This window comes from Malus sylvestris, chromosome 9 (genome assembly GCF_916048215.2).
Source record: "Malus sylvestris chromosome 9, drMalSylv7.2, whole genome shotgun sequence".
NCBI classification, from domain to species: Eukaryota; Viridiplantae; Streptophyta; class Magnoliopsida; order Rosales; family Rosaceae; genus Malus; species Malus sylvestris.
The window spans coordinates 25603068-25675156 of record NC_062268.1 but is presented as its reverse complement, the minus strand read 5'-3'; the positions used below and the strand labels follow the sequence as shown (position 1 = coordinate 25675156).

General features: G+C 38.1%; 2 protein-coding genes and 1 long non-coding RNA gene across 6 annotated transcripts; 2 read left to right on the top strand and 1 right to left on the bottom strand.

Moving 5' to 3' along the window:
• Positions 1-13988: 13988 nt before the first annotated feature.
• Positions 13989-18832, top strand: LOC126582840 (pectin acetylesterase 8-like). 2 transcript variants are annotated; one of them, XM_050247065.1, is made up of 13 exons: positions 13989-14184; positions 14942-15063; positions 15197-15279; positions 16188-16317; positions 16503-16582; positions 16723-16809; positions 16890-17014; positions 17117-17177; positions 17261-17314; positions 17394-17471; positions 18075-18180; positions 18369-18514; positions 18598-18832. In XM_050247065.1, the coding sequence occupies exons 2-13, from the start codon at positions 14943-14945 to the stop codon at positions 18721-18723; spliced, it is 1197 nt and encodes a 398-aa protein (XP_050103022.1). In that variant the 5' UTR covers positions 13989-14184; position 14942; the 3' UTR covers positions 18724-18832. The 2 variants fall into 2 exon arrangements, with proteins under 2 accessions (XP_050103022.1, XP_050103023.1); XM_050247066.1 differs by lacking the exon at positions 13989-14184 and having other exon boundaries at positions 14961-15109.
• Positions 18833-43234: 24402 nt separating this feature from the next.
• On the top strand, positions 43235-50116 carry LOC126634397 (protein ABCI7, chloroplastic). 3 transcript variants are annotated; one of them, XM_050304906.1, is made up of 5 exons: positions 43235-43378; positions 43947-43999; positions 44076-45102; positions 49134-49393; positions 49608-50116. In XM_050304906.1, exons 3-5 carry the CDS (start codon positions 44233-44235, stop codon positions 49927-49929), a joined length of 1452 nt encoding a protein of 483 aa, XP_050160863.1. In that variant the 5' UTR covers positions 43235-43378; positions 43947-43999; positions 44076-44232; the 3' UTR covers positions 49930-50116. The 3 variants fall into 3 exon arrangements, with proteins under 3 accessions (XP_050160863.1, XP_050160864.1, XP_050160865.1); XM_050304907.1 differs by having other exon boundaries at positions 43239-43374; XM_050304908.1 differs by having other exon boundaries at positions 43312-43422.
• Positions 50117-67721: 17605 nt separating this feature from the next.
• LOC126634404 (uncharacterized) lies at positions 67722-69626 on the bottom strand. The gene is made up of 4 exons (XR_007627332.1): positions 69369-69626; positions 69113-69233; positions 68623-68704; positions 67722-67817 (listed from the first exon to the last, which is right to left on the bottom strand). It is a non-coding gene; the product is annotated as an uncharacterized LOC126634404 (long non-coding RNA).
• Positions 69627-72089: the final 2463 nt, after the last annotated feature.

Here is a 72089-nt window from a genome sequence, read left to right as displayed (position 1 = left end):
ATCTTCGAGCTTATGTGGATGGGATTCTCTCGACGTTGCTTTAGGAAGTCTCGACAATCGCGATAGACAGCTTTTGATCCTTCCACATCCTCTGTGATGAGGTGTTTTCCTCTACTTCTCCTGCTTCGGGTTGAAGCAGCTGGGTTGAGAGAAGTCTCATGTTGATTATCACATTGATGTGTAGCTCGATCCCTATCAGGGATGTCCGTGTCGGATATCGGCGACCCTCCGTGTTGGGGGGCATTCAGTTGATTGTTGACCTCGACAGGGGCGACGAGCTTGTGTGTTTGAGCCTGCCTAGCCTCGTGAAGCATCTCGAAAAGTTTTTCATATTGTTCCTGGAGGACTTCATTCTTCATCGCTATCTTGTTGTTCTGAACCTCTAGCTCATCGACTTTAGCTTCAAGAGTAACTCTATTTCCTTCCTGCTTTCGTTGCTTCATACTAGGTCCAGCAGGGGTGTCATTCTGTGTGCTGTGGCTTCTTTCGCTCCCCATATCGGCGAGAGATGCTTGGCCAAAAGAGAGTGTACGAGCGGTGGAAACCAGCTTGACAAAGCTGAAGAGAGTGGGAATAAGTGTCGTTTCCCACAGACGGCGCCAAATGTTGATGCACAAAATCAGCGAAGACTTTGGTACAACAGAAAGTGTCAGGTTTTGTGACCTTCGTTTGGTTGCTTCGGTCACTAGTGAGGATAAGTACGTAAATGAATAGAGACAGAGAAGCAAACACAGGATGTACGTGGTTCACCCAGATTGGCTACGTCCACGGAGTAGAGGAGTTCTCATTAATTGTGAAGGGTTTACACAAATACATAGGTTCAAGCTCTGGTTTAGTGAGTTCTAGTGAATAGTTTAGTACAAAATGACATTAGAGATTATTGTGGGAGAATGATCTCTATTTATAGAAGAGAGTTTCTAGTTTTGTTCTAATATTGACACATGTCGTGTTGTGATTGGCTTCTGATGTTGACACGTGTCGTGCTGTGATTGGCTTCTAATGTCGACACGTGTCGCATTGTGATTGGCCTTCTGGTTGAAGGGAAACTCTTCTGGGTCCTTGACGGTATAACGTTGACCGGTGCTCAGTAGTTTCGGGATTAGTCAAGTATGGTACAAACAATGTATAATGGTGACGTCGTTATTCTCAAGGTTGCTTCTATGGATAACATATAGATATCCATTGTCTAGGCCTAATATTCAGCCATTTATGAAATGACTACAGAAGAGGTATCATCACTGATGACCAAGCTGATTGGCTCTAGTGCAAGTGGGAGATTGTTGAAAATGTGCCCTAAAACCAATCATATGATGATACTTTACGGACATTTCGCATGTTAAACTAATCTAGTTTAACTATAAAGGGCAAAGATTATTGTTTGAGCCGTCTCATTTAAATGTTATATGCTTAAACGAAAAAGTCCAAGGAATATGTGATTTGGAGAATGCGATCTAAAGAAGTTAGATTCATGAGACCATTCTTTCGTAGACACATCCTAAACGTCCCTGATCATAGGATTGCCAATTGGGCATTGACAGTCCGTTAAGATCAGTACGTGCTGTATCTTCTCTCAGGGAGAGTGACTAGTCTCGAGTCATTGGTGTGTGTGACATCAAGACAAGTACGTAGATGCTCAATAGAGAATGAGTTCACTGAACACGATCAACGAAGAGTTCTCATATTCATGTCACATGAGAACTCATGGTTGGGATAATGCAAAGTAGTCCTTTGACCTGAGGCATCGTCGTTGTCTTGTGGTTAAGTCCTTGATCTTTGATTATGTCAAACGTCATTCCATTGGAGTGTCCACGGCATCGTTGGGGTTAAGCCACTTAGCCATGGAGGCAAGTGAATGCGCAACAAGGGATCTCTAACCTTCAAACTGTTTGAGGGAGAATACTCTATGATATGATTTAGAATCTCTGGCCAGAGTATGAATGAGATTTAGGAATGCGTTCCAAATCACATTCAAGGTAATCATATAAGCACACGAATCACATTGGATAGTAGACATGAATAAATAAACTATCAAACCAAACAATGTGGTCAAGAGTATTGTATTAGAGAAAGACCGTATTGCATTTGTAATCCTAAACTGAATAGGTTCTCCACCTCTTCTGATTAGCTTGGGTAACCATGATATGCTGCTAGGTGTCACTCTTGGTTTGTGGAAGCCCTAAACGTGTATAATCACTAAAGGGAGAATTGAAAGTAAGTTTCAATTCACAATCGATTTGAAAGAGTTTGAATCGCCCACTGCCTCGCTAAAAGGAACCTAATGGATCGTACACCGTGTAAGGTGGAGATTGAAGAAACAATGGAGATGAGTAAGAATAATTAAATGGTTTAATTATTTATGGCAATGATTAATTAATATGTTAATTAATCAAACGAATAAGTTCGTTAAAGACCTCGGGATAGTTTTGGACGTTTAGGCCCAATGGGCTTCGAACGTCAAGCCCATTGACGTTTAGGCCCAATAAGTTCGTTAAAAATATGTGTAAACTGCAGCTTGCTTCTGTTTCTTCAATTTCATATGAAAACAGACTTTTTTGTTTTTTTTTCTTATGAATAGTTGTGGTTCTAAAATTAGCTACTTGAACAAGTCCTCAACACTTTATATTTTAAATTTGATGTTGAACTAGCTGCCTACACTGCAGGCCACATGTTATATGTGTGAACTAAATGTTTCTTCTGTTTTTTAAGCAAACAAATATTTTTTGGAAGCGATCTGTTTCTAATCAAAAAAGTGCAATTTCTTCCCATTCATTGTGTAATATGTTTATATACCAACTCACTTAAATGTGTATAAAAGCAAAACTGCTTATCTTACCGGCCTCATTCACTTATGTATTCCTCTGTTTGTTCATAATTGTCTTGAATTTCTTCAACTTAAATGTGTTTTATCTATCCGATTACGTCCAAAACAGTTGGTTCTCACAACATCGCGCGAGCCTAATTTCTAGTTTTGGTCTATAATTGGGTTTTGGGGCGGAGTTAAGTCGATCTATAATTGGGTTTGGGGAGGAGTCAAATCGGTTGTCTTCGAATCTTTAAGATCATGTCACTGGCGGGTCGTGCCCTCATTCTGGTAGGATCAAGGTTAATGTGGATGGGGCATGGGATAAAGAAAACAAGGTAGGTGGTGTAGCGGTGGTTTTTAGGGACTCGGAGGGGAAGTTTTTGGGTGTTGTCTCTAGAATTTTTGAAGATGTTTCTCTTTTATCCAAGCGGAGGTGCTGGCAATTAGAGTTGGGCTTGAGACTAGGGTTGAATGGGGCTTAAATATGATCGGCTTCGAGAGTGATTCGCTTCAAATCTTCTCGGTATTGCAGAACTCTTCTACTAATATGTCGCACATGGGACCATTATAGAAGATGTAAAGCACCTGTCTACGATCTCTGAAGCTTGTGTTGCCCACATCCGTCGCCAAGCTAACTCGGTTGCTCATCGATTAGCTTGTTTTGCTCCCCATTGTGGTAATGATTGTACTTGGTTAGATGTTCCTCCATCTATAATCTGTGACCTTCTTGAGGAGGATGTTCATGTACCTTGTACTAATTAGCCTTTTCATGGCTTCAATGAAATATATGTCCTCCTTTCTTCAAAAAAAAAGATCATGCCACTAGCAGCAATATAATAGCACGTGCCTTAGTATTTGGTACAATTTCCATTCATGCCAAAAAAAAAACAGTGTTTAGATCACAGTGCCAAATTTATGTCTAGTGGCTGACAGATATAAATAAGATTTAAAATAGATCAAAACGTGTCACTTAATCTACAGTCTAGTAATATTTCTCTTTATTTGTAAGTAAAAGGTCTTAGATTCAATTTTCATCAAAGACGAATTTGAACCACATTATTACTAATCTATTATGAGGCTAAGTCCTCCACCCCTTCTTAATATAGATAATATCGTTTGTTCAAAAATAAACCAAGGCTTAAACAAATGAAACATTTAAAAAAAATAAGATTAAATTAAATGAAACACTATATATTGGAGAGACCGGTTAATTAAGCCCTGTAATATATATGCTAATTTTTTTCCTCAAATTCGAATCTCGCTCCTATTAAACAAAATTGTTACTTACATAAAAAATCAGTGCCAGATTATTTATTTATTTATTTATTTAAAAAAAAAAGAAGAAGAAATTGTTATCATGGGTAGCACTAATGCGACATTATCTTGTACAAGAGGCAACCTGAATGTAGGCTGACTCTTGTTTTTGAAAACGGAGCGATCGAGATTTCTAAGGTGTGGATGGAGGTTTGCAAATGGTGCATGTGGACGGGATGTGAACCGTAAGATTAAATTTGAACGGCTGAAAACGAACGCATTAGAAATGGTTTAATGTGAAACCGGCTTAAAAAAGACCCATGAATTAATGAAAACGGTACCCACGAGAATTCAAAAAATAGGGATTTAAACTTTCCCCTTCCCTCCCTACAACAGCAATAGATGAAACAAGAAAAATTTCTTCTCTTCCCAAAAATTTCCTTCTCACTCTAACATCGTGCTCAGTCAAAACTTTGGTATCGTTTGAAAAGTTTGTTGCCATTTGAAACCCAGTCGGAGTCTTGTTGTGGTTGTTTTCTCCAACCTCACTGCACTTCGACATTTCGGCATCTTTGGTTTTGAGGATAAGCAGTTGCTTACATGGAAAAAATCTGGTGGTTCCTTGATTGGAGTGGGTTTAGAGTCGTTGCTTCAATGAAAGTTGACGTCAAACTTGATTTCGAAAACTTAATTTGAAATTTGGTGAGTTTGAAAATTTGGAACCCTAGAAAATAATTTTGTTATGTATGTAAAAGTGTGTACTTTTGTTAGTGTTTATGGTTAATTATGCAAGTGGGTTGATGAAATTAGTTGATGTGGAAGTATTTGGAAATTTTGGTGAGATGTAGGTTTATGAATTGTGGTTGACAGGTTGTGTACAAGATATACGTGCTTCAGTTTGTTTTGTTGAATTTAGATTGTTGAGTTGGGAATGATTTATGTTGATGAACCTTTGTTAATTTTATGAATTAATTTGGTATTTCTTAACTCATGAAATTATTTTCATAGTAGATGTACAGTTATGAGAACTTACTGAAAAGGTTGTGTCAATGATAAACATTGTTGTATTTGGCTGTTATCAGGGTATATGTTGTTCAATTTGGTTGTGATGAATGCATGTATAGTTATGTGTACATGAGATGGTAAATCAGGGGGTTGAACTCACAACAAAAGAGGAAGAATCTTATAGGGAAAGGGTTAACAACCTTTCTCAAACTAGTCATATCCTAGAAGTCATGCGTCACAAGTTTAATGATGCACATCTTGCTGATTTTAGGGTCTTATGCTTTGGACAATTAGAGAATGTCGATAAATTAGCCTTTAGCTGGCACATGAGTTATCGATCCATAGAGTGGTAAATCAAAGGGTGAAGGACCTAGAGGGACTTGCATATTTAATAGGTTGTGAGGTCAATCGGTTCACGAAGAAGGACTTTTGCCTCATTACGGAGCTTCGTTGTGACGAACCCTATGATTTAGAGGTTGATCCTTCCAACATTAGGCTGTTGATTAAGTATTTTCCTCAGAAGTTTGGTTTTGTGGGAGACAGTTGCAAGGGTAAAGTTAAAGTCAAGACCGCCCCCAAGAAAGCTACCAATAAGGTTTCAATACCAATAAGGGTGTTTAAAGAATGCAAAGATAAGGATGATACGTTGAAGATGGGGCTGGTTTACTTTGCCGATGATGTGTTGATAGGGGCGAAGAGTAATATGGGTGTGAACCTAGAGTACTTGGACCTCGTAGAGGACATGGATAGGCTCAACACTTATTCATGGTGTGCGATATCGTTTAAACAACTACAAGACAACCTCTTTTTGCTGTTGCTAGGAAAAGGAGAGGAATAGGGGATGGTGATGTGAAAGGAGATGAGGAGGATGAAGAGAAACAATCGAGGGGAAGTAAAATGAGGCCGAGATCTGGATAGGTCTGTAAAAGGTTTAGTTATGCCTTTAAGGTACAATTTGTTGGTTTGATTAAGTGCTCATAAGGGTCAAATTGTTGTGGTTGTGATGAGTACTAATTTAGCATATGTGTAGGTATAGGCATACATATGAAAAAATTGCCCAATTGGAGAAACCACTACGGTAATGCAAGATGATTGATACGGCATCCATCCCAAGAATTCTTCGGTCGTCAACAACAAATAAGCAGCTGATCCATGAACAAGTCCAAATGCACATAACTAAGAGCCAAGAGGTATGATCTTATTTCAAAAGTCATGAAACTTATGAAAGATTGTGAAAATATTTGAATATCTGTGTGAATTTTTGTGAATATCTATGAATGTTTATGAATGCTTGTTTTAAGAAATGTAATTGTGATGACTGGCAATAAATGGCAGGCGGTGGAGATTCGAGAGATAATGCCCACTGAAGCAGAGAGGAACTCGGGCTACTGGACATAAGGTGATGTTGTTGATATTGTGATGCCGAAAACCCTGACTCCAGATATAAATGATGTTAGAGAAAAAGTTACGGCAATGTATGAAATGGTGTCTTGGAAACCAAAGATGAATCAAAGGGTGGTCAAAATGGGGTGAAGAAGGCAAAAAGGGGAAGCCAAGGGATTAATAGCAAAGGAGATTATGGGGGGTGTGGAAGAAGTGGGTTTCCAAGAACTTGTAAGGACTATTGATTTGGAGAATCCCGCATATGTGTGCAATAAGGTGCTTGCACTGGTCGGAGAAAGGATAACGCATGAGCACCTGCATCATTTTAGGTGGCAAATCCGAGCAACAAATCAAAACTGAGGGAACCCTTTCCCTTTCAATCCCTCGGTATTTGTACACTCCTGCAAAAAGGGATTTTAATCATATCTTTATTGCCTATACCCCCTAATTGCATTCCACTTATTTCAACCAACCACAAGCCTCTCTCTTAAATCCTCATAGTTTTGCAGTTTCATTAACTGCACTAAATTATGACAACACCAACCAATTCGCCTCCATTTAAAATCAATACACTAACAGCACCCAAAACTTCATCCCAAATCCTCTTAAATACACAAACATCCATAACTCTTCCTCCAATTAATACCCCACCTCCCAAAAGAAAATCCCATCATCTTTAATAATTCCAATAGCAATTGTGTTCGACCTACACCAAACTCCAAATCTCAGCATCCAATCACCGTGAATACATCACTACCAAAGAATCAAATTGTGGCAAGAAGCAGGCATCCGCAGCCAAGTGCTGCTATGCATCTTTACAAGCATGTGTTTTCAACAATGTTCTAAAAATCGGCCTAGGCAACCACCTAGGCACTAATCGAGAGGGAAAGATAGAACAATTTGATGCATAGGGATAGAGGGGGAGGGATGGGGAGGGAGAGTGAGAGGAAAGTCGCTGGTCTGTGCAGAGAATGAGACAAAAGAAAGAAATAGCATATGAGATTAAACTTGAAAAGAAAATTAGGTGGGTGCGGCTAACTTTACTAGGGTTAGTAAAATGTTTTTAATTAAAAGTTTGTGATAATTTTTTGAAGATTTTTAGCAGGCCCATCTTCAATTTTTTTAAAGAAAATATGGCTCAATAATAATTTGAAAGTTATGATCTTGAAAAAAAAAACCTTTTAAGGTTTATACAGTACTTATATAGTAAAATAAATATTTATTGTTGTATGTTTTGTATTTTATTTTTATCAACATGTATGATTTTTTTTGTGTAAACATGCACTTATTTATATGTTATTCAAAAAATATAAATCTGCCTAGTCCGCCTCGGCGTCCACCTAGGCCCCAACTCACCGCTCGAATAACGCTTAACGTTTTTCAAAACCATGGTTTTCAAGTAGACATATCTCAACACATTGTATTTTTCTTTGGAATAGTATACACCTTGAGTAGGAAGGGGAAATCGAACGTATTCGTGGGGAGGTGAGTACTATTGAAAAACAAAATTGAGACATAAAGATTAAGACAACGTGGTTGTTATTTGGCATCCACCATATGAAACACTTGAATGAAAATTATCAAATGGACAATTCGAAGGGGTGCACCTACACTAAGGAGGAATTTGAAATGAGGAAGAAACATGTTGCGCACGAATGGGTTAATTTTATGAAGTTTTATGCCCAACTTGTGATGCTCAATGATCAAGAAATTCTTCAAGTAATCGTACACAAGGTCCTTGGTTATGGTAATGCTTCACCTATTTAAGTTTGTGGGGCTAGGATGAGTATATGTTTTTTGGAACAAAAATGCTTGTACAATGTCTTCATATTTAGATGTGGGAGTGGGATGAGTACATGTTTCTTGGAACACAAATGTTTGTAGAATATCTTCAAAATTGGATGTGGGAGTGGGATGACTAAATGTTTTTTGGAACACAAATGTTTGTACACTTTCTTCAACATTGGATATGGGAGTAGTCACATGTTTATGTGTAATACTGAGTTTTTTTTCTCAGTTCTGTTTTTGTCTCACTTCAGTGTCTAAGGGCCGACATTGGTCTTCATATGTGCTCCAAAACACACATACACAAAACTGTCAATTTTTTTTGGCCTATTAAATGTGACAGTATATGAACTCAACATTTTGTTGCCACCACAGCACATTCTTAATGTTATTACAGTAAAAGGTTTAGGATTTGGAACGATTTTTTATGAACAAGAAGTTGTAAACTCAATTCCTGACAGCCTAAACACCACTGTTCACAAGCCATCATATACCTACAATAGACAGTCATGAATAAGTCAATTACATCTAGCTTTTGTTGGTCACATATTTAATGACATCTAAATTGATCATCTACAAATGGAAACCAAATATAAGTCATTGGACAACATTTGGTTTGTCCACAATACATTCCTAATGTAGTTACACAAAAAAGGGTAAAGAATTGGATAGATTATTGCTAACAATCTAGTTGTAAATAGACAATCCATTTCCATTCATTTATGGCTTGTTGTGCCATTAAATGATATCTAAATTGACCATCTATGATATGCATGCAAGAACAATTTAGTAGCCATGGTTTAGGCACACATGTCATGGCTCTCTCGGGGAGTGACGATGATTCCGATCATCTAACTGATCAAATTGCAGAATCAAAGGGCAAATTTTCTGCCAACTCATGCTCAATTAATGAGTGGCATAGAAGGAGCCTTGAAAAGGAGTCCACATTGGTTACATTACAACAACAGCTAAACGAGGTGTGGTGCAAATCAGCAAAGTAAAACACCTAATACTTAGCTGAAAGCATAAGTATGAAGAACTAGTTGAAAAAGCTAAGGAAGATGTATGTCATAGGTCAATGTATTCATGGCAAACAAAGCAGTTCCAAGAAGAGTGTGACTCCACTTTTTATGATGGGTTTGAGAAATTTCATTCCTATCTTCATTAGCTTCGGTCTGGATATGATTGAGACTGCATTATGTCTTCCCAAGTGGAAGACATCGTCAGAGATGGTGGTGAGTACACCAAACATAAGTACGTGAAGGCGACTCACAACACATACACAAATGCTTAGCCTCATATCTCCCTTCCTATATATTTGCTCCCATCCTAATTATGTACACGTTCTAGGGACTTTTGTAACTATATTGTAATTTCAAGCTTAAGTAAGTCTTGCAAGTATAAGTTTCACAGACGTTCCTATGTATTAACAAATATTCATAGGATCTAATAACATATCACCTGCAGTTAATCACACATTCCATTGCTGATTTGACCCACACAAACTTTGAAAAACCAAATGTGGCCAAGGTAAATAATAGTGCATCCCCTACCAAGTTAACACATCTTGCATACAAAATGAATAGCCACAATTTAATTTTCACACCCTCTTTAATGGTCATTCATTATATATTCGTAAAAATCATCTAGCACTCTTAAATTACCGCTCGTAAGTTCAATGTTACTGCTTTGGTTGGCATTGAATTAGGCTTAGGGTTAGCAGCTTCATTTTGCCTGGTAACATCACCATGAATGAGGGCTCAGTGTAGCCTGTGTGCATTCTTTGGGCTCACTTTGGCAGGAACTGGACAATTACAAAACGATCCAAGGTTGTTTCAAATATTACAACTATAAATATATTGTCAACCAAACCATAAGCGATATTTCATTTCATTACATTTCGTACCTTGTGTCTGGCCGTGGACAATTCTTCTTTCCACCCATGCGTCTCCATTTTTTACTTCACTTCTCTTTTGTACTTGTCTTCAACGCCTATTTTCTTTTAACTTGAATGAGATCTTTAAGCACCTAGGTTTGGGAACTCTTGCCTCCATGTCCAATCTGTTTTATTTTCCGATCACAGTTACCACCACCTAAACAGTTCATCTTCATATTCAACGCTTTTAAAGTTCGAGACAGAAGTGCGGCACCTTCCTCCAACATCACCTCCTTGTCAATTAAGTCTGAAGCTTGTTTTGAAAGCTGAGCCCTTTTGGACATGATAGAATTGTCGGTGTCTTAACCCACTTCTTTCCCTTCTGTGTCCAAAGCAATGCTGCATTTGGCTATTTGAAACCACCTTTTCAACAAGTAACGTTCCGATAACAACTTTATATATTTCATTCTCAAATACGCCAATATGTGTTGACAAAAAGGTCCCCGAAACTCCGTCTCTTTGCAACTTCATTTACAGGTCATATCAAACACCAACCTCTTCATCTTTGCCACCCCCGTATCCCTTTCAAGTACGTCGTACGCTGCCTCATTCCCTTCCCCAAACTACTCTCTCAAAAAACAAGTCAAAATATTCAATTCCTCCACTTGAAACTTTTCAAACATAAACCGTGTGAAGTTGGAATGAATGGGCACAATTTTCATCATTATAGTACCAACCACCTTTTTCTGATGTTGTCGTCCAAGGGCTTGATTGAACTAGATGATGAAATCAATCAAAGAGTGCTTCATGTGCACATATGGCTTTAAAAAAAAAAGGAATGACAACACTTGGCACGCTGACTGCTCGATAATCTAGCGGAAAAATCGTGCTTACAAAATGCCAGAACTTATTGTGCACAAAAGTCATAAATGTCCTAAAGCCACGTTTTATCAACCAACTTATGTTCCTCTACCAACATCTTCCACCTTGCCTCAAAGTCTTCTTTGCTTTTAATAGCCCATATGCAACCATGCAAATCCTTGAAAACGCCCTCAACCCAACCCTTGTTAATGAAATTGTTACTAATATGCCATATGCAGTATCAGTGAAACGTGGTTGGTAGTTTTCTGCCAATAGCCTTTGCTAGGTCTCCATCTTGATCCGTAATTATGACTTTTGACGACTCACCCGACATAGCCTTAAGCATTTCTTCAAACAACCACTTAAAGCTCTCAGTTTTTTCATTTTTCAAGAGTGCACAACCGAATACCGTGGTATGACCTAGTTGTTAACTCCTAACAAATGAGCAAACATCATCACATGGACATTGGTGTTGAAAATGGTGTCAAACACAATCACATCACCAAAAAGGTCATAAACACGTCGTGACTTAGCATCTGCCCAAAAGAAATTCCCAAGTATTTCGCCTTCGTCAATCTCCATCTTGAAATAGAATGAATTGTCTTTTTCTTTCTCATCCTGAAATGCTCTTTCAACATTTTGGCATCATGCCCGATAAGAGGAGCTCGCAACTGTTGTTCTGCATTATACATATCCTTAGGGGTGCAACCAATAATTCCAATTCCTCCACTTTGCACCTCTAATAAAGCCACTTGTTTACTTAGGGAAATCCTAGCCTCTGCGCATTGTCCAATCATTGCTTTCTATGCCTCCAAAACTTAACGATGTGATCACTTGACATAGGGTGGTCGTGTCCTTCATTGAAAGTCATTACAACAAACTTTTCACAACCACTGCCCCTATTCAGTGCAAGTTTCGTCTTGCACTGAGTTCTAGCATCTCTCCTTTTTCTTTTCTTATTGTGTTTGGGTTACCATCCTCCCTCTTTTTCCCTTGTTTGCAACAAACAAATTCTTTCTTTAACTAACATCACCATGAATGGACCTTATACTACTATGCTCCCAAATCCTAAACCCCGCTACAAGTGCATAATTGTTGTAAAAACTATACCCTTCATCTAACGAATCAAACTCCATTCTCAATTTTGGTTCCAACTTTTCGTCTATTGTTGGTACCATAAATTCAACCCTCCCTGCATCTACATCATGTCTTTTGACAACAATTTCTTCTACGTGTACCTCACCCCATCGAATTATACTTCAATGTCGTCCTACAACAAAGTTACACAAGTACAACACAACTTATCACAAGCCAGCATAACTTTTACACCTATATATCTAAAATCCACTTTCACAATTACAACTAAATCCACTGATAACCACCCACCATTATGGTTTCAAATCCCTGATTAAAAAAAAAAAAAAAAAAAAAAACACACCACACTAGAATGGAAATGCATTATAACATAGATTCTGCAATTATTCAAACACTCACCTTCACAATCTGGGTTTCTTCTGAGGTTGTGGATGAACTAACCGTGTCAGCTCCAATCCAAGCACAACTTCAGTCCACTATAAATCGAGCGCATACACACACCCTTCAACACTTCCTTTTCTCTGCCCCTCTACCCCTCTTTCCCAGCAAAGACAACCCTAGTCTACCCTTCCTTCCCCGTCAAAAACACATCAACTGAAAAATAAATAAATAAATAAAGCTATGGGATTACTGGGTCATAGCCGCAACTCAACTTCAATCCACCTCAAATCTTTTCCAAACTCCAGCTCCCTCTCTATGCCTCTCTTCCCCTCCCTTTCCCTCTTCAACGCACGCAACAACCAACCCTTTTTTCTGCTTGTTCCCTGTTTCCCTCCCTCATACAAAAACATGCCAGCTAAATAAAAAAATTTATAATTTTCTAAATGCACTGGGTAACAACAACCCAATTCTACTCGTTAGCTCGTCCATTTTTAACCATTAGATCCTTGTCTGCATGCTTTGTCCGCACCTTAGAAACGCCCATTGACCGATAATCTGGATTACACGATTTAGATTGAATGGTCTAAATTCCTAAATCCATATGAAGTGGGCCAAAATGGGAATTGCAAAATTTAAATTGGACTGTCCAAATTTTTCGATTCGTGGGCTCCTGAGTGTAAAGTTCAAAGAGGATCTTAGTCCTTTGGAAGCAACTTATATATAACTTATTCATTGTCTTAGAGTAAAAGTGTGGCAAGCACATGCCTACAACGCTCCTTGAAGTGGGAGCATTTGTAGACATGTAAATTTCGTTGCATACAAATGATGCATCACAAAGCTTCACGTGGCATACGACTCATCACAAATGAACAAGTTATCAAAGACATGTGGCACAAATCAAGCAAAGGAAAGTATAAAACCTTCCCAAAAGTCGGCAAAAGGGAGAAAATCCCCGCGCGCAACAGCCAACCCTTTTTCCTGCTTGCTCCCTGTTTCCCTCCCTCATACAAAAACATGCCAGTTGAATAAAAAAAATTTAAAATTTTCTAAATGCACTGGGTAACAACGACCCGGTTCTACTCGTGAGCTCGTCCATTTTTAACCATTAAATCCTTGTCTACACCTTAGAAACGCCCTTTGACTGATAATCTGGATTGCACAATTTAGATTGAATGGTCTAAATTCCTAAATCCATATGAAGTGGGCCGAAATGGGAATTGCAAAATTTAAATTGGACCGTCCAAATTTTCCAATCTGTGGGCTCCTGAGTGTAAAGTTCAAAGAGGATCTTAGTCCTTTGGAAGCAACTTATATATAACTTATTCATTGTCTCACAACTAGTAAAAGTGTGATATGCTTAGAAACTTGTACGTATAATTGTTTTATTAAAACTGGATGCCACAATAAGGACGACGAAGAACCTGTTTCATGTAGGTGGTTTCACAATAAATGAATCACGCGTACACCGACAAGATTTGTCCTAGTCATTAGCTGTTTCTTTCCTCTCTCTCCTCTCTGCTTTGCAGCTCAGCAGACCAATAATGTAGCTTTTATCTTCTTCACCAGAATTGCTACAAATACTCTCAAAATCTCTCTTCACATCTCACTTAACTGTGACACAAGATATACATACACACACATTATATATTTATATATATAATTGGAAGAATAAGCTCAAGCATTCAACTGGATTTCTCTCACATACTTTCTTCCACCATCTCATTCAGATTATTCTTACCAGGTACAGACTAGGGAGAAATGCTATTGTTTTGTATTTATTATTTTGTAAGCAGATAAATCTGTTCTGTTTTAGTTTCCTCTTATCACTTGGTTTTCTTAAGAAATCAAAACTTTGATTCAGTTTGTGTTCATTTGTATTATGCAATGGTTCTGACTGGATTACAATAAGACATGTATTTATATGAGCTTAATCAAAGTTTGAAATTTGGGTTCTCTATTTTCATAAAACCCCATCAAGCTGATTAAACTTAATGGCTTAAAGTTATACAGTTTCATATATTTTGTTAGTAATATTATGTAATATATTATTTGGAATTGATGATTAAGTAATGTGTAAATTTTTGCTTTCTTTCTATATTTTGGATTTGTACTTTTTTTCTCTTTCTATATATTTGTTCAAATTTGATTTCTATGCATTGAATGGATAAAGAGTCATGGTCTTGGTTCAGATGGAACTGGATCCTTTGACAGTACAAAGATCAAGGGTAAGATTTTGTTGGCCCAAACCGGTTTGGAGGATTCGTTTTCAACTAAATGTATTCGGGACCGTCCCTGATGGGGGATACCTTTGATAAATATATAACAAATATACAGACTGTATAGACACATATTCTTTACTAGATTTAGACAGAGATTTTTCAGTAAAGAATAAATTCGTAGGATCTTGACAACATATGGTACTGTGTTTGTGTAGTGGAGTCTACAACTAAAGTTGGCAAATGCTCTGGATATTAATTGCTGAAAATTTGTATGTGCAGAATGGCCCGTAAAAGATTAGGCCAATGGTTAACTCTTCTAGTATGTTTACTGATATTGCTGAAAGCAGAAAGCCACCCTGTGGGAATCACTCTCGTCGAAAATGCAGTTGCTAAAGGAGCTGGTGAGAAATAGGGTTGCACACCGCACAGCCAACTGATTAGAATTGAGTCTGTTACCTAAAGTTTCATTGTTCCAATGTCTGTTTCTTTTGAGTTTTATCTTAGTGGTGTTTCTAAATTTGGCACTCTATGCAGTGTGTTTGGATGGGAGCGCACCCGCTTACCACTTTGACAAGGGATTTGGTGCCGGAATCAACAATTGGTTGGTTCACGTGGAGGTTTGTGTTTTTCCGATCATGCTAAAATGGATTTTAAAGATGAATGATAAGGGTGGGAATGTTAAATGTTGAATATTTCAAGAATATATATATATATATATATATATATATATATATATATGTATATGATTTGGTGCTGCATTGTGCAGCATGTGTACAGTCGGCACAAAAGGTTGGGTTTCATTCAACCCTTGTATATTTTGTTGAATGGTTGCAACTTTTGGTTAAAAGACATGGTGCTTACTCAAATTATATGAATAGAATTAAAAGATATAATTAATCAATATTTATTTTCTGAAAATTCTAAATAAAAGATATGTTTTTTGGATCAACACTTTTAAGAAGAGTTGTATATCTTCAACTAAATTGAAAGGACTCAATGAACGGGTGCATTAATGCCTATAAATACCTATTATGGCATGGTGTTTCATACACAATTTCAGAAATTTATGTCTACATTCCTTACTCTTTATTTTCTCCATCACATTCATACAATTTCTTTCTAGTTATTTTTAAGGGCTCGGTTTTGCTAATTGAATATTCCATACTTTGTTGTATCCTGAAAGTGATTTGCCAAGAACCCTTTAGCAAACTCATTCGAGTGAGGGCAAATAACACTTTAAGGAAACGATTCAAGTCGTACCTCAAAGTCATTATTCAGATTATTCTCTAAATTTCTACATTTACTCAAACATTAAACTTAAAATCCATTTATCTCCAATTTTTCAATACGAAGTGAAAACTATTTATTGTATCTGAGCTCTGTTGTAACTTTAGTCAAATATAGATCCAGAATTCAGAGGTCTTGTACCTTAAACCTTTTTCTCTTGTCCATGCAACTAGGTGGACGATTCATTAGCTTAGTAAGCTTAGTTATTTTAAAATTTTGCATTGATATTCGTTCTTAGGGTGGAGGATGGTGTAACAGCGTTGCAACTTGCCTTGATCGCAAGAATAATTACCGCGGTTCATCAACCAAAATGGAAAAGACAATGTCTTTTTCTGGGGTTCTTGGTAACAAGCAACAGACTAATCCAGGTTCGGTTAGGTTTTGTACCTCATTAATAGTTTTTGTATCTCAATTAATGTTTTGCCTTGCTGTGAAACTCTGTCGAAACAATAATATATATCTTAAGAATAACTCAGTAGTTGAACACAGCTCTCATTTTTCTCTTTTATTTTTTTTGGCTAACACTAAAAATCAATTTTCTTTTCAATGCCAGACTTCTACAATTGGAATAGAATCAAAGTTAGGTACTGTGATGGCTCGTCATTCACTGGTGATGTTGAAGCAGTAGACCCAGTAAGTTTTTTAAGGTTCAATGAGCAACCCATGTTTTACATTAATTGATACAAAAGTCAAAACCTGGTGTCTATTGTACCTCCCCCACCCTCTGCTTTCCCATCACATGACATGTATCTAATCAAAACTAATTTGATCAGGCAACAAATCTTCACTTCAGAGGAGCAAGGGTTTTCCGTGCCATCATTGATGATTTATTGGCAAAAGGAATGAAAAACGCTCAAACTGTATGCACCATTCTACATATGTATTTTTTTTCATCCTTTCCTCACAGCCGATAACTCAACACTACCACTTGTGATGACAGGCTCTTCTATCTGGTTGTTCGGCTGGCGGATTGGCCTCGATTCTTAATTGTGATAACTTTCATTCTCTCCTACCTGTGGGTACTAAAGTAAAATGTCTAGCAGATGCTGGTTACTTCATTAATGCGTAAGGGCTAAGCACGCACTTTATATCTTTAGTCATGAAAGCTTGACCTAATATTATATTTATAAACTTTTCTAGTTTCTAAATCCCTACAATGACTAACAGGAAGACTGTGTCTGGATCACAATACATTCAAACCTTTTACAGTGAAGTGGTTGCGCTACATGTATTGCATCTCTCTCAGGCCTCCGTTCTGTGCATGTGATAAGCGTTAGCTTCTAATACTGATAATCTATATGTTTTGTGCAGGGTTCGGCGAAGAACCTACCTGCATCCTGCACTTCAAGAATGAGTCCAGGGCTGGTATGTGTTTATATTCTTGTATGATTTGCTATTCGCCCTATCCTTATTACTTCTGATATTTCGTTCTACAATATTGCAGTGCTTCTTCCCACAAAATGTGGTACCCCAAACCCGGACACCAATATTTTTTGTCAATGCAGCTTATGATTCCTGGCAGGTTAGCTGATTCTCTTAATTCTTGAATGCATCCTGCACTTTCGAGTTTAGTCTACTGTTCTGTGTTATTGAACATAGTTTTCCTAAAGTTCAATGACATATAATCCTGTATATGTGACCCCGAATATATAATCGAGTAACAGTTGGTTTGTAATTGTAATAACTTTGTTTTTTTTTTTTTTTTTTTTTTTTTTTTATGAATTGTATGCCTTCCTTATATACTTCGTTTTATCTAATTTCTTAGGAAAACCTTCTCCATAGCCTTATATTGAGTCTCTTGGTTCATTTTTTTATCCTTGACACTTACAATTTACAGTCACTTATGTTTCTGCTGTAACTTTGCAAGGATAGATTTTATAATGCTTTCTTTGTTGAACTTGACGAGAGGAGCAACGACATTATCTCTTTGTTTCAATTTGTGCGCATTTTATCCTATTATTCTACAATTTATGAATAGAATGATAATTAGAGGTCACCTGAAATATGCTAACAAGCAACAATTACTAGTTCTCGATCTTCAAATATATATAGTTGTTTACTCGTTTTTCCACATTCGGAGATGTTAGGGTGCATGTTTTTCTGATTCATTGGTGTATCCTCTCAGATAAAGAACATTTTGGCACCGGGTGTTGCTGATCCTAAAGGTGCCTGGAAAAATTGCAAGCTTAGTATAAAGAACTGCTCACCCAGTCAACTTCAAACCATGCAAGGTATTTCAAAACCCTCCTCCACTTCATGCCAGCAGCCTGTTCACTTCATACCACTGTCCACGAGTTCCAATATATAGAAGCTTTGTTGGATCTGACCAAGAAAAGGTTTTGGCATGTTGCAACATTGCTAAAACAAAACCGTGTGCTGGAACATTAACTTGTCTTTTCGTCTTGGAATATATTTTCAGAATATAGGTTACAGTTCTTAAACGCAGTTGCTGGTGCGAGCAGTTCTTCATCTAACGGACTGTTCATCGACTCCTGCTACGCTCATTGCCAAATCGGAACACAGGAGACATGGCTGGCAACTGATTCTCCCATGTTGAGTAAGACGGTAAGAGTACCGTGATCTTCGTTCAATCTTGGGTTCATTCGGTTTTAAAATGAAAAACTGAAACGTGTTATTGTGTTATGCAGACAATTGCAAAGGCAGTTGGAGACTGGTATTACGACCGCACTCCGTTTAAAAATATTGATTGCCCTTACCCTTGCAATCCCACTTGCAAAAACCGTGAATTTGATTCAAATGATCAGCAAGATTAATTTATTTTATGTTGAAAATATAGTTTTTATGAGCTACGAACATTCGTGTTCTATCTATGTACTTATGGTTCTCAGTAAAATTTAGAGTTTATTTGGAAGTGTTTTAAAATAGGTGAAAGCGTTTTTAGTGAAAATGTGTTTGAAACAAATTCTAAGTAAAAATGCTTAAATCTTAAAGAAGCATTTAAAATGCTTCCTAGAAGGCATATAACTGTTATTTGCAAAAAGCACTTCAAGTGCTTTGGAACTCAAAAACATTTTCTCTAAAAGTACTTTTAGTCATTTTAAATGTATTTCCAAATGAGCCCTTATTCATTTAAGCTTTTATTTGGAAGTGATAGTAAACATCTTGTTTATTGTTGCGAATAGAGTTATTTTAGGAATGTGATTGTAAACATATGTAGAATCCAAAACGATCTAGGACATCTGTCCTATTATTAAGGGTTAAAGAAAACCTAGCAATGATGAGTAGAAATAAAGACACAAGGCCAGAAAAAAAAAATACACATCTCACAAACAGTTAAACCCCTTCTCTATAGCCATCCCTCTCTTTCCACCACTTTCTAATTATTTTAGGGGCATTTAACCTAATGAGTCATCTGACTTAACCTAATAATCAAACAAATACTGGACTATACTTAATAATGGCTCACAAAATTGGATTCATATCAAACTTCCTCATTATTTCGGCATATTATTCCACAACACGTTATTAGCATGAACGTGATGTTCTAAACAATAATTATTGAAGAACATATCCTTCTCCTAATATGTCCGTGATTGGGCATATTATTGAAGACACGAAAGTTTTGATTGCATCAGTCATTGGAGTTTCTTCTACCCATATTCGTCGTCAAGCCAATGGCATTGCTCATCACGTAGCGCGCACTCTGCCCCTTGTTTTGGAATTAATTGGTACTTGGGTTGAGGCATAGTCTGAAATATCGATAATATCGATGAAATATCGAGGATATTTCGGTTTTTTCGAATCACGGATATTTTGGAACATATCCATGTACATATCGTACAAATATCGACGATAATATCGGAAAATATCGATGTCGATATCGAAAATATCGGTGTAATATCACTAAAATATCGAAAATATTGATGTAAAAGAGGGGAAAAAAAGAAAAAAAAAAGGCAAAAAAGGGAGGAAAAAAAAACACAAAGGGGATTGAACCCCACCCATTTTACTCCTCCAACACCGTAACCATCATATATCACTTATGTTTTAGTTATAATATGCCAAAATATTTATATTTATATGAGTGGCATGTTAACAATTACATGCAAAACTATTTTGGGGATTTATCATTTGATGAATATTCTTCACAATAAACTTACTCTACACATAGAGATGATGAAGATAGTGAAAATTTTAAACGTGGTACTAAATCACTCATATATCTTACCATGCAATGTATAAAGTGTAAAATATTGTAGTAAATCATTATATATAAATGATTATGGTGTGTTTAATCTTTTTTTCATTAATTATTACATATTTTCTACACTCGCAGTGTTTGCCAACTCGCTGTATAATCAACTTAAATCACTTAAATCCATCATGTAGCATTTCCTTCTAATTTTTTTTTATAAACTAATAGATAATTGACTAAATAAACATTCTCCAAAGTTTCAATAAAAATTTCCAAGTTTTTCTTACAATTTCCGTGGTTTTTATTCAATTTTTATCGATATCGATAATATCCTGATATTTCCATTGAAATTTCCATGTTTTTGGATTACCGATATTTTCGATATCATCGATATTTTATACCATGGGTTGAGGTTCCACCAGGCCTCATTTCAGACCTACTAATTGAGGAAGCTGATCTGTAACTGTTTTGTTGCTTTTCTTCTGGACTCCTTAAAGAAATCCATCGATCTCTTCTCCAAAAAAAAAAAAAAAAAAAAAAAACAGTCTAATTTACTTTTCAAATTATTTAGCCTACTGTGATTATTATGATTCCTCTTGGTGACACATCATTTAGCTTGCAAATTGGTTTAAAATTTAGATCTTCCTAGCATCATCCGTGTGGGAAATTTTTTTTTTTTTTTTTAAACCCCTAATCACACAGAAGACGTGGCTTTGGGCCGAGCCAAGCTGCGAGCCGTCCATGTCCAAACCCTAGGTCACTTCATTTTTTATGTCGTCTTCTTCCTTCAAACCAAGCTGTTGCTTCTTATGTTCTTGTTGACATCATAATTACACACTTATTATTCTTTTATTTCCTAAATTTTATGCTACCATTTTTTATTTAAATTGGTTGTTTGATGTGTCTATTAAGGAGTGTTTGTAATCGACCCTAGAGATGACTTTGGAGCTATTTCGTGATTTTCAGGCTAAAAGGATCAGAGCTAGGAAGAAATGAAGTCTATAAAAAGTATTCCAACAAATCATTGGTGTCTAATTGGATGTTCAATGTGCAACTGTGTAGAAAATCATGTGAAGAACGGCCTCACTCCAATGATTGTCAAAAATTCCTCAGGTTGCACTCGATTTAGTGCCACATGTGTGGAAACTGGATGTCTAGTTTCTGCAGAACTTTACCGATCATGATTCCAAGAGCATCTCCAACACCATCACTTTTGAGTACTCATTTAAGGACTTAAAAGAGAATCTTTATATCTCTAAGAGCAAGTTCGCCCCTAAAAACCCGTTGGGCAATAGTCAATCCAATCCGTCCAAATAAATAGTAATTGATTGCTATAAATAGTAATTGACTGCAATAAATAGTAATTACCCAAGGGCATCTCCACTTCTAAACTGAATAGTCTAGTCAATTCGTATTAAGATATTATTATTTTTTTTATAAAATAATGAAAAAATAAATATATTTTAATTTCGGATATGATTTTAAACCAATCTTGTCACGCCACGTGTCATTATTCGTAGATTGATTTTTAAGTAGAATTTTAACCAATTCCATAGCACCACATGTCATGATTCTGTAAGAATATGGATAAATTTCCAATAAGACTTAGAACTAATCCCATTGCGCAATGTAGACCTAGCATTTTAGACCCAACCCGTTAACCCGACTTGACCCGACCCGCTAAAACTAGTATTTGGGTGGGTGCTTAACGAGTCGGGTTGCTAACGGATGAACCCATTAATCACCCGTTAAACAACGAATCATTTTGGGTCAACACGTTAACACTAGTTATTGAGGGCTTTTGTGTAATTTCAATAGACATAACCAAAAAATCCCTCGCTAACTCTCTCCGTCTCGCACTCTCGCACGCTCTACGCCATTCTCTGGTTCTCCTTGCTTCTGTCTCCTCTCGTACTCTTGCTCTCTACTTTGTCTTCAATCTTTTATGATTCATGGCTTCTTCTGGTTTCTCCTATTTCTCTGCCATTCTAAGTTATGTCTTGACCTCTGCCTTTTTATTGTATTTTTTCTGCTCTTATTTCTTCATATTTTTTCTTACATAAAGTTGGTTTGATTAGTTTTTCAGGCATCAATAATTTTGATTTTTCCAATTAAATGTGTAATTTAAATATCTGGGTGCCTTTCAATTGTTCATGTGACCACTGTTTTGATGAAATTATGGGTTTTTATTAATCAATTTCTGGATTTTTGAAGTATGATGATTGATTTTTCCTTGCAAAATCATGGGTATTGATTAATATATTGATGCTTAGCTAATAGCTAATGAGGGTTTACCATGGCAGCCTCTTATTCTTTGAATGTCATGAGGTTTTGATCATATTTTGTGTTTTCATGAATTGGGTTTAATTCTGTATGTGAAATTTTAGTCTTGGTTAGTGGTTTTGGTTCTTAAAATTTGCTTCTTAGGATTGAAAGTCCTCTGTTTCAATTTGTTTTTTTTTTTTACTTGTATGTTAATCGATATTATCTGCATGTGAATTTGTGATATGGGTAGTTAGGTATTGAATCGTGAAGGGCACTAATCAGAACTAGAGTTGATCTCCAGAGTTGCTTCAAAGACACCAAAGTTGCAAAATCCAACCAAAATCCTACATTTACACCTATATAGTTGATCTCATGAGTTCCTTCTGTAAGGATTATAATATCTATATTGACTACTCTCTGTAAGATTTTATTATATTTATATGGGTACTTCTAAATGTGGTGGACCCTCATGCTTGTAATATTGATTAAAATATGTGTAATTTGTATTGGGATGCAAAAGTATTAAAAAAAAAATGTTACCGGTTTTAACGGGTTCGATTTGGGTGACCCGTTAGTTTAACGGGTTGGGTTAGGGTAACCCATTTTCTTAATGGGTTAGATGAAATCCGACCCAAACTCAATAAACCCAACCCGTTTACAAGTCTAGCGCCACATATCACTATCTGTTTAGAATCCTTTAGAATAGATTTTGATAAAAATTTTAACCGATCACGTTGTGCCATGTGGAATTATCTACAACCCCATCCTTCTTTTTTTGTCCATATAAACCCTACATCCATCCTAAGTCATGCACCAAACTCAAACTAGCTCATAATCCTTCTTCGTAGTTTATAAATCTTGAGTTTTTACAATGTCTTCTTCAAGGAAATTGTTAGAAATCGATGAGCAAGAGAAAAAAATCGAACGTGCTTCATTAGCCATTTTTTTGCAAACAAAAGTATATGAAAACTTTGGTTGAAAGTATTGAACAAATTGGAATGTGGTGTAAAGTGGAAGATGATGGTTACGTATTTACAAAATAATAATAATAACAATTTTTTGTTTTCTTTTTCCTGTATTATTAAACAATTTTTACAATTTTTTTATAAATTTTATTAAGTCAATTAATATTGACAAAATTGGACACATGGCCAACGGTAAGATTTCTAACATTTTCTTCTTTTTTTCTTTTTTTTAGGGCGAAAACCTGGATAGTTGATTCTGGAAATCGAATGGTCTAGATTTTGCCACGTCACTAGCCTTTGGATTTGAATTTCAACATTTTTTTACCGTTGGAAATCCAATGGTCTAGAAAACTAGCCGTTGGAAATTCAATAGCCATCGCCGTGCCACATAGCCCAAGTCTTGCATCCCCTTAGTGCGCTTGCAGCACAAACCCTCCCATCTGCGCTCTGGGGGGAACGTGCGCGTGTATCCCACGCACCTAGCCCAAAAAAAGGACTTCATGTGGCTAATAGGTCGGGTATTGGGTCAACCAATTTTCAGCTGGGTACCTTGCTAGCCTCCTTTGGAACCTAGCGAATATGGTGGGGTGGACTGGGTTTTTTTTCGGGGGGAAGGGGAAAAAATGGGATGTTGCCCAGCTAAGAAAGGGAGGGCTGTACTTGCTCTAAAGGAATATTGCCTCCAATGGTAGAGTTCTTATGTTAGAATCCCGAAAGTTGAAGTTTTATGATTTTATATGATAATTTGATTAAGTGCACATTTTTTGTTCATTTTAACCTTTTTTTAATTAATTAAAAGCATTAAAATTAAAAGTATTAAAATCTTCAATCAAGATTATGGGTGTCACATCCCGAGCTCGACTTCACCGTAGCACAATATTGTCCGCTTTGGGCCCCGACCATGCCCTCATGGTTTTTTTTTTTTGGAAACTCACATGAGATCTTCCCAGTGGGTCACCCATCTTAGGATTGCTCTTACGCGAACTCGCTTAACATCGGAGTTCCAATGGAACCCAAAGTCAATGAGCTCCCAAAAGGCATCGTGCTAGGTAGAGATAGGAATATACATATAAGGCTTATAGGATCCTCACCCCTGGGCGATATGGGATCTTACAATCCACCCTCCTTAGGGGCCTGACATCCTGGTCGGCACACTTCCGGATTGGCTCTGATACCAAATTGTCACATCCCGGCCCGGGCCCCCACCACATCCTGGGCTCGACTCCATCGTAGCACGATATTGTTCGCTTTGGGCCCTGACCACGCCCTCATGATTTTTTTTTCTGGGAACTCACACGAGAACTTCCTAGTGGGTCACCCATCTTAGGATTGTTGTCACGCGAACTCGCTTAACTTCGGAGTTCCGATGGAACCCGAAGCCAGTGAGCTCCCAAAAAACCTCGTGCTAGGTAGAGATGAGAATATACATATAAGGCTTACAGGATTCTCACCCCTAAGCGATGTGAGATCTTACAATGGGCCTCGTTTCTCACTCAAGGTGCACTTTTTTTCGTTTAAAGTAAAAAAAATTGAATTAATTAAAAGCATTATAATTAGAAGCATTAAAAACATTAAAAGCTTCAATCAAGATTGTGGGCCCCTTTTTCAACTCAAGGTTGTCCCTATACAATCCCTATATGTGAGGACATAAACTATGTATCCGGTTTGAGTCCCTATACTTTAAGGACTCACTTTCCGATCCATTGGAGATTCATGTTGTCCCTATATTTATTGTATACTCATTTTATACAGTGGTTGTCCCTATTTAGGGACTCCATTGGAGATGCCCTAATGCTTGTAGAAGAAATTAAACATGTTTTTGTGTTGGAGGGCCAGCTTATAGATTTGCACGATTGATGATTAGTGGCATACAAGTTACTGGTTTTGGTTAGCTAAGTTGAAACTGGTACTAGATGAAATCACCTGAAAATAATATATAGAAATTTTACAAGACCTACATCTAAGGGTAGTAAGAACCCTCGAGAACAATATAACAGGTGTTGCGACCATAATTTTTCACAATTGGAGTAAAACGAATCTGAATACGAATACCTTAGTAGTTCGGTCATAGACTCAACATCGTCCATTTTGGAGCTGTACAAACGCATCAAAGTTGTCACCATCATCCTGTTTTGGATCAGTGGGTGAAATCCGTCAACTTCACTGAGATAGTCCATGCTAGTTTTGCAAGGTACGGAAACATAATCCGGTTTGGAACTTAGTCAAGTTTCTATATTTTTGGAGATTTCTATAATCTAGGGATTTGCAGTGCGTCGCAAGTAATCACACTCTTCATGCTGCTAATTAGATAATTAATCGTTTGCCAACTCGTCTTTTACAACATAGTTCTCAGTATGAAAAATTATTTAATAAACCTCCTCAACATAGAAAACTCAACATTTTTGGTTGTGCATGTTATCCTTACTTGCGTTCATAAAATAATAATAAGTAGCAATTTCGTTCTAAACGGTGTGTTTTCTTGGGTATTCTTTAAATCACCATGGTTATAGAAGGGGAACATTTTTGCTCACCACCATAAATTATGGTGTATACTCACCATACACCTAATCAATTAATACATGTCCATTTACTTAATTCTAGTTAACTTTCACATTAAATGTTATTTTTTAAATTTCGAACAAAAATTAGCCAAGGTTAAATGAAAATATTCAATAAGTATGCATTTAAAATAATTTTTTTTCACTCATTTAATTATTCAATAAGTGTGCATTTCTCCTTTCTTTTTTATTTTTTATTTATTTTTTTATTTTTATTTTTTTTTAAATGATAGATGTTATTAGATTACATGATAGATTAGCCACTGATGGGATTTGAACTCACTTTGTCAAGCAAGGGCTTAATACCTTTCCACCACTATGGCAAATGGTCACTTGCTTTCAATTTCAGGTTTTGACACACCCCGATCCTAGAATCAAGGCGTGCTGGCCGTCACGCGAACGTGACGTAGCCAAAAGTGCGACACGGAAGCAAGAGATAATAGAAGTATGAAGGAATTTAAACCAACCATTAGCAGTAATAACCTACTAGCATAAAAGAGTGAGTTATAAAGTAAAACACACGAATTCAGAGCTAGGTACTAGGTGCAGTCAAGTAGGACCATAATTAAAAGTACAACACCCGCAGGTGAATCCTACATGCAGAACGTCTGTCAGAACGCCGAAAAAGACCTCGTGAGCCACCAACTGGTAACTAGAACCTGGAGGAGCGCAAAACAGAGTTGAGTGGGTCAGTAAAACCAAAGATTTTCCAAAAACATTTCATTTAAAACATTTCTAACCCCTCACCGTAAAATCTGTATACTTTCCCAGAAATTTATTATAAAAACATATATATATATATATATCATCATCAAAACTCAGCTTACAATCTTTCAACGCTTTTCAGAAAGAATATGCCATGCCATGCCAAAATATAATATGAATGCATCGATATAAATCAGGTGAAATAATATATCAACCGGAGACCCTACAGTGGTCCTGTACGGCTGATTCTATAGCTCAATATCCCACTCAGCCGGAGTCACCACAGTGACCTATACGACCCTACTCTGCACGTCACTCGGAACTACGTAAGGTAGTCTGTATGATGAAAGGTGTAAGAATACGCTCTAGTGCTTCTCTCAACAATCATCGGCGCACATAACTAAGGTCACCCACTAGTCGGAATCACATCTAGCGATCTATACGACTAGCATGTCGGAACCCTCACATGGTCTGTACAACATTCACCTACTTGGATCCAAGGCGAGCGTGCGGTGTGGTGAATAATATAAGTACTAACACCTAGGGTGCAGGTTATGAGCTTTCAATGCAATTCACATAAAATAAATCGTATGAATAATGTAAAACTCACATGTGCGTCCACAGCGTCAATTCATATATATATGCATCAATTATCAATTCAAATATCTCATCAATTGCATGCATGGCATTTTAAAACATATTTTCATATAAATGCATTTTCTGGGAAAAACAATAGTAAATAGGTAATACGAAAACAAAATTGCCCACTCACTGGTATGTCGATGGGTCGTAACCCCCGTGACGTCCCTGGATGCGCTCGTCCTCGGGATAGGTGTCACCTATATGCGAAACAACTATAAAAACGTTAATTAAAACACATAACCAATAATTTGAAATAACTTCTCATACGGTGCCCAATTTGGGTATGTGAATATACCACAGTGGCCTACTCGACGTCACGGACGTCGACAATTTTTTAGAAAAAATTTTGGGTCTGCCACGCACCCCCACACGCCGTCGGTGGCACGGGCCTACGCGGCCCCACGCGCCCTTCTTCTTCCCCACGTCGCCGGACTGAGTTTTCCGGTGACCGGAAAACTGGGAACTTTTTAAAACCCTTGTTCTCCTTCGTTTCTCAACCGTTTTCTTCGAATTTTATATCAATTTGAAGGCCTTAACATGTAGAATCACAATGGACTAGTTTCAAGGTCTAAAATCCACTAGATTTTACCTGAGGAAGCACGATAATCCGGCCAATTTTGAAAGACTCCTTTCTCAATCCTCCGACGTCCAAATGTTACTAACGAAGTACCCCGAAGCTCGTGAGGATGTCCTTAAGCTCACTGTGAGCTTGAAATTCCCTGAAATGTAAGATTTCACGTGTGCATGAACAATGCACATTTTTGGGGTTAAAGTTTCACGACGATTCCGAGGGTTTCACTTCCTAAAACTAGTACCATTCAACTCAGAACATCAAAAGGATGAAGAATCATACCTTATTTGCTTCGATCTGCGAAGTTTAAAGGGTTCTTGGGTGAGGCCGTACAGTTCGAGAGGGAGAGAGTGAGAGAGAGTCGTGAGGGAAGAGAGAGAGAGAAGGCACGGGGGAAGGGAGAGAGAGCAGGGAGTGTGTGTGTGTGTTGTGTGGTCCAACACAAATCCACACCATCCATTTCTTTCCTAACTCCCTAACCACACAAACAATCCCACATTTAATTAATAAAATTTCCCAAACTTAGGAAAATAAACATTATGAATATAGTATATCACACACCCACCTAAGTAACATCGAGGGCAGCATCGTCATTTCATGTCCTTGATATATATTTTTGGTATGGGCTGTGACAATCTCCCATCCTTATAGAATTTCGTCCCTGAAATTCCCACGACCAAATAATCCGTTTAATACCCATAGAATAACCTTGGGTACATCTCTCTCATTCGATCTTCTATCTCCCAGGTAGCTTCTTCTACCGAATGGTTCCTCCACAACACCTTCACCAAGCTTACTGTCTTATTCCTTAGAACCTTGTCTTTCCAATCCAAGATAGTCACTGGTTCTTCATCATACGTTAAATCCGGATTAATCTCTAGCGGTTGAGGAGGGATCACATGTTAAGGATCAGAAATATAATGTCGAAGCATAGAGACATGGAACACATTATGAACCTTAGATAACTCCGGAGGCAACTCCAACTTGTAGGCAACTTCACCAATCCTTTTAGTGATCTCATAGGGTCCTATGTACCTAGGACTTAACTTTCCTCTTTTTCCAAATTGTACCACACCTCTCCAAGGTGACAATTTCAAAAATACCCAATCACCCACATCATACACTCGATCAGTAGCATGTCGATCCGCTAAGCTCTTCTGTCGATCCTGGGCTGCTTTCAGGTTAGACTTAATCACCTGAATATTTTGAGTAGTCTCATCCACAATCTCTGGGCCTTCTAACACTCTTTCACCAACCTTAGACCAACACAATGGTGTACAACACGCCCTACCATAAAGTGCCTCAAATGGTGACATACGAATGCTCGAATGAAAACTATTATTGTAGGCAAATTCCATCAAGTCTAGGCGATCATGCCAGGAATCACCGAACTGTAACACTGAAGATCTCAACATATCCTCCAATGTCTGAATAGTCCTCTCTGATTGCCCATCAGTTTGAGGATGATAAGCAGTGCTGTAAAGCAATTTCGTACCAAGAGCTTCCTGAAAAGCTACCCAAAATTTAGAAGTAAATCTTGGGTCTGGATCAGAAATAATATTCACTGGAACTCCATGATACTTCACAATCTTCGTGATGAACAACTTAGCCAATTTATTCAGAGGATACTTTTCCCTCACTGGAATGAAGTGCGCTGACTTGGTAAGTCGATCTACAATCACCCAAACACCATCGAATCCATTTCGTGTACGAGGAAGCTTATACACAAAATCCATGGTTATATTTTCCCATTTCCACTGGGGAACGGGAAGTGGCTACATTCACCCAAAAGGCTTCTTTCTTTCTGCTTTGACTTACTGGCTAACAATACATCTACTTACATATTCTGCAATTTCCCTTTTCATACCCGGCCAATAATAAAATGGTCGAATGGTATGATACATCTTAGTTCCTCCTGAGTGCATCGCATAAGCTGAACAATGCGCTTCATCCAAAATTTCCTTCTTTAATTCCTCATTATTCGGTACATACATTCTGTTTTCCTGCATAAGCATGCCATCTGATTCTCGAATTCTGAGGTCTTTCTTTTTCCCTTCATTTCTTAATTGAACCATTTCTTGAATTTCTTCATCCACCATCTGAGCTTCGAGTATACAATCAACCAAAACTGGCCTGACTTGAAAACTAGCAAGAAAAGCTTCGCTTCGATCTTCCAACTTCAACTTTACTCCAGTTGCCCTCAGTTCTGCAAGAAGGGGAACACGGCAAGCATATAAAGCATTGAGTCGACCTTGAGGTTTCCTACTCAATGCATCAGCTACCATATTAGCACAACCAGGATGATACTCAATAGTGCAGTCATAATCACTTAGCAATTCCATCCACCTTCGCTGACGAAGATTAAGATCATGTTGAGTAAATAGATACTGGAGACTCTTGTGATCAGTGAAGATCTTACATTTTTCACCATATAGATAATGCCTCCAAATTTTCAAAGAAAAGACAATGGCTGCCAATTCAAGATCGTGAGTAGGATAATTTCTTTCATGATTCTTCAACTGTCAAGAAGCATAGGCGATCACCCTATTATGTTGCATCAAAACATCCCAAACCATTCAAAAAGGCATCACTGTAAATCTCGAAATTACCGCTATCATCAGGAAGTACCAATACTGGAGAATGAGTGAGGCAATATTTCAATTGCTGGAATTCTCATCCCACTCGAACTTAACATCCTTCCTGGTCAACTTCGTTAACGGCAAAGCAATCATAGAAAAATCCTGAACAAACCGTCGATAATAACCTGCTAAACCAAAATAACTTCGTACCTCAGTGACGGTTCGAGGTTGTTCCCAATTCTCCACTGCTGCTATCTTTTGAGGATCTACTTGAATTCCTTGTGCCGATACAACATGCCCCAAAAATGCCACTTCAGTCAACCAAAACTGACATTTACTGAACTTGGCATACAACTGATGTTCCCTCAATTTCCTTAATACCAAGTTAAGATGTTGAATATGATATGCTTTAGATTTAGAGTATACCAGAATATCATCAATAAAAACAATAACAAATTTATCAAGATATTGCTGGAATACCTCGTTCATTAGCCTCATGAAAGTTGCAGGCGCATTAGTCAACCCAAATGGCATCACCAGAAATTCATAATGTCCGTAACGGGTTCTGAAAGCCGTCTTAGGTACATCTTCATCTTTAATCTTCAACTGATAATAACCAGATCTCAAATCAATCTTAGAGAATACACACGCACCTTTCAACTGATCAAACAAATCATCGATGCGAGGCAATGGATAACGGTTTTTAATCGTTACCCGGTTCAATTGCCTATCATCAATGCATAATCTCAGAGTTCCATCTTTCTTTCTCACAAATAATACTGGAGCTCCCCAAGGTAACGAACTAGGTTGAATGAAACCTTTATCAAGTAATTCTTGTAACTGAATTTTCAATTCTCTCAACTCAGCTGGAGCCATTCTATATGGAGTTAAAGATATAGGGTCTGTACTTGGAAGCAAATCGATAAAGAATTCCACATCTCTGTCTGGAGGCAATCCTGGCAAATCATCAGGAAATACATCAGGATAATGCCTGACCACACCAACTTCTTCCACACTGCTAGGAACAACATCATTTAACACCACATGTGCTAAATATCCTTGGCAACCTTTCGATAATAACTTCCTTGCTCTTATGGCAGAAATAACGCCATGTCTCACCCCACTTCTTTCACCCACAAAAGTAACCTCGAGTAGTCCAGGGCGATAAAAAGTAACTGATTTCCAATAACAATCAATATGGGCACGATGATAATGCAACCAATTTGCTCCGAGAATCACATCAAAATCCACAATATCTAATGGAATAAGATTAGCTAGCATAACTACGCTCTCTACCATCATTAGACACCCAAGATACACACAATCAACGTAACACTTATCTCCTCTAGGCATGGCAAACTCTAAATCAAATCCTAGAGGTGAAGGGTGAGGTTGAGTCATTTGAGCAAACGTATGAGAAATCACAGAATGCGTAGCACCACAATCAATCAAAACTCTAGCAAAATGACCAAGAACATTTAACGTACCCATGATCAAATTTGGATGGTTCTAAGCATCTTGCAGTGAGATGTGATTAACACGTTCCTGAGCTTGCTGTCGTCCACCACGACCTCTGTTGCCTTGATTACCTCGCCCTTGAGGAGTACGTCCCTAGCCTGACTGATTAGACTGCCTAGATGATCCTACACCACTAGCAGCAACCTCTCCCTGACGGGGCTGACCTCCCTGATGCCACTGAGATCCACCAGCTGGCATGGAAGAATAAGAAGAATAACCCCCAAGGTCTTGGGAATACCCCGTCTAAGAATAAGGATCCTGGGGATACTAATACGGTCCGGAAGCATAAGGAGCAGCATCACCCTAGTAGTGGTAAGCACCACCACGACCCGACTGGCCATAATTGCCTGGTTCAAAGCTCTGCTGAATCGGCGCTGGAGGTGGCATAGTGGTCTGCTGAGGTCTCTGCTGACCCTGGGGACACTGAGAAGCCCGATGTCCCATTTGTCCACAAGTATCGCAAGAAACGGAGCACCAGAACCACCAGCACCACCGGAATCCCTCTGCCTCTGAAATCTGGGTCCACCAGAAAATCTTCCACCATCTTTCCTCGGGCCAGTAATACTATATCCTCCACTGGAAGAACTCGAACTTGCTCCATTTTTCTTAAAATTCTACGTCTTACGAGGTCCCGGAATGGAGATACCCTTACCTTTATCATCTTTCTTCCGACTATCATTCTTGTCCTCGTCATCCTCACTGTCACTAGGAAGATTGTCGGAGTCCTCCATCTTAACCAAAATCTCGAAAAACTCATGATAATCGGCGCAGGGAAGTGCACTGGCAAAAGTCTGCCATTTTCTCTTAGTTCCCAACTTGAAACGTCGAAGCATCTCTACCTGATTACCAGCTGTATCAGGGTCATAACGAGACAAATCAGTAAACTTCCTGTAGTATTCATGCGCTGACATATTCCTTTGCTTCAATCGAGTAAACTCCTGTTTCTTGCGATCAATGTACTCTGGAGGGACAAATCTTTTCTTGAAATTCTCTTTAAATACTTCCCAATCAGCTGCCATTTCTGGGGACATAAACTGAGTTTGATTCCTCCACCAACCTGCCGGCTTTCGTCCCAAAAACCAGGTAGTGGTCTCAACCTACCTATTAGCAGGAAAGTTCCCTTGACTTTGCATCACCTGAAACGCCTTCTCAATATGGTCTAGCCATTTCTCTGCCCCCTCGTGACCCTCATTACCCATAAAATGATCCAATTTCAAATTGTACATAGTCTCTAGGGGTGTCCTCTGAGGAGGGGGAGGACGACGAATTGCATTCTAAAAAGCCTGGGCCATTGCTTCCCCTAACTGAGTGATATCAGGGAAATTAGGTTCAGAAGTACGGCGGGATTCCCTACGAGGCGGCATAATTCTGACAGAAAACATCAAAAGATCATTAGAGCATTAAAATTATACAGGACTGCAACCTAGGCTCCGATACTAAACTGACACACCCCGATCCTAGAATCAAGGCGTGCTGGCCGTCACGCGATCGTGACGTAGCAAAAAGTGCGACACGGAAGCAAGAGATAATAGAAGTATGAAGGAATTTAAACCAACCACTAGCAGTAATAACCTACTAGCATAAAAGAGTGAGTTATAAAGTAAAACACACGAATTCAGAGCGTAGGTACTAGGTGCAGTCAAGTAGGACCATAATTAAAAGTACAACACCCGCAGGTGAGTCCTACATGCAGAACGTCTATCAGAACACCGAAAAAGACCTCGTGAGCCACCAACTGATAACTAGAACCAGGAGGGGCGCAAAACAAAGTTGAGTGGGTCAGTAAAACCAAAGATTTTCCAAAAACATTTCATTTAAAACATTTCTAACCCCTCACCGTAAAACCTGTATACTTTCCCAGAAATTTATTATAAAAACATATATATATATATATATATATATATATCATCAAAACTCAGCTCACAATCTTTCAACGCTTTTCAGAAAGAATATGCCATGCCATGCCAAAATATAATATGAATGCATCGATATAAATCAGGTGAAATAATAAATCAACCGGATACCCTACAGTGGTCCTGTACGGCTGATTCTATAGCTCAATATCCCACTCAGCCGAAGTCACCATAGTGACCTATACGGCCCTACTCTGCACGTCACTCGGAACTACGTAAGGTAGTCTGTACGATGAAAGGTGTAAGAATACGCTCTAGTGCTTCTCTCAACAATTATCGGCGCGCATAACTAAGATCACCCACTAGTCAGAATCACATCTAGCAATCTATACGACTAGCATGTCGGAACCCTCACATGTTCTGTACGACATTCACCTACTTGGATACAAGGCGAGCGTGCGATGTGGTGAATAATATAAGCACTAACACCTAGGGTGCAGGTTATGAGCTTTCAATGCAATTCACATAAAATAAATCGTATGAATAATGTAAAACTCACCTGTGCGTCCACAGTGTCAATTCATATATATATGCATCAATTATCAATTCAAATATCTCATCAATTGCATGCATGGCATTTTAAAACATATTTTCATATAAATGCATTTTCTGGGAAAAACAGTACTATATAGGTAATACAAAAACAAAACTGCCCACTCACTGGTAAGTCGATGGGTCGTAACCCCCGTGACATCCCTAGATGCGCTCGTCCTCGGGATAGGTGTCACCTATATGCGAAACAACTATAAAGACGTTAATTAAAACACATAACCAATAATTCGAAATAACTTCTCATATGGTGCCCAATTTAGGTATGTGAATATACCACAATGGCCTACTCGACGTCACGGACGTCGACAATTTTTTAGAAAAAATTTTGGGTCTGCCACGCGCCCCCACGCGCCGTGGGTGGCACGGGCCTACGCACCCCCACGCACCGTGGGTGGCACGAGCCTACGCGCCCCCCATGCGCCCTTTTTCTTCCCCGCGTTGCCAGACTGAGTTTTCCGGTGACCGGAAAACTGGGAACTTTTTAAAACCCTTGTTCTCCTTCATTTCTCAACCGTTTTCTTCGAATTTTATATCAATTTGAAGCCCTTAACATGTAGAATCACAATGGACTAGTTTCAAGGTCTAAAATCCACTAGATTTTACCTGAGGAAGCATGATAATCCGGCCAATTTTGAAAGACTCCGTTCTCAGTCCTCCGACGTCCAAATGTTACTAACGAAGTACCCCGAAGCTCGTGAGGATGTCCTTAAGCTCACTGTGAGCTTGAAATTCCCTGAAATGTAAGATTTCATGTGTGCATGAACAGTGCACATTTTGGGGGTTAAGGTTTCACGACGATTCCGAGGGTTTCACTTCCTAAAACTAGTACCATTCAACTCAGAACATCAAAAGGATGAAGAATCATACCTTATTTGCTTCGATCTGCGAAGTTTAGAGGGTTCTTGGGTGAGGCCGTACAGTTCGAGAGGGAGAGAGTGAGAGAGAGTCGTGAGGGAAGAGAGAGAGAGAAGGCACGGGGGAAGGGAGAGAGAGCAGGGAGTGTGTGTGTGTGTTGTGTGGTCCAACACAAATCCACACCATCCATTTCTTTCCTAACTCCCTAACCACACAAACAATCCCACATTTAATTAATAAAATTTCCCAAACTTAGGAAAATAAACATTTTGAATATAGTATATCACACACCCACCTAAGTAACATCGAGGGCAGCATCATCATTTCACGTCCTCAATATATATTTTCGGTACGGGCTGTGACAGGTTTTCACTGTGACTAAATGTTTCTAACCTCGGAAGTATCCGGAAACAAAAGGAAATTATGTAGCAAAAGGCAATCATGATGATTTCCTTAATGAGAAGAAAATTAGCCATTTATGTATGTAAGGATAATACGGGAAGCACATCTATGGCATAGTTGTAAAGTTGTGATTGCGTTCTACGCCCATGATATTGGCACTGTTTGGACCTGAAATAAGCATCGAGTGTGACTGTTTGGACTAGAAATAAGCATCGAGTGTGACTGTTTGGACTTGAAATAAGCATTGAGTCTGATCGAGGCCCATCTTGTTGTTTTCACTTAAAAATGCAGTTCAGTATTTAGTTTTATAGAAGTGAATACTATGCAAGTCCAAGAATTCAAAAATATTTTACCCGTGGCTTTGTGGGTGGTAGACACTCTTTCACACTGTGCGATTAGCCTAGTCGAATTTAATAGAAGAAAAATGTTTTCTGATGGCACTTTGGCACTTTGGTAGTTTTGAGAAGATGAAAGCTACAGAATGTAATTTCTTATCCTCTGACAGTAGTCAAATCAGCAACTGGGAACATAGAGGATTAATTTGAGAGGGAAATGCTTAAACTAGAATAAAGACATGTTCTATAAAAGGCAATAAAAAGGTGGAAGACAATGACACTCAACTCACAACAAAAAAATACTTTGAAGCTTTGCTACCTACATTTTCAAATTCCTTTTGTAATTCGACGCCTTTGCAATTGCATTTACAATACATTGCCTGTAGTATCGATTTCGTATTATAAACTTCACTTTAAAGCATTTTAGTTACTGGCAATAATTTGCCCGACTAGTAGTTGAACTTGTCCTAATAGGTTTAAACTTTGACCGGTTGCTTGTATTTCTCATTCCATGTCAAGTTATTACTAGAATATTTGATTATTGTTTAACTTCATTTCCTACTTGTCTTTTCAATTTCATATAGTTTACATACATTTCGTGATATTTATATGAGAATTGCAAACTGAGTTGAACGAAAACCCAATCAGTTTGTGGTTATCACTTGGCACACACAAATAAAAACATCTGAAGTCCTTTACATAACAAGGTATACGAACTCACTTAACATAGATTTTGCCATAGATTTTGCCCCCCTCTATGGCACAATCTCTTGATTAGAAGGTTAGTTTACTTGTGGTGCTTGTTTATAATTAACAATATCATTCAATCTTTCTATTGGTCTTAGCCAACAGTGAAATGCCTGATAGTAACAAATAAACTCATATAAAAAAGTCTAAAGCCTACTCAATGCTTTTAACAATAATTTTAAATTGACAAAGAGTACCAACACTTGCAGGGGAATTGTGATGCCAACAGGCACAAGATGCTACGATAACAGTGTATGAGCATCATGTAAGTTATTTTTCGGTATACGAGTCACGTGGTGTCCACTTTTAGATTATCTTACTAAAAACACATTCCTGTGTTATAGTTTGAATATAATAGTAACGTCTCGCACCTGTATTTAGACATATTGAATCGAAAACAAGGTTTTCTTTTATGAGTTAAACTAAACTGAACTGGGAAAAAAGTACTGAACTTGTTTGTACCATACTTGACCAATCTCAAAACTACAAAACATCGGTCAACTTCATACCTTTAAGGACCCACTGAAAGGTTCATACCAAGGCACCCTTGTTAAAGCATAAAAGTTTTCCTCAACCCAAGAGGTCAATTATAATTCAACACGTGTCAATGTCATAATAAAGCTCCTAGAGTCCCACATCGACTGTAGATGAAAGCTGTAGACTTTCCTCAACTATAAAAGAAAACCATTCTTCTACAATTAAGGGGAATATCATTATTGTACTTAAACTAGTCATTTAATGATGATTATGCTTAAACCTATGTATTTGTGTAAACCCTTCACTATTAATGAGAACTCCTCTACTCCGTGGACGTAGCCAAACTTAGGGTGAACCATGTACATATTGTGTTTGCTTCCCGATCTCTTTCTTTACATATTATCCTCACTAGGTGACCGGAGCAACCAAGTGAAGGTCACAAACTTGACACTTTATGTTGTTCCAAAGTCTTGTTGATTTTGTGCATCAACATTTGGCGGTGTCTATGGGAACGACATTTATTCCAACTCTCACCAGCTTCTTCAAGCTATTTTCCATTGTCTATCCCCTCTATTTTGGTCAGGCATCCCTCTCCCACACGAGGAGCGAAGGAAGCCACAGTACCCAGAACGACACCCCACTCGTGCCTAGTGTGAGGTAGGGAAGGAAGGAAAGAAAAAAGTTTACCCTTCAAGCTAAGGTCGAAGAGCTTAAAGCTGAAAACAACAAAATAACAATCAGGAACGAGATCCTTTAAGAACATTATAAGAAGCTCTTCAAGATACTCCATAAAGCTAGACAAACTCAGTTTTATGAGCCCTGCACCCCTGTGACTATAGATCACCATATGGCTACCCTCCAATGCAACATGTCTTCAACATGGGCTTTCTTAACGAGGAACAACCTTTTTACCAGGATATTGATCAACATGAGACTTCTCTCAACCCAGCTGTTTTAAATCAAAGTAATAGAAACAGAGGAAGACATCTCTTTGCATAAGGAATGGAAGGGTCAAAAGCTGTTTACCATGACTGTCGAGACTTCTTGAGGTAGTGTCGACAAAAACCTATCCACATAGGCTTAATGATAAATGACCCAAGGATCATTGAAGGACTTGTTCCCTTACCGCAACCCAAGCCAGCCCCCAATCTAAGAAATGAACGACAAGCCTTAGGGTAACAAAATGGTGTAAGAGACTCAGGGAACTTTCAAGAGGCACATTCTGACAACCAGTATGTTGAGTCCAAGGAAAGGCCACATGTCCTTAACCGATCTTCCCTACTTTTAAGAAATGATGGAAACTTACAAAAAAAAAAAAAAGCTTTAATGATGCCAGACTCTACTCAGGATCCCTTTATCCTTCAGCTCTTTGAGGAAGTGAACAAGTTGAAGGCCAAGAATAAAGCCAGGATACCTGACTGGAATTAGCCAAGGCCAGACCCTTTGACAAGGAGAATCTTCTACACCCATCTACAAAGAGAAACGAAACAGAAGCTTGGCTTGCAATCATATATTGGGAGGGAAGATCTAATTGAACATATCCATCTCTTTGAATCCACCATGGCATACCGGAGACACAATGATGAGGAACAATGTCTTATTTTTCCTTCATCTCTCTCTAGTGGAGCTCTTAATTGGTATGTCGTCTTTAACCTAATATGGTTGATTCCTTCACCGAGCTAAAGAGACTCTTTGTTGCTCAACACATCTTCCAAGCTAATCACTTACACTCTGTTGATGAGTTATACACCATTCGTTAGAAATTAAACGAGTCATTGCATGAATATGCTAGTCCATTCAACCACAAATACTCTCGTTGTGCCGAGGTAGATGACAAAACAACACTCAGGGCTTTCACGGTATTCATGCATTTATGCTTCTTCAAGTACATGATCAATGCTAACATTTGGAAGACTTATTATGAGGTAATGAGGCAAGCTTATAATCATGCCTCTGTCGAGGCAAGGACATACCAAAGAAATCCTTATATGGTAAACCCTTATCAACTAGTGGGGAGCGAATGTCAAGTTCTACCAAGTGAGAAGGTTTTGGCCATCCAAACATTCATTGCATCCCTTCCTGCCCCCACTTAGCAACCTGCCAGGTGACCAAGCTTATTCGCCTTTTGGCAAGAGGAAATTTTTTTACTCAGCAAGCTTATTACAACAAGAGGAATAAAAGTTCGTATCAATACAATTAGGGGTGAGCATACCTTCAACTGTTATGACCATGAGGTCAAGTATCGCTTTTTTAAAGTGGAGGACTGAGTACTGAAGAAAAAGGCTATCATAGAAAGGCATACGCATTACAAATGTTTTGACCTTAAATTGTTTGGCATCCTTTGTAACACATGCCATTCGGCAAATATTTCATGAAAAGGCAATTCAGACAACTTCGTTTAAGTCTTTTGTAGTCCTAATGCTAGAACACTTGGTCTACCTCTAACCTACCTATATACTCTAACTTAGAGCTTCAACATACATACTTCGACACCAAGTAAGTGAAACTAAGTGGTATAACCAACACGGTTCAAATATCCAAACAATGAATTCCTTCATGCATAACAAAACATTCATAAACAACATGCATGTGATGAACATCACGCATATCATAAACATCACTCATGTCAATCAACATAAAGTTCATACTCTTCAAAACATTCATACATAAGCCAACTGAGCTACGAAAGGGTGTCAACATACATTTTTTCCTTTCGGTATGTGCTACAATGTGCCTCGACAACTCATCGTTCTTTCCACCAACCGGTGATGAAGACACTTATCTTTGTATCACCAATCAGGTGATGAAGAGTACAACTAGTTCTAAGAAATAATTTTGAGTTTCTTGTCACTCTTCTTACCAATCAGGTGATGAAGAAACTCACCTTCATATCAGACTAGGTGATGAAGAGCACAACTAATACTCTAATAAACAATTTTGAGTTTTGGCAACTTGCTACTTTTCTTATCAACCAGGTTATGAAGGAACTCACCTTTGTATCACCAACTAGGTGATGAAGAGCACAACTAGTACATTAATAAACAATATTGATATTCAGCAACTTGCCACTCTTCTTACCAACTAGGTAACGAATGAACTCACCTTCGTACCACCAACTAAGTGGTAGAATATACAACTAGTACTTTAATAAACAATTTTTCCTCAGTAACTCATTACTCTTCTCACTAACTAGGTGATAAAAGAACTTACCTTTTTTTCATCAACTAGGGAAGAACAGTACAACCTACACCTGTGGATTCTTAGCATTCATAAGCAGTTGAAAATTTTCAAGTAAAAACTTTTCAAGCCTTACAACTCGAAGAAGGCACATACAAACTCAACAAAGCCTTCCACACTCTTGTTCAAGAGTGTGGAAGCAAAATCTATTTATATGGTTCCTCTGAACTTTCAACTACTACAACATATAGATTGCCTTCCACACTCTTACTCAAGAGTGTGGAAGCAAAATCGTATCATATGGTTCCTCCGAACTTTCAACTACTACAACATATAACTCAAGAGTGGAAGCAAGTGTAGATTGCAACTTCTACAACATGTAGATTGCAAGTGTGGAAGCAAAATTAATTTATGTGGTCTCTTTCACATTTTTAACTAGTTAAAAAAAATTCTGTAAAAAAAAAAAAACTACCAAAAAAAAATATAATCTGAAATTAATTAATTAATAATTATTTCGATAATTACTAAATATTTAATTAATTGTTAATTATTAATTATGACATGTGGAGAAGTTCAACAAAGCTTCAACACATAGGAGATAATTACAACATGTAGATTGTCTTCCACATTCTTGCTCAAGAATGTGGAAACAAAATCAATTTATGAAGTCCTATAAAATGATTTCCACACTTTGAAGGGTAGAGCTTTCCACACCCTTGAAGGGAGGGAGCTTCCCACAGTTTGAGAGAAGGAAGCTTCCCACAATTTGAGGGAAGGAAGCTTCCCACAAATTGAGGAGAGGAAGCATCCCACACTTAGAATGGTTGAGCTTCCCACACTTTTCCTTCCCACAATTTGAGGAGAGGAAGCTTCCCACACTTTGAAGGGAGGAAGCTTCCCACAATTTGCTTAACTACAAAAATAAAAATAAAATAAAATAAAATAAAGCCTTTCCACTCTCTTGCTCAAAAGTGTGGAAGCAATGTCTATTTATGTGGTTCAAAACAAACTGCAACTACAAGGCTTCAACCAAAAATCTTCATCTACAAAGTTTCAATTAAAAAGTTTCACTTACAAAGTTTCAACCACTCAAGATATGGGCCCAAAGGAAAAGCTTCAACCACATTTTCTTTTGTCACCAAAAAGAAAGAAGAAATTAGGCTTAAGAAAAAAATATATTTACTTGGGCTATATCAAAAAAAAAAAAAAAACAAAAGCAGGAGAGAATTCTTGAAGTTTTTTTTTTCTTCAATGACTCAAGAAAATTAGGGCACCTCCTTTGGCTATCTTCTTCGCTTGGAAACTTGGGGGACTCACACTAAATGCTATTAAATTTCGGTACTTAGTGACTTGGATTTTTCAAGTTCCCAACCTAAAAGCTTTTCTCACTCTGGAACTTAGGGGAGCACTGTTTGTACCATACTTGACCAATCTCGAAACTACCAAACACTAGTCAACTTCATACCTTTAAGGACTCATTGAAGGGTTCATGTTGAGGCATTCTTGCCGAAACACAAGAGTTTCCCTCCACCCAGGAGATCAATCACAATATGACACGTGTCAACGTCAGAATAAAACTCCTAGAATCCCACATCGACCACGGATGAAAGCCGAAGACTCTCCTCAATTATAAAGGAAGACCATTCTCCTACAATTAAGGGGAATGCCATTATTGTACGTAAATTAGTCATTAGAATCTACTAATGATGATTATGTTTGAACCTATGTATTTGTGTAAACCCTTCAATATTAATGAGAACTCCTCCACTCCGTGGATGTAGCCAAACTTAGGGTGAATCACGTACATCTTGTGTTTGCTTCACTATCTCTATCTATTTACATATTATCCTCACTAGGTGATCGGCAACCGAGCGAAAGTCATAAACTTGACACTTTACGTTGTTCCAAAGTCTCGCTAATTTTGTGCATCAACAAAACTCATGGTGACCCTGTTCTTTTTCATTTGGGGTCTAGGGGTGGATTTTATTACCAAATTATTGTACTAACCGAATTGACAACCGTACCATACCAATTTTGTGTCAATCGGTAATGCACGATACTGTATTGAACCAAAATCTTATGGTACAATTTTGGTATTCAATACCATTATCACAATATTTCCGTACTGTACCGAAAAATATAATAATATAGAATTTATAAATTATATAACATATAATTATATATATATTTTTTTTATAATATTATCGATAATATTTGTTTGGTTCGATTCCCCCCACTTGACCTAGCTAATGACAGAAAAAAAAAAGAACAAAAAGAAAGAAAAGAAACCCTTCAGTAACTCATGTTCTCTCTTTGAACACTTTCCCATTCCACCGTCGACAACACACCCATCCATCTCTGTTAATTGATTTTGTAATTGGTTTTGTTTTAAGGTTAATTGGGTTTATAAACCTTATTGTAATATGGAAGGAGTATGTGCTATGTGAATGTTGTAAGTAAAAAATAATTGGGTTCACCATTGCCAAGCCCCACAAACATGTCTTCAAACAAGATGATGTTGCCAGTTACCATGCCATAATTATGTCTAACCTGCTATAGATATATATATATGTTTAACAAGACAATTAACATTATCATATTATGTCAACCGAATTATTTGTCATACCGAATTTTGGTATATTGAATATTTGGTATGATAATAATAATAGATGTTGCTAAACTAAAAGTTTGATACAGCAATTGATACGGAAGTTTTGATTCGGTAACCATACTAAACCCACTCTTGTGTGGGTGTAGCACAGAGAAGACCACGTCGTTCCGACTTGGTTTGGAAAAATTAAAAAATAAAATAATTAAAAACAAAAAAATACAAATATTGGTGAACGGCCAGGATGGCATCGTAAGACCATAGGCGGCAGCAACTCCATACGCTGTCGTTTTACGTGATAACAAAAGCAGATTGAGAGAAGCTGCAGCAGTAACTGCAGCCTGGCATTCGAGGCTCGCGCCATTCCTCTTTCTGCTCGCTCCTCTGTAATTTGTAAGCCGTACGTACGTGCTTCTTCCTCTTCTTTCTAATCCAACAGTTGACCATAGTAGGCTCCTACTTCTTGTCGTTTAAATTCTTCATCTTCTTCCTCTTGTCATCCAATTTCTTTCTTTTTTTTTTTTGTTGCTAAATTGTGATATATGAATTTGGGAATTAGGGATTTAATTAATTTTCCTATACTGTAATATAGCTAACGTTTGGATGAGTAAAATTTAAGCTGAGATTTAAAGGGTTGTTTTAGCGAAATTTGGTGGAGCTGTTTATTGTTGCAATTCTCCAATTGCTGCCTACATAGGCGTTGTTTCCGATATTCTTACAAGGATTTGTGTGCCTCCATGGTGTTCGATAGAATGCCCGAAAGAAAATTGGCACGATTTCGTATTTGCTTAATTGCACATCTAAATTTCCTCTTCACTGCAATATTTGTCATCCAAACAGACACTAAAGGATTGAATTAATGTCTTTTGAGCCGTAGCTTTATCAATTATGAAGTATACTTTTTTTTTTATTGATCTTTGTATAATTTTGTAGATGTGGCTTGGCTTTTAGTTGACTTTTGTATGATTTCAGATTTCATCCTTGCAATTTCGTGGCTTGTTAGCTTTTCCGTTTTGGAAAGACAGGTTAGTAACTTCTTGCGTTTTGTAATTGAGAGTGTAGTTGAAGATGTAGAAATAAGTATTTCACCTGTTTTAACAGGATCCATACAATCTGGGAAGTGGCATGAAAACGAAGAAGATTCTACGCAAGCTTTGAGACATACTTTCGGCTTAGGAAAATTGGCTTTAAAGTTTGACCCACCCCTTGTTTAGTAACAACATTCAGCATTTTTCTTAGTATTCGTAGCCTACCGTCCATGGCGGCCATATCATTCACAACCCACATTCAAAGACCTCCGGTACCTTTATTTTCTACACCCAAAACCCCTAAAACAAAACTCAGAGTCTCAACCCAAGCTTCTCCAACTTCACAAGTCGCCTTATCAGACCCCTTTGTTCTACAACTAGCTGAAGCTCTTGAAGATTCACTACCTTCTTCTTATGCTTCATCTCCTTTACCTTTACAAAATCTCAGAGACTCTTCCTCTGAGGCCCTCCTCTCAACCCCATGGCCGTCTCGCAAAGATGAGCCCTTTCGCTTCACTGACACCTCCTTCATCAAGAACTCCCAAATCCAACCAATCTCTCACCCTCCGACCTTTTCAAGCATTTTGGAAAATACACAAATTCCAAATCTGGTTATAGTTGATGGGTTTGTCGTAAGTTTCTCAAATTTGAGCGAATTGCCGGATGGGGTTTATGTGGGTAGCTTTCAGCAGCTGTCAGAACAGACCGTTATGGAAAGGGTGTCTGAGTTTGTGTCTAGTAGTTGTCGGGGTGACTTATTTTGGTCTATTAATGGAATCGGGGCTCCAGATGTAACTGTGATTTATGTACCTTCTGGATGCCGTGTAGAGACTCCAGTTTATGTGCGGTACTTTGCAAACGAGGGCAGTGATGAGGGGTCAAATAAACTGCCGTTAGCGAATCCAAGGGTGCTTGTGTTGGTGGAGAAGGGAGGGGAGATTGGTATAATTGAGGAGTTCTTGGGTGGGGATGGCGACAAGTGTTATTGGACAAATTCTGTTTTTGAGGTAGTGGTTGGAGAAGGAGGAAAAGTTACGCATTCCTATGTTCAGAATCAATCTCTGAATGCTGCCCATATAAAGTGGACTTGGGTCCATCAGGTTAGTTGTTCTCCTTCTCTCTTTGCTTCTTTGTGATACATGTTTCATGGGTTGCTTACTTTTGTATCTGATGCTTGGATATCTATAAGGATATTTTACAAATGAGAGTTAAATACTTTTTTTGTTAGCTTTGCAAAGACAACAATGGGCAAAAAACTAATAAATTATAAATTTAGATGTGCATCTAATTTATCAGGGTTTATCTATTTAGCATGATCAACTTAACATTTGATAGCTTGCGGAGTGCATGAGAAACCTTTTTATAAGCTGATGTGTAAGGAGTTCACCAGTTCATTATATCAAAAGAAGTTTGTTACTAGTTATTTGAAAAAATACATTGCAGTCAGTTTCCTTTATGATTTGATTTTTATTTTGAGTTATAAAAAAGTTTCCTATCCTTAGCTCTCAATTTCCGAGTGACCTTAGGAAGAAGAAAGTCCTCGATAATAATGGAACAGGATCATAAGTGGAAATTTAAAGTTTCAATAGAAAAAAGCATTCCAAGATAGGAGACCCATAGTAAAAGTTGTATTTCTCAACAAAATAAGGGGTAAAAAAATAATTTGTAGCTTTCATCTTCAGGTAGATATAATTAAGCATGTTATAAAATGTGATTTGGCCCCGATCAGACTGAGAAATTCAGAGTACGGTAGATCAATATGTACCCTTAAACTTTAAAGAAGAGCAAGATTACAATCAAAGTTGTTGGTACCTGGCTTTCTCTGAAATTTTGTACATAATGAAGGTGAAATTGCTTTCTGTTAACTTAAAGTTGAGATAAATTTGTCTGCTAAGCTCTACATGATGTAATGCGCTTTATTCTCAGTAAGGTTTATGAATAACATTTAGAATCTTACTTTGTAAATGAACTTTCAACTTTGGTCTGTTAGGATGCCAAGTGGCATCACTTAGTTAGCCAGGTGTCAATTGTTGAGTTGGATTTCTTTAGCCTGCAACCAGCTATATAAGCTGAGATATGGCAGATGCAAATGGAGAATGAATATTTGATTGTATTAGTGTTTTGTTAGAATATCTTGCATTTGAGTAAAGGTTGAAGTGGGGTTCTATGATTTGGTATTGAGCCAGTCTTGATCTCTCAATCCCTTCTCTTTTGCCATTTGAATCGTGCGTCGATGAAGGAAGCCATGGAATCTCAGAACCATCTTGCTGCGATTAACAACACTCTCAATGTGCTAATCCAGCGATTTGACGCCATGGAAGCTCGTCAAGATTCTTCTGATGCTCGATTCGAGAAACTATACTGTGATTTTGTGGACAAATGCTATATCGGCTAGCATTTGCCGTTCACCAAAATGGCATCTTCTATCTCTGTTGTTAAATCGAATCAAGTCGTTCTCAAGCTTCAATCCTTCCATGAGGAAAAGATTCAGGCTCGAGAGAAAGCTGATGAGTTCTTCTCCCAGTTTTGTCAGAGATACAAGCCCAAGACTCGCCCTTGTCTGCGACCCATATTGAAGAAATTCAAGAAGGTTCGTGACTACGGCAAACACCACAACGATGATTCTGTGATGTGTCGTTCCAATCCCTAATTTCAAGAAAGTTTTAGGGTTTTTCAAAAAACTTTGGCTTGGGAGAATGAAAACGTTTTCGATTTAGCTAAATATTCGATGGAAATTCCTCCATTTCTTGATTCTGATTACAAGACAGGCACTGCAAAGGTTTTGGTTTCTGGGTTCCCTATTGCAGAAATTGTTGGAGAAGAAAGATGAATTACCTTCTTCTCGGCCTATTCTTGAAAATAAGGTTGGGTTCCAGTTGATTGTTTTTGTTGGGACGATCAGCAAGCTTCAATCTCTCAAGAATCTCAATCATGGTAACAAGTCTCATCCCTGTTCTGTTTCTGAAAAATTTGAAGCTCATGATATGATTCAAGGAATTTTAAAATATGAAACTTTGGAATTTGGGTGCAAGAAAATCTGGGTTACTGAAATTGGAGAAGAAATCTACCCATTCAGGTCGGAATCAGCGACTGTTCTTGAATTGGATTGTAAGAATGGCAAATCACAATTTTTTATTTTGAAAATTCATGTTTCTAATGTTGAGTTCAAGAAAGCTAAATTGCCTAGTTCGCGTGCACTCTACCTGTTTGACAAAATGTCGAACTCATGTTACATTCTTGATATTAAGCTTGGGTACCATATGAGCATTCGTGATAGAGGTGGTACCAATTTTCTCTCCAGTTTTGAGTCAATAGATTTACTGGCAAGCTGCAAGGACTCAGGTTTTTGTGTTGTTTTCAATTGTTCCATGGGCTACTACTGCAAGGGAATTCGTGACAAGAGAGGAACAACTATGCAAAGGCTCTTACATTTGAAATCTACTGGAAAATTTGAAACCATTTTGGTACAAGATGATGCTTCTCCTAGTGTTGTTCTTATTCTTCAACTCTGCTACCATAAAGGAATTTGTGACAAAGGTGGAAGCTTACCAAAAGACAAGATTTGGAAGGACCATTCAAGAATATTCGGGTAAAAGATTGGTACATTCTTTATTTCTTCTTGTACAAATGAATCCGAAAATGCTACTGCATATAACAAGGATGGAACTGGTGAATTCAACTCAATGGATTTTCTGGCAATCTGTGCGTTGGATTTTGTTCTTAATGCGAAAAAGAGGAATTTTTTGGAGGAAGCTGACCCCTTTATTGGACCTGCTGCGGAAACTTGTCTTGCGTTCAATGTGTTTGAGGAAATTCCAAACTCAAGATGTTGTGTTTTTGTTAATTGTGACATGTGCTATTGCAAGGGTATTCGGGATAAGGGTGGTGGCTCAAAATTCAGTTATATGGTTACTCTGAATATTCATTTTTCTTGTATGAATGCATCTGGAGATTCTATTGAATGCGCCAAATGGTTGGAAGAAAAGCCACCCAAATCGGTCGTGTATGTTTCCTTCGGAACCATGGTGTCTTTGAGCGCGAAACAGATGGAGGAGTTGGCACTGGGATTGAAAGAAAGTGGACTGCACTTCCTGTGGGCGATAAGAGAATCAGAACGCAGTAAGCTGAGCGATGGAATTGTCGACTCGGCAAAGCAACAGGGTTTGTTTGTGACTGATGGAAACCGAATCATCAGCAGAGCAAGTGGTGACCATTTCCGAGCTCTGATTGGGGTCAAGGAAAATAAGCTACATAAGGAAGCCTATTTGGAAACTAATGGAAATGCATGTGGGTTTCGTCCACCACCAAAACTTGGTTATTTGGATCTGCCCAAGAAGACGACAAGACAGGAAAGGGGAGGAATGGAAAATTGAGCATTGCCAGTAAAAATTACTCTAGAGGAATTCGAAATGAAAATTATTCTACAGAACTTGATTTGTGCAGCAATTCAACGATTACTCTTTGGTCATTACCATTGCTCAAATTTTTGGGAGGGTGTAATGTGGAGTTAATGTTTTGAGCAGTAAGCTCTTGGTGGAAGCACAGACTTACGGTTTCATTAGTTCAGTACATATGTTGTTGCTTGTTTACAAGGGAAGAACATATCAGTCTTCGTACTAGTGGAATCATATTGCTGCATCAAATTAATAGGAATGCTGCTGCTATATGCTATTGGCTTATGTCGCTCATTGTCTCTAGATCAACCTATAGTAGTTGGATCCATTGCCAAATCATAATCAACCTATAGTAGTTGGATCCATTGCCAAATCATAATCAAAAGAATGCTACTGGACTTTTCAAAGCTAAACCTTGAGGACAAGGTTGATTTCTAGGGGAGGGGTAATGTTAGGATGCCAAGTGGCATCACTTAGTTAGCCAGGTGTCAATTGTTGAGTTGGATTTCTTTAGCCTGCAACCATCTATATAAGCTGAGAAATGGCAGATGCAAATGGAGAATGAATATTTGATTGTATTAGTGTTCTTGTTAGTATATCTTGCATTTGAGTAAAGGTTGAAGTGGGGTTCTATCATGGTCACTGCCCATGGCCCCATACCTGATAAAAAACTTCTATCCCTCTATCTATCATGCAGTTCCTGTTGCATCAAATTTATAAAGTTGATTGCTTTTCAGGAATCAGCTAGTACATACGAGCTTGTGGAGGTTAGTACTGGTGGAAAATTGAGCAGGCATAATCTCCATGTTCAACAACTGGGACCGGACACAGTCACCGAGTTATCAACACTGCAATTGTCTGTCGGTGATCAAACACATGATCTGCATAGTAGTGTAGTCCTGGACCATCCACGGGGTTATTCCAGACAACTTCACAAATGCATCGTGTCTCATTCTCTAGGCCAAGCTGTTTTTGATGGGAACATAAGGGTTAACAGGTAAATATCTTTCATCTCTTTGCCCAGATTACCGGGAACTTGTTAACTTTGCCTCAAAAGCACTTTGTGCCCATTTTCTTGAAACCTAGACTTTATGTTTTAGTTCTTAACCAAGAAAATGAACTTTTGAGGCTTCTTACTTGTATCGTTGACTAGTTTCTTCATGTTAGCTGCTCACTCATAGTTTCACAAAATCCGTACTTCTAATTTGCAGATATGCTCAGCAAACAGACGGTGGGCAGCTGACAAGAAGTCTTCTTCTTGCACCTCGTGCAACTGTAAATGTCAAACCGAATCTTCAAATTATTGCTGACGATGTCAAGTGTTCCCATGGATGTGCAATCAGCGATCTAGAAGAAAGCCAGCTCTTCTATTTCCAGGCACGTGGCATTGATGTAGAGGCAGCGAGAAAGGCTCTCCTCTTTTCCTTTGGTGCAGAGGTGATTGAAAGATTACCTTATAATTGGATGAAAAAGAACGTGGAAAATCAAATTAGAGAATTGTTGGATCCTACTACTAATACAGGATCCGCATAATTGGATGATCTAGCACTGATTGTCGGTTACGGGCATTCTAATTCTCATCGAAAATCAAATAAATTTTGGTCTTGTTTGAAACTATCGAACGCTTGTGCTCCATTTGATTAATTTTGTCAATGTAAAATGGTTCCTGTTGTATCAGAGTTGTCTATTCATCAGCAATTGAAACCGATGCTTTACGTCATTTGAGATACCATGCTTTATTAGCACTTAGGCAAATAGATTTTTCTGCAACAATGCGAATTCAGCGTAAATTTGAATTATTTTCTGAGTTTTGCCTGTTTCAATTTGGTAACACTTCCCTGTACTAATTTTTCTTATCTGTACCGTAGTGAAATACACTCAGTTTCACAGAGACTGACTAGATCTCCAACTATTTTAAGAGCATCAAATCATTGACAGCAATACCTCACTGAAACAGTAGACCATCTCCGGCTACCTCTGAGGTACGAACATATTTTCCACCCGCAGCGACATGTGGAACAACCGATTGACTGACCAAAAACTGAAAGTATAAACCGTAAAAACACATGATTAGTTTGGAGATGATGAGCTAGAAGGTAGCTAAGTTGACATGGGCAGCTTTGGTGGTTTTTGGTGCGGCCTTGGACGATATAGAACATTGGCGCCGAAGATACGTCACCAATATTCCAGTGGTGTTAGAGAGGGGGATTTGGGGTAAACAGTTTATGATTTTGTTGATCTTTTACTGAGTCAATTTTTACGGAATTACCTAGAATCCAATGGTAAGGATTTAATCTCACATAAGTGAGATTAAATCATATGGCTATTGTTTAAGTTTTTTTAATTAATGTAAAAGTGTGAAAAAAACATATATATACATAAACGGTCGTAATGACAAGCTTTACAACTTTCGTGAAATGCTCAACTTCAAAGTTCTCCACTAGAATCTCATAAACAACAACAACAACAACAACAAAGCCTTTTCCCACTAAGTGGGGTCGGCTATGTGAATCCTAGAATGCCATTGCGCTCGGTTTTGTGTCAGGTCATCCGTTAGATCCAAGTACTCTAAGTCTTTTCTTAGGGTCTCTTCCAAAGTTTTCCTAGGTCTTTCTCTACCCCTTCGGCCCTGAACCTCTGTCCCGTAATCACATCTTCAAACTGGAGCGTCAGTAGGCCTTCTTTGCACATGTCCAACCCACTCATTCCTAATCTTATCCTTTCTCGTGAGCCCACACCTCCAACGAAGCATCATCATCTCCGCTACACCCATTTTGTGTACGTGTTGATGCTTCACCGCCCACCATTCTGTGCCATACAGCATCGCCGACCTTATTGCCGTCCTATAAAATTTTCCCTTGAGCTTCAGTGGCATACGACGGTCACACAACACGTCGGATGCACTCTTCCACTTCATCCATCCCGCTTGTATTCTATATATTCTGTCTTTGATCGGCTTAGACGAAGACCTTTAGATTTCAGCACTTCTCTCCAAAGGTTAAGCTTCGCATTTACCCCTTCTTGAGTTTCATTTATCAACCCTATATCATATGCGAAAAGCATACACCAAGGAATAACATCTTGAATATGTCCTGTTAACTCATCCATTACCAATGCAAAAAGGTAAGGACTTAAGGATGAGCCTTGATGTAATCTTACAGTTATGGGGAAGCTTTCGGTTTGTCCTTCATGAGTTCTTACAGTAGTTTTTGCTCCTTCATACGGTAGTTTCTACTTCACCAGAAATCTTCAATAGATTGCCCGTAATTTTCGCAAAGCTGAGTGTGCATGTGACAGGTGCTGATAAGGCTGAGAAAGCAGGTGCCTTTTCGATTTCTGAGATCGGCCCTCGTGGTATTTGAGCAGCCCAGCTTTTGAGAAAGTAAGCGCCTCTTTGATTTTTGAGATCGGCCCTCATGGTCTTTGAGCAGCCCAGCTTTTGAGAAAGCAAACGCCTTTTCAATTTCTGAGATCGGCCCTCGTGGTCTCTGAGCAGCCCAGCTTTCGAGAAAGCAAACGCCTCTTCGATTTTTGAGCAGGCGCCTCTTCGATTTCTGAAGCTCCGTCGAATGCAGATTTTTATAGAGGCTGGCATTAAGTTCCAAAGCACACTTGAATCTCCACCAGTAGAAGCTCTCTTCTTGCACTTCTAAGATCTTGATTTGTCCTACCTCTTCTCTCTTCAACACCTTTGAAAATGTCTGGCCCCTCCAACCGTCGTTTCGACTTGAACCTTCGTGAAGAGGCAGCCGCGCCTTCTCTAGACAACATGTGGCGCCCCTCTTTCTTATCCCCTACTAGTCCTCTTACCGTTGGGGATTCCGTGATGAAGAATGATATGACCGCTGTGGTGGTGGCCAGGAACCTTCTCACTCCCAAAGATAACAGACTTCTTTCCAAATGGTCTGATGAGTTGGATGTTAAGGATTCTCTAGCTCTCAGTGTTCAGTGTGCACGTTCTGTGTCTAATATGGCCCAACGCCTATTTGCTCGAACCCGCCAAGTTGAATCATTGGCGGTTGAAGTGATGAGTTTCAAGCAGGAGATTAGAGGGCTCAAGCATGAGAATAAACAGTTGCACAGGCTCGTACATGACTATGCTATAAACATGAAGAGGAAGCTTGACCAGATGAAGGAATCTGATAGTCAGATTTTACTTGATCATCAGAGGTTTGTGGGTATGTTCCAAAGGCATTTATTACCTTCGTCTTCTGGGGCTGTACCGCGTAATGAAGCTCCAAATGATCAGCCTCCGATGTCTCTTCCTTCTAGGGTTCTGTCCAGTACTGAGACTCCGAATGATCACCCTCCGGTGCCTTCTCTTTCTGGGGCTCTACCCACTGTTGAGACTTCTCCTAAGCAACCTTTGTGAAGGCTCCCTCTTGTTTGTTTATTTTGACTCATGTATATGTACATATTTGTAACTTATCGGAGATATCAATAAATAAACTTTGCTTTATTTCAATGTAATGTGTTAAATACACCAAAGCCTTCTTCACTAAGTTCTTTGAATTTTTCTTTTGTTGAAGCTTGTATGTTGAAGCTTTGTGAATGAAGCATGTAAGTTGAGGTAGTGTTCCCTTAATTTCTCGAGTGAGGAAAACTTCTCGGTTGTAGACTTGAAAAATCCAAGTCACTGAGTGGGGTCGGCTATATGAATCTTAGAACGCCATTGTGCTCGGTCCTGTGTCATGTCATCTGTTAGATCCAAGTACTCTAAGTCTTTTCTTAGAGTCTCTTCCAAAGTTTTCCTAGGTCTTCCTCTACCCCTTTGGCCCTGAACCTCTATCCTGTAGTCGCATCGTCTAACCAGAGCGTCAGTAGGCCTTCTTTGCACATGTCCAAACCACCGTAACCGATTTTCTCTCAGCTTTCCTACAATTTCGGCTACTCCTACTTTACCTCGGATATCCTCATTCCTAATCTTATCCTTTCTCGTGTGCCCACATATCCAACGAAGCATCCTCATCTCCGCTACACCCATTTTGTGTACGTGTTGATGCTTCACCGCCCAACATTCTGTGTCATACAGCATCGCCGACCTTATTTTCGTCCTATAAAATTTTCCCTTGAGCTTCAGTGGCATACGGCTGTCACACAACACGCCGGATGCACTCTTCCACTTCATCCATCCATCTTGCATTCTATGGTTGAGATCTCCTTCTAATTCTCCATTCTTTTGCAAGATAGATCATAGGTAGCGAAAGCAGTCGCTCTTTGGTATTTCCTGATCTCCGATCCTCACCCCTAACTCATTTTGGCCTCCATTTGCACTGAACTTGCACTCCATATATTCTGTCTTTGATCGGCTTAGGTGAAGACCTTTAGATTCGAACACTTTTCTCCAAAGGTTAAGCTTCACATTTACCCCTTCCTGAGTTTCATCTATCAACACTATATCGTCTGCAAAAAGCATACACCAAGTAATATCATCTTGAATATGTCCTGTTAACTCATCCATTACCAACGCAAAAAGGTAAGGACTTAAGGATGAGCCTTGATGTAATCCTACAGTTATGGGGAAGCTTTCGGTTTGTCCTTCATGAGTTCTTACGGTAGTTTTTGTTCCTTCATACATATCCTTTATAGCTTGGATATATGCTACTCGTAGTCCTTTCTTCTCTAAAATCCTCCAAAGAATGTCTCTTGGGACCCTATCATACGCTTTTTCCAAATCTATAAAGACCATGTGTAAATCCTTTTTCCCCTCTCTATATCTTTCCATTAATCTTCGTAAGAGATAGATTGCCTCCATGGTTGAACGCCCTGGCATGAACCCGAAGCTTCATTGTATGACTCATTAGCTTAATACCTCTATAGTTCATGGTTGAACCCGAGACATGGTTGAACGCCGTGTCTCTTGCCTCAATCTATGCTCAATGACTCTCTCTCAAAGCTTCATTGTATGACTTATTAGCTTAATACCCCTATAGTTCATGCAATTTTGTACGTCGCCCTTATTCTTGTAGATAGGCACCAAAGTGCTCTTTCGCCACTCATTTGGCATCTTCTTCATTTTCAAAATCCTATTGAAAAGGTCAGTGAGCCATGCTATACCTGTCTCTCCTAAGACTTTCCACACTTCGATCGGTATATCATCTGGGCCCACTACTTTTCTATGCTTCATCTTCTTCAAAGCTATAACCACTTCTTCCTTCCTGATTCGACGATAAAAGGAGTAGTTTCTACACTCTTCTGAGTTACTCAACTCCCCTAAAGAAGTACTCCTTTCATGTCTTTCATTGAAAAGATTATGAAAATAACCTCTTCATCTGTCTTTGACCGCGTTCTCTGTAGCAAGAACCTTTCCATCCTCATCCTTGATGCACCTCACTTGGTTTAGGTCCCTTGTCTTCTTTTCCCTTGCTCTAGCTAGTTTATAGATATCCAACTTGCCTTCTTTGGTATCTAGTCGCTTATACATATCGTTATAAGCCACTAACTTAGCTTCTTTCACAGCTTTCTTCGCCTCTTGCTTCGCTCTTCTATACCTTTCACCATTTTCATCGGTCCTATCCTTGTATAAGGCTTTACAACATTCCTTCTTAGCCGTCACCTTTGTTTGTACCTCCTCATTCCACCACCAAGATTCCTTTTGGTGTGGAGCAAAACCCTTGGACTCTCTTAATACCTCTTTTGCTACTTTTCGGATACAACTAGCCATGGAATCCCACCTTTGGCTAGCTTCCCCCTCTCTATCCCCCACACACTGGGTGATTACTTTCTCTTTGAAACTGGCTTGTTTTTCTCCTTTTAGATTCCACCATTTAGTCCTTGGGCATTTCCAAGTCTTGTTATTTTTTTCTCACTCTTTTGATATGTACATCCATCACCAACAAACGATGTTGATTAGCCAAGCTCTCTCCCGGTATAACTTTGCAATCCTTACAAGTTATACGATCCCCTTTCCTCATTAGAAGAAAATCTATTTGTGTTTTTGACGACCCACTCTTGTAGGTGATCACATGTTCTTCTCTCTTCTTAAAGAAGATTTTGGCGAAGAAGAGATCATATGCCATTGTAAAATCCAAGATAGCTTCCCCATCCTCGTTTCTCTCTGAACGGTTCAAATCGTTAATATTGTGCTCAGAGTTTTACCGTTAGTAGAAATATTGCTCGAAGTTTACAGTCTCTACAAACTATATAACATCGACTAGTATTTCAGTTAACCGTAAATATCATAACGTGATATCAACGATCCGAACCGTTCATTTTCCTACATCTGCTAGAAGATCATGTTTTCAAAAAACAAAATTTGAAAAACAAAATTTGATAAGAAGAATAAAGTGTAAACGACAAGCTACAGTTAAATATAAATATAAGGATTATGGATTATAGGGTCGGATTTTGGAGTTAAACCCGTCAAGAAAGTTGTAAAGCTTGTCATTACAAGCGCTTATATATTTATTTTTTTACACTTCTACAATAATTATTATGAATTTTCTTAATTTTGCACTCAGATAAAAAACACTATTCATGAGAGTTTGGAGGGTTTTAAAAATTTAAACAACGATGTAAGTGTAACTATTGTCTACTTATGGAGGAAGGATGCAAACACAAATGTTTATAAATTCTTTCACAATTTTCACACTTGTAGATTTGTCTTCTTGCCTATACTAATACTATACTAGTTGATTTTGATTTTGAACAACATGTCAAGTAAAATTTATCCTAGTAATGATAATAAGAAACTCTCATAATAAATATAAATAAATAAATAAAACTTAATTTTTTTAACTTATAGAAAAAATTATACGATAATACATATTTAATATACAATAAATACATTATGGCTACTGTGACACACCTTGATCCGGAATGTCCGCTAGGACTCTGAATCAAGCTGTGTTGGCATACATTTAGAAGGTGACGAAGCCATAAAGTATAATGATGTGGAAAATGTGAATAAATTTAAACCTAAAAGTACTTAAAGACAAGAGTACGTTGTGAATGAACCCATTTCACACGCGACGTCAGAGCATAAGTAGAGTACAGTAGTGTGGGTAAGGATCATACCCTCTGAGCTAGCCACCTATACTGAGATTCACCATAAATCCTCGCCAATACGAACTTTTAGCAGCTAAAACCTGGAGGGGCGCAAAAATAAGGGTGAGTGGGCCTGAAAAATAAAGTTTTTAAATAAAAACATTTTGAAAACGTTATAACCCCTCGCCGTAAAACCCATATAAATTCCCAGAAAATAATAATACATACGTATATAGAAATCATGCTCGAGAGTAGTGAAAACCAAGTATATGCCATGTCAAGTATCTTATCAATGAAATAAGTAAGCCAAGTGAAATAAATCAATGTAAAATGATATGCCAGCTGGAGTCACTTAACGTGACCTGTACAGCTGAACCTATAGCTCATTAACCAATTCCTGTACACGAGTCAGAACCACCTAATGTGGTCTGTACTGCAGATTGGGTGTAAATAAATACGCTCGAGTGCTACGATCAGGTGAAGGATGTGAGAAGTATCGCAAGTCACCTACGAGTCGGAACCACCTAATGTGGTTTGTACGACAGGCTGGCACCTACCTTGGATCCAAGGTAAGCTTACGGTGCAGAAGGTGAACGATCACGTGAAGGCTGGCCAAGGCCTCAGGCGAAGCACTAACACCGGGGTGTAGGATGATGAGCACTAAATGCATCTAAACATAACCATACACACTGCAATCACTATCATCAATATGTACTCACCTGAAGCTTACCTGGGCATCCGCAGCATCATGCAATAATATGCATATCTATGCTAATGCATATACTAAAATGCAATGCAATTGACATGACATTTAAAAACGTAAATCCATTTAAAACAATTTATGGGAAAATAAAAAACATATATACATATATATAGAAAACTAAAAGCCTACTCACCTGGAGTCAGTGCTACAACTCCCTAGCACAAACATCAAGGCGTCAGGAACGATCGGCGCCTAGAATTATCAAATCATGTCTTAGAATTCTTATCAATAGAACATATAACTTACATATCCTATTCGGGAAGATCCGTACGTCGGATTCCCGATCCGTAAGTTTCTAATATCCTCAAATATTACGTATTATAGTATATCAAAGTTTGGTGACGATCTAACGGTCGGATAGTCGATTGCTATAATAATCAAGCGGCGGACCTTAATGGAACTACGTTCAAATGATGGAAATTCGTCAATCAGAATTCATCAATGGAATTAGGGTATTGAAACTTAGCCTAGGAAGGTTAGGGGACGTCTTGGCCCACGCGCCGCCGCAGTTGGCGGTCGGCTATCCCGACTTGCCGAAAAATTCAACTATTTCTAACAATTATCAAATTTTACAGGAATGAAGATCTCAATGAGTGGAGCAACTTTCATACCTGTGACTAAGGCCAATTTGGCCCGAAAAAGCATAATTTCATGAAAACCCGCTAGAAACCTTTAAAATTAGGTAGTTATTGATTCACCACCAAAACGAACTCCGATGCCTCCATCAAAGCTGAGCCTTGCTCATGGGGTTGAGAGGAGTCTTTTGGTGGTGATCATCGATGGTGAAACTCGTCGGAGTCACCGAAAAAAGGTTAAAACCACCGGATGCCCCTCGTGAGTTTGTGGCTTCGATTTGTGAATTTGGGTAAGAAATTTGGAAATATAACACTACAGAGATGTAGGGCTCGTCAAGGGCTTTCTATGGACACCAAGATCACGCAAAACGGAGTTCGTATGAAGAAGATATGAGCGGGTCAAGTTGGCGGGTCGGGTGGAGAAACTGGGTTTGGCCGGTTCTCTCCTTCTCCCTTCCGTCCTTTCCCTCATTTCTTTCTTCTCTGATTGGTCACCCTCTCATCTCTTCTTTTCTGATTAGTCCGGTTCCTCCCTGCTTTCTCTCCTTTATACTCCATCTTCACCGCCCATCCTTTCTAACTTTAAATCTAGGCCACACATGTGGCTTTCCAGATTTAACTCAAAAAATCTGGAGATTTCTAGAAAATAACCAATTTACTAAAATGACCCCAACTTTAAACATTAATATATCATTCGTTATAACTCCAAATCACGATCCGTTTGCGCCCATACATCCGTAATGGCGAGTACTACTAGGATACGTCAAGAAAATGAATCTTACGTAACTCGACAAGGTAGTCAACACTTTGTCTCGAAGGGCATTTTTGTAAATTCACTTTTTAAAATTATAAGAATCATAATAATTGGGGACGGGTCGTTACATACTGTATTTTATAATAAGTTTTTTTATTAGTTAAACTTTATAATTATCAAAATATTTTTTTTCTTAACGGGTCGAATGTGTTACCCACGAGTTACTGGCGTGTATACCATTAAGGACCAGTTATGAACGGTTCTTAACTGATCACCTGATAACTACCCGATTAGTTATCGTATAACCCGAAACCAGTTATTTTCTTGTCATTTTACCATGTTGTGTAAGAAATTGTCAAGTTACCTAGCAGAGTTCACTATTATGGCTACCAATTCTTCATCATCTTCTTCTTTCTCACTTGCCCTAGTTCACTTTTTCGCCCCTAACACAGCCAGTTTTCTCAAACTCAATGACACTAACTACCTTGAATGGCTTTGTCAAATGAAGCCATTTCTTATTGGCCACGACTTATACAAACTTGTTGACAGATCTCATTTAAAGCCTGCTACCATTGCCCTCATTGTGCAACCTACTACTCCTAAGTTGGTCTCCTCCCTGTCTGGTGCTTTCCCGTTTGTTGATTCATAGGTTGTTGTTTCCTCTCCTAACTCGACGCTACCTCTTTGGATCCAACATCATTAACTTGTAGTGAGTTGCATCACCACCATTTTCACCAAGCTCATTACCTCGCTCACTATTGCCTGTGAGATGTCCCAAGAAATTTGGGATTGTCTCCAATGCCATTTTTCTCATAAATCAGTTGTTAGTGTTGGGGTAGGAAATCTGGCTGGTGTGCGTTCCTGAATCGAGCACATAACACCCCGAAGAGTTGGCACTTTGGTTGATTGTCGGGCTCCTACTTGTCGTAATGTTACAAGAGGAGAACAAAGTTAGTTCTGAAAGGTACCTTTGTGGGGTCTTAGGTGTAGGCCTTGAGGCTCGCAATCGAAACCATCTAAGTACTTAGGCGTGCCATTGCCATCTCTGTATGGCAGATGTAGAACAAGTGTGTTTTAAGCCGATTACTTGTGCCCTATGTTATTTCTGACTTCTTGTTTATCAAAGGATTGTTGTAGATGGGTTAAGTCTATATTAAGTTCTTTTCTATGCCTTGAGATTAAGGACTTTTAGTTATCTTGTATGTTTAAGGGGTGAAGGTCCAAATCTGATCAAGACATCAATTTTAACTCATTTCAATCTTCTTGTGACAATAAAACCATTAAGTGAACCATATCTGAGAAATGATGGGGCTTTGAGTCATCAAAAGACTGGAAACAACTTGAAAATAAAATGGGGAATGCATTATAACACCAAATTTATTAATTGAAAGACAAAACAAAGGGGGTCGGTCAAGATTTCACCTTGTCGGGCAAGGTTAAACGTCTTGCAATTTCTTCTCTTTGCAGTTACAAAAGGATTAAGTACTAAAGGGGGATGACTGCAAAAAAAGTTTATACACGAGAGATCGATACTACAACATTTAGGAAAAGGTAGCAGAGCTTTTACATAGACAAAAGATGTCTTTAAAAGGAAATCTAAGGCTAAAAGTGTGTAGAGTCTGGACAAAACACAACTTTCTGGGTGTTTGCTTGGTTGAGAGACAAGTTGTATGTTTATTTGTTTGATTGGTTGAGTGTCTCTGGGCCCTCTTCCTCATTTTATAGAAGAATTAACTTGACTTGTGTTGTTTCTGTTCTTGCCCGAAAACAATTGGAGGGTAGGGAACCATCAGTATTTTACATGCTATGCCATTCATAAAGTGCTTTTGGGCCAAGAGATGAAGGATTTCCATCAGTTGCCACTTCCTTTGTAAGCACCTACTCTTTGCATTTAATGAGGAGCTATCATGTTGTCTCAAAGTGGACATCTAGGCTTGGTGCTGGGCTTCGGGCATAAACACCTCTTATTGAACTCTTTTGGGCTTTCTCTCCTTTAAGCTCAAAGTTAAATATTAACCCAAACAGTGCCCCTTCAATCGTTGTTAAGCCTGCAAACCCAGGCGCTAATAATGATTGAATAGCCATCTTTTATTAACCACCGTCGCACACATTCTCCTCGGAACTTACACAGTTCCAAAAGCAATTGTTTTAAATAATTTGAGACCTTTGCACTAACCCATGAATTCCAACCGTCACTCGTTCCTTCGCTATAAAACCCCCTTCTACGGCTAAACCTTTTAACCAATTCAAGCACTTTTAATTCTCAGAGTTCCCAAAAATCCCTTAGAACCCTTAGTTGCTATTCTAATCCTTCTCTAAATGCTCAAAAGTACTTAGTCAAGCAAGTAACTCTAATGGTTGGAAAGATGTAAGTAATCCTTAGACCTGAGGCATCGTCGTTGTCTTGTGGTTAAGTACTTAATCTTTTATTATGTCAAAGTCTCCCCATTCGAGGGTGTCCACGGCATAATTGGGGTTAAGCCACTTAGTCATGAAGGCAAGTGTATGCGCAACAAGGAATCTCTAATCCTCGGTAAGAGAGGAAGAATACTCTAAGATATGATTTGGGAATCTTCGGCCGAAGTATCGAGCGTATTGATTGGAAAGTGTTCCTATACGACTCAAATGAATCATATATGAAGGAATAATCACATTAAGGGTTTGACATGATATATCCATACCCTAATGATGTGATTGAGAGTATTGTATTAGAGAAGGATTGAATTACATTGTAATTCCAACTGACTAGGTTCTTCGAATAAACTTCTACATTAGCTTGGGTAGCTATGACATATGGTTAGATATCACTCATAGCTTGTGAGTTCTTCTAGATGATTAAATGTAGTCGTCAAAGAAGAAAGGTGAATTAAAATGAAGTTTTAATTCACTAAGTGATTGAATTAAATATAAGCAATTGGATTGATGCCAATCACCTCACTGCCTTACTAATTAGAACCTAAAAGATTGTTCACCAAAACACTATTGTGGTGAGTAACTAATGGATGATGGAAACAATTAATTGGATTAATTATGTGTTGTGATTAATTTAGAAAAGTCTAAAGAAATCATAAAAGCGATAAAGATCGTTTTGGGCTTAAAGAAACGTTCGGGTTTAATTGGGCCCATTGGGCTTTTATTCAAGCATTGGATGACTTGAAATAAATGAAAGCCCAAAGCCCAAACAACACAAAGAGGGCCGGCCATATTATGTGGGGAAGGAGAGATATTTGGTCAAGTGTTGACTAGGTTTTCTTTTCTCTATATAAGGAACTTTATAGTGATAAAGTTCAAAAGGGTTTTTTGAAGTGTTTAAACAACAAAGAGGCAAAAGAAAAAGCTCTCTAACACATCAAAGGGCCGGCCACCATTGGGGTGTTTTAGCTAACAATCTTTCACCCTTTTGGTTATTCCTTCATCCTTCTCACTACACTAGTGGGTGAGGATCTTTAGAGGTTTCCTACTTTGGAAACTTGAAGAGAACCTAGGAGCACTCATTCTTTCAAAGTGGAGGAGGCAAGGAGGGAAGCTAGGCTCAAGGATTTCAAGGAGCAAAGGGCTTGGAGGTGGTCCATCCTTGGTCTCAAGTCTAGATCAAGAGGTATAAGACTAACCTTCACTTTGTTCTTGATTCTATAAATTGTTTTGATGCATTATATATAAACCTATGAACCTTGAAGGGGATTTGCATGACTATAGCTTTGATAATATGTTATAAATGCTTCCGCTGCTTTCGTATATTAAATTTGATTTGGATATGCATGATAGTCATTATGAAATCCCATGCTAGAATCTCATAGTTTTCCCTTCAAGTGGTATCAGAGCCAAAGGTTTATGTATAATGTGTCCTTTTGGATTTTATGCATATGGGTATTAATGTTATGTATGACATATTATTGTTTCATTCAAAGTATGTTTAGCTTTTGTTTTTCAATAGTAGAAAAATGTTAGTCAAAAGTTGAGAAAGATATGTATGCAAAAGATGTTTTGTATGCATGAATGAAAAATGAGTTTAGAACTAGTTTGACATATTATTTCTTCATTTAAAAGTATGTTTGTCTTTTGTTTTTTCAATGGTTGAAAAATATAAATCAAGAGTTGAAAAAGATATGCATGTAAAAGTTGTTTTGTATGCATGAATGAAGAATAAGTCATGAACAAAATTTGGGGTTTTGTTGCTAAGGGTAGGCACGGTTTTGGGGGTGGTTTTGGGTTGTGTTTGTGTTTTATTGTAAACCACTCACACATCCTTTTAAAGCTAGGAAAAAGAGTTCTTGTCACTTTTGTTTTTGGGTTTGAAAAATCACCAAGAATGTACAAATCTTGAAATTGTGTTCATGGTTTTGTTCTTGGTGTTCATAGTTTGGTTTTGGGTGAAAATGTTTTTAGTTGGTTTTCATGCATGGTTTCATGGTTTTGGATGATGTTCTTACCATCCATAACCATATTAAAACTTTTTTAAAACCCTAGACTTGTCTAGGATATTTCCATCACTTTTTCATTAAAACCATTTAATGCCAAAACCAAGTGACAAGCAAATTTGGATTTTTCTTCTTTGCATTGAATTAAAGCTTGATGGGTGAGACTTCCCATCCCCCATTAAGTGGCCGGCCTCCCTAGTGGATTTATCCACTTGTGGGGCTATTTTGTAATCTTTGAAAAGTTGATATTTACTTTGAAATATTTACGGTTTTACCCCTAACTTTTCATATTTGCATTTAGGCCCCTACTAACTAGAAAGTTAAAATATTTGATTTTAATTTTGTTAGTTGTTTAAACTCATAATATTATTATGCCCATATGCACTAAATCTAAATGTTTATGTTGCATTCCTTTATGATTATTTAAATGTGTTTAAGTAGTTATGAAATGGATGACTTTGGACTTATGCCTTAAACGATAATTGAGCTATATGATAAGGCGCTAAAATCAAATTGTTTGAACCTTGGGAATGTGTTTTAATTACTGTTTAATTGGACCTTGTCACGTTTGACGTTAATCTTTCTCTCCCCTTTTAGTATATGTAATTTATAGGAATTTGTACAAATCGGTTTGTAATTCTTATTACTTCTTAATCTCTATTCGTTAGTGGATTCCCTCTAGTGCTAGACTAGAGTTTCTTTAACTATTGGTAAAGGAGACATAACTAAAAGAGGGTTTTGACATGAGATTAAAGATTAAAAGGGTCCAATGCCCAAATTAGCAATGAATGATTGTCTTTCATTTCTAATGGCTCAATGAAAATGGTTTTAATTGGATTGATAAGCACGTAATTAAATTGACACAACCTCCCCGAGTTTATATTCAACAATGATGGCTCGTTGTTGCAATAACCTAATAAGTCCATAGTCATCCATGAGCCTAAGATAACTATAAAGTCCAATTTCAAAGGAATGCAAAAACCTTAGTAGTAGTAGCTACTTCCAATATTTGAAAAATTCGTTTTTGATATTGATTTGTTTTCTTCAAAACAAATAGTGGGAGTATCATACGCTACTAGACTATAATGAATACAATTAGTAGTTATATATATCTCCAATATTTTGAAAAATGTTTTGATATTGATTTGTTTTATGAAAACGAATAGTGGGGATATCATATGCTACTAATTTCATTAACTTTGGACTAGTAGTTGTAATAGGACATTATTTATTTGATTGTGATTAAATAAATAAAATTGATGAGACCTTAAAATCCCTCAACCAAACAAATATTAAGTTGAAAGCGTAAGAGTGCTTAGAACACTTTTTCGTGGCCTTCCACCGTGGTAGGCTCCAAGCGTTTATGACTTGTACACCGCCTTCACCCTATCATGGGGAAGTGACAAAGTGCATGCTTATATTCAGGAGGAGTTTATTTAAAACATTTGATGAGGTTAAGGTAGGCAACGAGTATGGCCAAACATCGTATCATCATGAGGTCATGCTTGAACCCCTAGCTAAACCGGCATGGTGGGAAAGAACTTAACTAAGAAACATAATGCCAACATCGTATCATCGTGAGGTATTATTTTCTAGAGGCCAAAAAGATGGGTAATCACAAGAGGTTGTTGTGAATGGGTAATTGTACCCTCTCATTATTATTGTTGCTAGCCAAACATCGTATCATCGTGAGGTGGGCTTGGTAATAGTGAGCCTCCCATAACGCGCTAGGAGCTTTCTTTGAAATCTCCCGGATTCCATTATGGGGGATATGGAATTTGCCAAAAATGGTGGGTGGTGTCATTCGGTTTAAAGACCCGAATCGTTTGACTTAAACAACAATCAATCTAATTATTTTATTTGTTTATGTATATAGATATGGTTGGAAGCACACTCGCGAAAATACTCGACAAACATTGCCTAGAGGGGCACAATTTCCCATCATGGTATCGTAATGTCAAGATTCTCCTAACATTGGAGAAGATTGTTTACATACTAGACAAGGCTCCACCTCACATACCTCTAAGCCCTGAGGCTACTGAGGATGAACGTGCTAAGTATGACAAGCACGTTGAGGATGATATACAAGCCAAGTGCTATCTGTTGGCTTCCATGAATGAGGAGCTACAGAGACAGCACGAGGGCATGGATAGTGCATTTTCCATAATACTCCATCTTACGGAGTTATATGGCGAAGGGACGCGCAACCGTCGCTTTAGCACTGTTTGTGAACTTGTAAAGACCAAGATGGTCAAGGGGGCTCCAGTACACCAACATGTACTGAAGATGATAGGATTCATTGAACAATTGGAGAACCTTGGTACTCCACTTGACGGGGAATTGGCCCAAGACTTCGTATTGGCTTCTCTTTCTGATTCATTTGCTCAGTTTGTAATGAACTACAATATGAATAAGATGGATAGTACTCTCTCTGAGTTACTAAACATGTTAGTAACTATTGAGAAGACTATGAAGAAAGAGAGCGGTGTAGGGACTACTGCAGTAGCCTACAACAAGCCATCCTCTTCCAAGGCCATGCCGCAAGGCAAAGGCAAAGGGAAGGAGAAGAAGTCACCCACTCCTAAGCCAAAAGGAGGAGTGAGGAAAAAGAAGGCAAAGGAACCCAAAGGGACTTGCCACCACTGTGGAAAGGAGGGGCATTGGAGAAGGAATTGCAAGTTATACCTTGCAAGTCTTAAGGACAAGCCACAAGGTATGGTTTATGTCCTTATCTTCAATTCTAAATGTTAGATCTTCTAAATATTTATATTTGATATAAAGAGCTAATCACTTGTATAATTGTATATAGGTGGAGAAGCCAAGTAGAAGAAGAACAAGCAAGAAAATGTGGTGAAGGGTTCGGCCACTATGTTTTTTGCTCACTACTTAGGAAGTTTGTTAGGCATTAAAGATTGTCTTTAAACTTTCTTATTTTGATAAGAACTTATTATGTGGCTTCATGTGATGGAAGACCACTATATAGTGCCTAAATGTATAAAGGTATTTATATTAGTCTCTAAATGTATAGAGCTAATACTTTTTGTATTAAACATTATGAATGTTTGAACTATCATATTAATGTAATGTGAAGTATGCCTTTTTAATATACTATTTCCTTAAAGTGGTGTTATGAATTGAAAATTGTCTTGTTGTATCCTAGATGAGATACAAGAGTTATATCACTTAATTGTAATGTGATAAACCAAACTTTAGATTTATCAATTATGGATAGATCTCACATGTAGGACATAAAAGGATACAATGAATCTTTAGATTTGGTTCCATTTGTCTACTTATGAGTTCTATATGAATTGACAAAAGTCTAGAGAATCCTTTCTTGAAGAAAAGGAAGATCACATTATAATGATATAAGTAATAAGAAAAACGTTTCTTATATGGTTATCACTTGAAACACAATGATCAAGATCACTCTTGATTCAATTAGTAGTTTTGAACAATTAATTGGGCATTCTTAAAATTGTTTTAAAATGTCAATTGTGTTAGTGATTAAACCAAGAAAGAAGTGTCTAAATCTATAAAAGGTTTAAAGACTTTAGTCACTTAAATAACAAGACATTAACTTAGTGAAGAATGAAACAAATAAGCTTGAAATGTTTCAAAGCTACTGCACAATGTCTTCTACCAATATAATCCACTTTTATACATTTTGAATGTATGAAATGATTTCTCATTAAAGTCATGAGAAATAGTGGGAGGTGTGAAAATGGATATAAACTTGAATGTGATTGGTTTATAGTTGTCTAAAGAATAATAGTACATGACTATTATTAAGAGTTTGTAATTTTAGTTGTTAAAAGGACTCAAGCTCTTCAAACGTTAAAATTCTATGTTGTGTAACATTTAAAGAATAGTCTTTGAATGTTGGTTTCGTCAACCTAGCATAAAATGGTTATATGTTGGGAGTTGTCCATCATTCTCTTTTATGAGAACATGCTAATAACAAAGCATATGGACAAGTTGATGAAACAAAAGGGAATAAGTTTCAAAATGAGTCACAACATATGGTTTAACAACAAGACAATCCAAATTCAACATCTCATGTAACGATATTGCTCTATGTAGTTTTGATAAAGAATTATATCAACCACCTAGAAGGAATGGTTGAGTTTTTATATCCTTAGTAGGAGCCATGCTTCCACTAAAGACTTAGATAATTCTTATATGACTACATTAAAGGTCTTAGTATGACTAAAACTTAAAGTATGGTGTATGACACCATATAATTTAAATGAAAAGATTTGATAAAGCAAGTCACACATTTCATGGAATTGCTTGAGAAGGAATTCTTTTATGTATGATTCATTTAAATTAGTGGGAGCAATATGCATTCAAATCAAGAAAATATAATTGTTAATTTTGAATGAATGCTAAAGTTACAACAAGGCCAGTGGGAGTGATGTCATAATTTGAGCAACAAGATGTGAATAAAGTCTATTTGATAGACTTGATGAAACATAGATGTTACTCGAAAATGACAAAACATGACACGGTCAATTTTGAAGTATAGACTTGAAATTGGACTTACTGATATAGCAAGGCTATCTCAATAATGTTATATGGGAATTAAATCTCAAATGTTGAAGATTTAAGAAAGCATTTTTGACACACCCTGATCCGGAGGATCCAGGTGTGCTGGCCGTCACGTGGGCGTGACGTAACCATAAGCACGACACGGAAGCGTAATAACAACATAAATCAACAGAATTTCAAACCAAATTCAACATAACCACATACGGACATAACCGGACTAGTTTACAAGTAAACACATAAGTTCAGAGCATAGGTTATCTGCAGTCAAGTAAGACTAAAATAAGAATACATCACCCTCAGGTGAGTCCTACATGTCCCAAATCTGTCAGAAAGCCGGAAAGGACCTCGTGAGCCAACCACCGCTAAACTAGAACCTGGAGGGGCGCAAAACAAAATGAGTGGGTCAGTAAAACAAATTAGTTTTCCAAAACATTTCATTAAAACAATTATATCCCCTCGCCGTAAAAACCTGTATACTTTCCCAGAAATATATATAACCATATAAAATCTCAAAACTTAAATCTCAAATCTTTAACATTTTCAAGAAACATGCCATGCCATAAATCAAAATATAAATCAGGTGAAATAAGGAATCAATCGGAGACCCTGCAGTTGGTCCTATACGATTAATTCAATAGCTCAATATCTCACTAAGCCGGAGTCACCACAGTGACCTATACGGCCCTACTCTGCACATCACTCGGAACTACGTAAGGTAGTCTATACGATGAAAGGTGTAAAAATACGCTCTAGTGCTTCTCTCATCATATCATCAGCGCGCATAACTAAGATCACCCACTAGTCGGAATCACGCCTAGTGATCTGTACGACTAGCATGTCGGAACCCTCACATGGTCTGTACGACATCCACCTACTTGGATCCAAGGCGAGCGTGCGGTGTGGTGAATAATATAAGCACTAACACCTAGGGTGCAGATTATGAGCTCAACACATCTCAACAACAACAATTCAATGAATAAATGAACTCACCTGACTTACCTGTGCCTCCACAGCACCATGCAATATGTATGCATCATATATCAATCATATAACTCATGTGAAATTCACCTTTTCCAAATAATTCTATGCATGGCATTTTAAAAACGTTTTCTCATATAAATGCATTTTCTGGGAAAACAATAGCATATAGGTAATACGAAAACAAAACTGCCCACTCACTGATAAGTCGACGGGTCGTAACCCCCGTGGCGTCCCTGGATGCGGTCGTCCTCGGGATACGTCTCACCTATATGCGAAACAACTATAAAAACATTAATTTTAAGCATATCACCAATAATTCGAAATAACTTCTCATACGATGCTCAATTTTGGTATATGAATATACCACATCGACCTACTCGACGTCACGAGCGTCGAGAAATTTTTAGAAAAATTTTTGGAAGCCCCACGCGCCCCCACGCGCCACACGTGGCACGGGTCCACGCGCTGGCCACGCGCAGCACGTGCAGCGCACGTGTCATCTTCTTCGCAGGTCTCGCCGGACTGGTTTTCTGGCGGCCGGACTCCGGCCGAACTCCGGCCGAATTTCAAACTCACTGTTCTCCTTCGTTTTTCACCCATTTTCTTCGTATTTTATACCAAATTGAAGCCCTAAGAGTGTACTATCACGTTGGACTAGTTTTAGGGCCTAAAAACTACGAAATCTCACCTTGCAAAAACCAAGGATTCGGCCAAACTTGAAACCTACGATCCCGACGTCCAAAACTCTCCAACGAACGTCCCCGAGCTTCCTTAGGACCTCCTAAAGCTCACCACAAGCTTGAAATCTCCTGAAACACAACATTTTACGTTCGCATGAACAGTACCTCAAAAATGGAGGTTCGGGATTCACATGAAATCGAAGGTTTCACTTCCTAAAACTAGCACCAATGAACTCAGGACGTCAAAACGATGAAGATACATACCTTATTTGCCCCGATCCGCCAAGTTTTGAAGGGTTTTGGTGGTGGTCCGTACGATATGGGTGTGTTTGGGTGTGAGGTCGGGAGAGAGAGAGAGACTGAGAGAGTGATCGAGAGGGAGGAGAGAAAGGGACTGATCTTGTGTGGTCAAACCAATCCACACCATCCAAAATCTCTCTTAAGTCCCTAACCACAAAAATATAAAATCAACTTCCAAAATATTTCTAACTTAAACAACTTCTTAAAAGTTTAGGGACCAAACATTTTCAAAACGTAATACACCCATACCTTGATACCTGACAAGGGCATTTTTTGTCCTTTCACATTCCCGCCAAAAGTACCTCCGGGACGGGCTGTGACAATTTTCCTATGTGATAGGAAATCACTTTCAAAACCCTTATAATGAATGTGTCATAAAATCACAAAAGGGACACATGTATTGACTTGTGAAGTAGATATCCAAAGGTGAAGAAACCACTAAGTTTATCACTTTAAGATATTACTATATCCCAGGATCAGAACCAAAGCAACTGATAGAGTATTATTGCCTTTGAGAAAGAAACATCATAGTGGGACTCTGGAAGCGTGCATTCACTTAGGTTGTTAACCAAAGTGAAAATAAGCCATTTTAACAAATGGAACTTCATAATGGATGAAGTACTAATCATATGAATGAATTGTTAGTATTGTACTACAATGGTCTCAAGCTTGGAGCAAAGTTTGTATAAAGTATACAAACGAAATATATGTAGATATATATTTTTAGAAACTGCTTCAAAAGGTGTTTTGAATGAAAGGGGTTCTTTTAGAACCCATGATTGAATCCAAACCATAAGGTCGTTAGTAAAGTACTACGACGTAATGGGACGATAGCTCAAGCCATGGAATCAAGGTCTCATCAAAGTATTCGAACACATTAAAGAGACATCATCAAATGTCTTGGAAACATTTGATAAGTAAATCCCTTTTAAATATAAAAGAGATTAATACATAACCAAGTTAACCTACGAGCATAAACTCTCTCGACAAGATGTATAAGATACACTAGTGATTGACTTTAGTGCAAGTGGGAGATTGTTGGAAATATGCCCTGAAAGTCAATCTTTGGAAGAAATCTTTCAGGACAAATGAATCGATGTATGGATGAATCTTATACATCAAATGGCAAAGACACGAATTAGGACTATCTCAATCAACGAAATATGTCCTAAATAGTGTATCCATGGACAATGGATCGATTGAAGAAGTAATCTAATGATGTTAGACTACAGAAACCTTCTTCACATAACCATTATGTCCAAAAGGTTCTTGGTCGTTGGATTGTCGGAGGGATACTGACAATGCGTAGACCGGTACATACTATGTCTGCTTCAATTGGAAGGATGGAAAGTCTCATCCCATTCGTGTTGTGACACTAAGACAAGTATGTAGGTGCTCATTAGGGGAATGAGTTCACTGAACACAATCGAACAAGAGTACTTGCATGGAGGTCTACTCACATGTCAAGCAAGTAACTCTAATGGTTGGAAAGATGTAAGTAATCCTTAGACCTGAGGCATCGTCGTTGTCTTGTGGTTAAGTACTTAATCTTTGATTATGTCAAAGTCTCCCCATTCGAGGGTGTCCACGGCATAATTGGGGTTAAGCCACTTAGTCATGAAGGCAAGTGTATGCGCAACAAGGAATCTCTAATCCTCGATAAGAGAGGAAGAATACTCTAAGATATGATTCGGGAATCTTCGGCCGAAGTATCGAGCGTATTGATTGGAAAGCGTTCCTATACGACTCAAATGAATCATATATGAAGGAATAATCACATTAGGGGTTTGACATGATATATCCATACCCTAATGATGTGATTGAGAGTATTGTATTATAGAAGGATTGAATTACATTGTAATTCCAACTGACTAGGTTCTTCGAATAAACTTCTACATTAGCTTGGGTAGCTATGACATATGGTTAGATGTCACTCATAGCTTGTGAGTTCTTCTAGATGATTAAATGTAGTCGTCAAAGAAGAAAGGTGAATTAAAATGAAGTTTTAATTCACTAAGTGATTGAATTAAATATAAGCAATTGGATTGATGCCAATCACCTCACTGCCTTACTAATTAGAACCTAAAAGATTGTTCACCAAAACACTATTGTGGTGAGTAACTAATGGATGATGGAAACAATTAATTGGATTAATTATGTGTTGTGATTAATTTAGAAAAGTCTAAAGAAATCATAAAAGTGATAAAGATCGTTTTGGGCTTAAAGAAACGTTCGGGTTTAATTGGGCCCATTGGGCTTTTATTCAAGCATTGGATGACTTGAAATAAATGAAAGCCCAAAGCCCAAACAACACAAAGAGGGCCGGCCATATTATGTGGGGAAGGAGAGATATTTGGTCAAGTGTTGACTAGGTTTTCTTTTCTCTATATAAGGAACTTTATAGTGATAAAGTTCAAAAGGGTTTTTTGAAGTGTTTAAACAACAAAGAGGCAAAAGAAAAAGCTCTCTAACACATCAAAGGGCCGGCCACCATTGGGGTGTTTTAGCTAACAATCTTTCACCCTTTTGGTTATTCCTTCATCCTTCTCACTACACTAGTGGGTGAGGATCTTTAGAGGTTTCCTACTTTGGAAACTTGAAGAGAACCTAGGAGCACTCATTCTTTCAAAGTGGAGGAGGCAAGGAGGGAAGCTAGGCTCAAGGATTTCAAGGAGCAAAGGGCTT

Coding starts and splice junctions, on each gene's coding strand:
- LOC126582840 (XM_050247065.1), top strand. CDS start 14,943: ATGGCCCGTAAAAGATTAGGCCAATGGTTAACTCTTCTAGTATGTTTA. Junction 17,015..17,116: donor GCTGGTTACTTCATTAATGC/GTAAGGGCTAAG, acceptor AATGACTAACAG/GAAGACTGTGTCTGGATCAC. Junction 17,472..18,074: donor CAGCTTATGATTCCTGGCAG/GTTAGCTGATTC, acceptor GTATCCTCTCAG/ATAAAGAACATTTTGGCACC.
- LOC126634397 (XM_050304906.1), top strand. CDS start 44,233: ATGGCGGCCATATCATTCACAACCCACATTCAAAGACCTCCGGTACCT. Junction 45,103..49,133: donor AGTGGACTTGGGTCCATCAG/GTTAGTTGTTCT, acceptor ATTGCTTTTCAG/GAATCAGCTAGTACATACGA. Junction 49,394..49,607: donor GGGAACATAAGGGTTAACAG/GTAAATATCTTT, acceptor TCTAATTTGCAG/ATATGCTCAGCAAACAGACG.